Below are 54,004 nucleotides of genomic sequence, written 5' to 3'. Positions count from 1 at the left end.
TAAATTCTTCACTTTTGGCTCCCGTTTCTCTCTTAAATTGTAAGTCTTCTAAAAGTCGAGGTTTTCATAATAATAGACATATGAATGTTGATGAATGTTATAGAACAATACACGACAAACATAGACTTGGTTAACTCAAACTAAATAACTGTGCCCCAAACACGTTATTTATTTCTTCGAACTAAACAACTTCGAGTTTAATAATTGCAGTTGGTACTCCAAATGCCTCGATTTCATACCTTATATTATTGTAGTTGGAAGGAAAAATGGTGTTCTCTCTAAACAATACAGACTCCAATTGGTTAGTGATCTTCAAACAACATATTTGGCATCAAAATTATATTCTATGTCCATTGTTCCAAAAATAATTCCATCAAAATGGAAGCAAATTACTTTAAATCCATTTAATTGGTAAATCATATTTTTTAATATTTTAACAGGTATTCGAAAAACAACTCAACCTAACTCAACTCGATTTGAGTTAGATTATAAACCTATTTGGGTTGAGTCGAGTTCAAATAAATGAAAATTTTTATGCATTTGATTAGTTCATAAGTTCTCGTAAAACTAGATCGAATAAGGAAAATTCAAATTTATTGTTCATTTTAAACTAAATATATATACACATTAGTTTTATTTAATTGTATTATGTATTTTCCGACCACTCAAATATAATTTTTTATAAAATATATTGAGATTGAATTGCAAATTTTAATCAATGTAAAGTAAAATCTGAAACTGCAATGGAATTGATTTTAAATTCATAGTAATCGATCCTATTTGAACTTATTTTTGTGAGATCCCACATTAATTGGAGAGAAGAACGAGTACCAACAAACACATTGGACTCCAAATGAAGTGGATTATGAGGTTACACATGAGTGGGAGATTGAACAAAACTTACTAAGTGCGTAAAAATCTATGTCAATCATTTTGTTTTTTTTTAATTGGAATAAACAACTAATATAAAGTATAAATGCACATAAAAACTTCAAATTATGATTAAAGAAAAAAAAAAGAAGAACAAAAATAGAAATTTTGAAAACTTCAAACACAATATAGAATATAATAATAGAATAGAATATTTTGTTATTATACGTCACGAGGTATGAAATTCGCACTATAAAAACCCTCCAACGGCATTGCAGAATCTTCATCCACTGCAACACATACATATCCATTGCAGAATCTTCATCACCATGAGTATTCTCCCAGAAACAACTCATGAAAAGACCCTCTCAGATGCCTGGGACTACACCGGCAAGCCAGCCATTAAGGCCAAAACCGGGGGCTGGGTCGCGGCCGCCATGATTCTAGGTCCATTATCATTAATCTTCCCTTTCTATAATGCAAAGCTTAAGCCTTTTGAACTCATTAGTTCTTCAAAAAATCTGCAGGGCCAGAAGGGGTTGAGAGGCTTACAACGCTGGGAATTGCAGTCAATTTGGTCACTTATTTGACTGAAACAATGCATCTAGGCAATGCTACCGCCGCCAACAATGTCACCAACTTCCTCGGAACCTCCTTCATGCTATGTCTCTTCGGTGGCTTTGTCGCCGACACTTTTCTCGGACGGTAATAACATCAATTTTTCAAAATTTTATTTATTTACTTTCATAAATTTCAATTTTTTCTTCCGTTTNTTTTTTTTTTTTTTTTTTTCTTAAAGGTATCTGACAATTTCCATCTTCGCAACGGTTCAAGCAATTGTAAGATTTATGGCGCTTTCTCGTTATTAATATTAATTTTGTGTAAATATGTTTTAATTTAAATTTGTGGATTCAATTAGGGTGTAACTCTCTTAACCATCTCCACCATAATTCCAAGTCTCCGGCCGCCAAAATGTTCACCGGGGCTCTCACCAACCCCATGCATTCCGGCGGACAGCAAGCAGCTGGCAATTCTCCACACAGCACTATACTTAACGGCACTCGGCACCGGTGGCTTGAAATCGAGCGTTTCGGGGTTCGGTTCCGATCAATTCGACGAAACGGATAAGGAGGAGAGAGCGAAAACGGCGGTTTTCTTCAATTGGTTCTTCTTCTTGATAAGCATTGGATCACTTGGAGCTGTGACAATTCTTGTTTACATTCAAGATAATTGGGGCAGGCAATGGGGATATGGGATATGTGCTTGTGCCATTGTGTTGGGATTGGTTGTGTTCCTGTCCGGGACTCGACGATACCGGTTTAAAAAATTGGTCGGTAGCCCGTTGACACAAATCGCTGCCGTGTTCGTTGCAGCATGGAGGAAGAGGAGGATGGATTTGCCCTCGGATCCATCGGCGTTGTACCAAATCGAAGACGCCGTCGATGGAGCTGGGAAGAAGAAGCAGAAGTTGCCCCGCAGCAAGCAGTTCAGGTTGGTTTCTTAGTTTATTCAGTTTTAACGCTCTAAAAAAGTCAACTACAATCATAATTTTTTTAACTCCCAATAATACCTTAATTTTGGATAATACTATATTTTAAAAATAACCTTAAAACTTTCAAAAAAAAGAAATTTAAAAAATTATTGCCTATAATATAAAAAAAAAAAAATCATCTATTTACACTTCATAGATCACTTTCTTCCTCCGACTTTTAAAACAAGTTTACGTTAAGGATATTAATGTTACTTTTGAAAGTGTATAGGTTTTTTTTTTTGTACGGTAATGACATTTTTTAAACTTTATTAATGAAACTTTTGAAATAGAGTGTTTTTTAGTTGAATAGTATTTTTGAAACAAAATATTAATGATTTTCATCTAGAACTAACGATGAATGTATTTTTGATACGTGGTGATACTACGACTAAAATAGTTGATATATTGGGTATAATATATGATAGTTTATTTAAATAAACTTACTTGTAAAGGTGATTAATGAATTATTACATAGTTTTCGTGGGCATTCCGAATACGTTATTGTATCATATAAGCCAAGAAAATTGAATCCCAAATTCTACTTTTGGTCACCAATTATACAGTTTAATAACTTAAAAACTATATCCCATCCAACAGGAACCCGACAAGCTTAGGACAAAAAACATTTTCAACACTTGGAAGTTTGCCATAATTGAGCTTATTATATTTAGTATTTTCAATTTTCACACAAGAAATAAATTTATTATAAAGTTAGGCATCTAGCCCACAATTTTTATCATTATTCTATTTCATGAATATATATATATATATATATATATATATATATATATATAACTCAATTGATTGGCTCTCCAAGTTGTGTGAAAAAGAATCAAAACAAATCAAAATGACCAAAAAGTTGAAAACTTTGGTTGAACCCAAGTTTGATTTCGACCAAAAATCAATAGATAATCATGAATTTATGTTAAAGATTACATTTTTATATTGAATTTGTTGGTTTTTTGTGTAGGTTTTTGGATAAGGCAGCAATCAAGGATGAAGAAATAGTTGGGAATGTAGTGAACAAGTGGAATTTATCAACCCTAACAGACATTGAGGAAGTTAAATTAGTGCTTAGAATGTTACCAATTTGGGCAACCACCATTATTTTCTGGACAGTCTATGCTCAAATGACAACATTCTCTGTCTCCCAAGCCACTACTATGAACCGACACATTGGAAAATCCTTTCAAATTCCGGCAGCCTCCCTCACTGCCTTCTTCGTTGCTAGCATCCTCGTAACCGTCCCGATCTACGACCGACTCATCGTCCCGATAGCATCGAGAATTTTGAAGAATCCACAAGGGCTAACCCCACTGCAACGAGTTGGGGTCGGGTTGGTTCTATCGATAATTGCCATGGTCGCCGCCGCGCTTACCGAAATCAAGCGATTGAGGGTGGTGGAGGAAAATGGATTGGTGTTCAAGCCAATGGCTGAGGTGCCAATGAGTGTGTTTTGGCTTTGTCCACAGTTCTTAATTGTGGGAGCAGGTGAGAAAATTTCCCTCATTTTGGCATTTTGGTTCAATTATACGTAAAAAGTTAGAACGTAAAATTTTAATCGGTTGTGTATGCAGGCGAGGCGTTGACGTACATGGGGCAATTGGATTTTTTCTTAAGAGAGTGCCCTAAAGGGATGAAGACAATGAGCACAGGGCTGTTCTTGAGCACACTTGCTTTAGGGTTCTTCTTTAGCTCATTATTGGTTACAATAGTGGGAAAAGTGACTGAAAATGGGCATCCATGGATTCCGGACAATCTCAATGAAGGGAAGCTTTATGATTTCTATTGGCTGTTGGCGATCTTAAGTGTGTTGAATTTGGCGGTGTTCTTGATTTGTGCTAAGTGGTACGNGTAGGATTCCCGAGAAATTCTTCGATTTCTTCCGGAAGCGGATGATTATTCATCTGCTTCTCACGTTCCGTGAATAGCCGGGACATTGAGGAATATCCAGAAAAGCATTTAGGGAATCGGTCTGATTCTATCTCTGTTCGTTCCGTTTGAAGAAAGGAAGGATCCCAAAGAATCGATCTTTCTTTTAGTTGTTGAATCTCTCTTTGATTGATCAATGTGTGATATTCCGAATCCTCATTACTAATGGAATCGAAATGATCTCTGGATTGATCAGAAGATCCTTTCAATTGGCTAGAATCCGTTACTTGAACGAAACTAGATCTTGTGGAATCATATTGAATATTTGACAAGACATTCCGTACCTTGCTAAAAAACCGATCCTTGTTTACCAACCACACATTGTCTAACCAAATCCAATTCTCTCTCGATATGTTCCTCAAAAAATCCGATTCGTGCGGATTCTTCCCCCAACTAAAGAAGAGATCTTGGCGGAATTGCCACATATGAAATTGAGCACAATTTTGCAAAGAAATAGCCCACTTGTTTCTCGAGAAGAGATGGGAAACATGCTCAATATCATTTGATTGAATAGTTGACCCAGCTCCTTGTTGTTTGAAGAAGCCCTCCACTTCAATTGGTATTTTTTCACGAAAAGCAAACATGAGATAACAAATCCAGTCTTTCACTAAGATTTCGAATAGCTGTCCCGAATTCAAGTTGATTATGTTTTGCCTCTTCCTCGGAGAAAGACGATCAAACAATTCCCAATCATGGTCCTTGCGGATCTGATCATCCATATAATATACAAAAAGAAACTCCAGATATTTGATATCTTTCTCTTTGAATGAGATCTCAATTCCAGCGACGGTTTCATTAGATATCTTACAACTGGAATCCCTCTTTTTTCCGATCCAGTTCCTCCACCACCGCGAACCCCAGTTAGATTCAGGCATGATACACTTTTTAGTTATTGGGAGAACCCAAGTACTCTCTTTCGGATCCAGGAAACAGCTCTCAGAGATCTTTTTTCCTTTTGGAAGATACAGGAATANCGTGTACAAGGAGAAGAGGTTGGCTGATGAGGGCATTGAATTGGAGGACTGTGGCCCATCTGCCCATTAATGTATTATCCACTCTCTTGCTTTGTGTGTGCCTTTTTCTCTCAACTATACAAGTTTAGAACAAACCCTTTTAATGGGTACCCTATGCTTTTTAATTATGTAAAGTTTTGATGTACCAAAAAGCCAAGGAAAAGCGAGAATCCCTTTTGAAGTTCTCTCTAATATAATATCGAAAAGTTCGGGTGTTTCCACAATTCATTGCTGCAAGATGAACTCTCGATCTTTGAAATGGTAACAAATACTGAAACGTTTGAATTTTATAAGGTGAGATAATTAAAAAATGAGATTATTCTTTACGACCCAGTTTCATTAAAGTTGTGTTCATTTGTCTCGTACTTAAGCTTTTAATAATTTCCTAAATTCTAATGCTTATCTGATACATTGACTATATACTATTTAAGAATTACGCGTCTAGAGACATGAGATGACTTCAATAGACCCAACTTTCCAAATTTCATAGGCTAATCGAGATAATTAAACTCATTCCCGAGGAGATTCGTGTACGTTATCCTTGAGAAAACAAATCATGATGTGAAGATTCAAATGACCCCATGTGCCAAAGAATGCAATGGGAAGATCCACATGAATGAAGTGAGATAATAAGGAGAAAGAGGGTTTGCAGTTCCTTATAATGTGGATCTCATTGTCTTTTGTGTCTCAAATTATGTGATCATATATATGAATAATGTAATGATTTTATTATAAGATATAGTTTTAATATCATTATGTTACTATAAGATATAATTTTGGAATAGAATCTCAACTGGGGGAAGGAGTATCTGCTTTGGCTAGCTGGAGTTCCCAATTTCTATGCATATTCCATTTCATTATGCATACAACTTCATTAATTTAAGCTTTGTTTGACATTTTGATTCGTAGAGAGTTGAAATTTATATACATCCTTACCCAGTTAGCCCTCACAATTATTAATCAACAAAAGTATATAGCCATCCCATTTTCAAAATGAGACTAAAAAATTTTCCATTCAATGATAAAATTGAATAAAATATTACTTGCACGTAGAAATTGTTTAAAAAAAAATTGTTTTATCCCGACTCGAGGCCACATTTATGATAGTCTTAATGATAGGTCTCTACTCATGAGTTGCATGTGTTTGCATTCTTTGGCCTCATAGGATCCGTTAGTAATTATTTTATAAAATACTCAAGTCATGTCACCGTGAACCCCAGTTAGATTCAGGCATGATACACTTTTTAGTTATTGGGAGAACCCAAGTACTCTCTTTTGGATCCAGGAAACAGCTCTCAGAGATCTTTTTTCCTTTTGGAAGATACAGGAATAGAAGCAAAAGCCTCAGTAACGGTCGGATGATAGTAAAAAGTCATAGCAAACCCCGTAGATACTTGTACTAAAAAAACAAGTTAGCGTAATTCCTCCTAGACAATGAAATATGTTGACGTGAGGAGGAACGTAGACACGCCTGTATGACCGACGACGGCATCACAAGGAAAGACAATGACACATGTATATGATAGTGGTATTTCATTTTTTAGACTTTCGGTTAGTATATGGTGCTTTTTACTTTTAATGTTTTATTCAGTATTTTCTTTTGCTGTCTTAAAGATGTTTTCGAACATTTAAGTCTAAGACAGTGTTTTATGATAAAACTTTAAATGTTTGTTTTCATATAAGAGAGTATGTTATAATGACGGTAGCGACCTAGGTCAGTAGAAATCTATGGTCGTTATAGAAATACTTTTATAAACACTTTAAAAGTCAATTCAAACATGCTCCAAAAATTATTATTTGAGATCGATAATTTGTGAACATAGAAACAATTATTTGTGGTTGATGGGTGACAACCATGTTTAAGAGATATTGATTCAAACCTACAACAATTAACGATAATATCTTTGAGGTGTTCGAGCAATACTCGAGTTGATATTCGTAACTTATTTGACACATATTCAATCAAATCTCATGCAAATTCATGATTAATATATTGATGGGTTTTATTTTAAAGGGAGGGAATCAATATTAGTATATAAATAATGCATAGGATCTTCTTTTTATGTAGTAATTCCAGGGAACACTACAGATGGAATGGAACCATCTATGTGTTGAGCTGTTTAACTTTTTTTTTTTAATTAATGATTTCTCTGCTACTACGCCAAGCTCTAATAATTTCTATAATTAATTTTAGTCTTCAAATGACTCTTCATTTTACGAACATGAAATTTATGTACCCTAGCTTCGGTCCCATGGTCGTCACCGTGATATCGTCATCCGTGCAAGGGTGTTTTACTTTTACCTGAAAAACTAAGAGTAGTACGTGGCTTAAGTATTTTAAGGAATACTCAGTAACTTCACTGCTAGGTTAGGAAATGCAATCACATGCAATTATGTTTGGTTCTTGTCGTATCATAAAACATCATTTCATGACCTTGTTTCTCTATATACGGTCCACACACTCGCACATGGACCACTAGACGAGGTCGTATATGCACCCCTGGACCTGACCTTCGACTAGCATACACTCACACTGTCGATATACCATAGAGGGAAGGGAGGGCGCATAGTGTCATGGTGTACATAATATTGTATTATAATATTGTAGTGTACACGTTTGTGCTAATCATATACATATCTCAATGCACGTGAACATACACAATATGCATGAAGTCCCCACAATTTAAAATCATAGCATGTATATGTGATGCAAGACAAATTTTTGTTCATTTCATATGTAATATAGTGTATAACATGATACCACACTTTCATGACATAACACAGTCATCAATGGCATAACGTGTCAACATGATATTCTAGAACATGAGATGCCTCATAATTACGACATAACACAATAAACAAACATTCAAATAATCATAAGGTACGACACGTGCAAGGGCCACACATTACACGTCGTTCATGCTTCAAACAATTCATCCAACCAAATTAGTAGTGAAGTCACTTACCTGAGTAGCTTAAACCGGATTCTCTAATTTATAAATGGAGCTAGCACAAATTTTTCTTTTGAAATTCAAGTCAACCTACGTGAATTCACGACACTGGATTAACACACGTCGAACAACCTAGTTTACATATTATTCATAATTAAACCTCTAATTTAGCTTACATTCCTTTTTAAAAATGCGAAAATTGAATATGGGAGGGTAAAAAATGGTAGGCAAAGGCCATAAAATAGTGGAACATGGTAAAATGGAGCAACCCGAGCCGTCAAAGAGGGGTGCGAGTTGCGACGTCGTGTTGGGTTGAGTGCACAGGTTACAAAAACCATTGTAAGACGAGTGTCTCGAACGACTTTCTTTAAAATGAGTTTTTCAAGAACAGTACAGTAGCAAGGGTGTTTCGGTATTGCGCCCCAACCCATGTATCGGAGGTTAGATCATACACCTGCTATCCGATACAAAGTTCGTAAATGATATGGCATGGACACAAGAGGGTCCAATGCTCCAATAGAATCTGGATGGATGTTTGAGATGTCCTAATATAATGAACCTTACGTGGGCCCATTCTTAATGGCATGAACGAGTGAACTGCGATGGCCGACGACACCCCGTAACTTGGGATGTCGTCAAGACAAATAGGTGATGTTATTTGGGAACCAAGATAAAATGATGGGATACGACGTTATACATGATAGACCTTTACTCCAAGTAGAGGCAAGGTCGAGTAGAATGACTTGGCCTAGTGTAAAGGCAAGTCGACTGCGTCGCAAATGATTGAACATGCATGCTCAGGCGAAGTATGTTGTCGAACAAACTTAGATTCTGCATGAGTAATGTTCAGTTAGCGAAGAAAAAGTTCTCCTAGAAGCCACAATTGGATTTCTCCCAAGGTTGGTCGTGAGCATGTCAAAGTTACGCTACCGCAGGTACGGTGACACTATGTACACACACAAGCTGGGCACTAGCGTTTTATGGGCTGGACTTTCAAACCTAACTGGGATCGGTTATCGACCATAACCATTTTGAAAATAGTATTTGTATTACTTATAAGCCAAATCCCCATACTTTCCAATGCTTGACAGAAGTATTGTATGACAGAAAAATAGGCATTAGCTTTTATTGGGATGTGGGGAGAAAAATTAAAGATTCAAATGAAAGAGATGAGGAAGCAATATCATCACAATTATTCTCCCCTTCACATTTGGAACAGATTACATCCATTTGTGAAGCTATCTATCACCTAATCCCAGACATTAAACCTTCAAAAATAACAACCAAAATGCCCATGCATACATATCATTCATTATATCATTTTCGTTCATATCGTGTTCTGTATCACAAATCTGCTACCGCTCCAATCGGCCACAACTCCCCGTCGATGCTCCATCGATTGGCCTCGAGGGTCTTCGTCTATCCTACCTCTCCTATATCTGCCAAAGTGTATCAAACCAAGTTTTAAACAAACATCGTGTTTGATAACCAGCTAAAGTTATGTGTTTTCGACTAATCTCGCAACCGGTTGGGGCAATGTCTTATTGTGTTATTTCCTAAAAGAAATCTTATTATGTTCTTAACTTTATATAATAACCAGATCATAGCTTTGGATAGAACTAAGAAAGAAAAATACTGACCTGAATCCTGATTATCATTCTTCTAATTTGCTGTACTCTCCTGGTTCAATTCTCCAAATATATCTGGGCAATCATCCCATTTCCTTTCTTTCCTCGCTTCCCAATATCCCCCGACGTACCGAAACGGTCCAGCTTTACCCTCTCTCTGAAACCATCTCGGCTTCCAACCGTTTTCTTGTAACTTCCTCGACTGACATAAACAAACCGCTATGAATCACCAAGAGCAGAGAACATGTAGATAATAAAAAGAAAACGAATGAAACGAAGAGCTCGACATACAATTCTTTGCCTTTGTTCTAACCGTAGCTTCTCTTCATTGGCTTTATCGTACTCGCCGTTTTCCAGATGCCGTTGATCTGGTCGGAGTCTGGAATCCGTTGGAGGTAGCAACTCCTTAATCCGTGATCAAATATCCAGGATCAGACAAAGCTATACAAAACAATTAGAGATACACAAAAGGGTGTATGGTAGAGGCAAATACATATGCTAAATGACTGTTTTTCAACACACATCATGTTTGGTTATACCTTGAGCCCTGGTGTCAGCTCATTCAAAGTGATCGCGAATGAAGTCAAGTTGTATCGAGTCGGATTCAAGGGCGGTTCGCTACTTTTCCACAACAAACTACCATCATGAATCTTTGAATTTGCATTCTCATAACCATTTACATAACGCAGGCTGTCGTCCCACTTCCCAAACAACGTTGCAACTTTTTTCCCCGTTACGTCTTCGACATATCCATGAACCTACACAGATGTAGTATACATTGGATTTAGTTTCTTTTTTACGAAAAAGAAAAAGAATGAGAACTGCCACCAACAAACTATATAGCATACCTGACGAGGATTTCGGTCGAGAAAAGATTGCTCTTTGAACTTGAGGTTGCAAGAATAGTCCCGATTGCCACGTATGTGCATCGTTCCATGGTGATCGCAATATACTTTCCCGAGGATGAGATTATAGATATTTGTTGTTACCTAAAAGAAACCATAAAATGAGATTTATGACTCTATTCACGTACATTAGAAGAAATAACATATTGTACTGATCTTGACCCAAAAAAATTAATGGAAACATTTTTCTTATTAATTTCTTGAACGACCCTCCGTGTGAAATCAAGAAAGTTCAGCCCAAGTAAGTTCAGCCCAAGTCCATCGCTAGCAGATATTATCCTCATTGGACTTTCCCTTTCAGGGGTTTTAAAACGCGTATACTAGGAAGAGGTTTCCACACCCTTATAAAGAATGTTTTGTTCCCCTCTTCAATCGACGTGGGATCTCACAATCCACCCCCCTTTAAGACCCTCACTGGCACACCCTCGATGTCTGGCTATGAGACCATTTGTAACAGTCTAAGCCCACCGCTAGCATATATTGTCCTCTTTGGGCTTTTCCTTTCAGGCTTACCCTCAAGGTTTTAAAACGCTGTCTGCTAGAAAGAGGTTTCCACACCCTTATAAAGAATGCTTCGTTCCCTTCTCCAACTAATGTGAGATCTCACAGACTATGAACGAGTAATCTATATATGAGATGAAGCAATAGACCCTCTCCAATTCTAGGCTACCTATTCAATAATTATCCTCGACAAAGTAAAACAAAGTATAGTATGGGGTTTTGGTTCACATACCTTGCTCCACTGGAAGATCTCGCCGTCGTCGAACTCAAGTGTGAGAACTCCGACAGGGTCCAGCTGAATCGACCTTCCCCAGAATTTGGACTGAAGGTTGCTATCTCCCCAAAACTTCCACCCTCTCCCTTCACAATGGCATGCTATCAGAGTCGGATGGTGACTCACCTACATAAATACACATCCATTTTCAAATTACTATTACAATTATCTCATCATATACTCTCATATAATTTGTTATCCCATTTACTCACCTTCTCGGAGAAGAATCGAATCCCTTTCTCTGGAAAATCCGCTTCATAAGTTTCCCCCAACAGCGGATTGAATGGTTTGCAATGCCTGCCTTCCGACGAAGCATACCCCGAAACCGCGAAAGCTGCAACGTTCAGAATCCTTTGTAGACTATTTCCCTGCACATTATACAAGTTCCCAAATCCTACATTTCCTTGTATAACTAGATTTTTAAGAGCTTTTCATCTTCTTATAAAGCTCACCTGTTTTCCTTGCTCGTATGCCTGATCCAATAGATAAGAATACTCCATATCTTCGCAGCATTTCTGCAGTGACGATATCGGCTCGTTGAAGTAAACTGGGAGGCATACTCTTGTCAGATCTTTTCCTACATTGTCTTTGATTATTGACCAAAGGCTAACTCGTTTCTCCTCCTCCACCGGTTCAGGAAGCTGTTTACGTCTTCGAATGTGTGAATATTTGTTCTGGAACTCCAGCTGATCGGGCGTTCTGTCAGCATTGTCATAATGATAATTTTCAGTGTTGCTATTAACTCCACCTAAACCTACGTCATATGGCTCGACCTCGACAGAATTTTCAGCGAAATAATCTCTGGTATCGTAAAAGGACAATTCATCTTCGTCCGAAACCTCCTCCTCGATTTCTTGTTTCTCAATATCGTCTGATGATTCCGTGGTGCTGCATTCTACAAACCAGATACAAGTATAAACTCCATGAAGTTTATAACATTTTATGCATAATTGAGATTAATGCACTAACTAATATATAATTTACAAGTAAAATCAGCATATATCGACATAACCGGTTTAGTTTTTCTAAATCGCATCGAACATTGAAAATGTCAACGCGCATCAAACCATATGTTTTAAATTTTAACAAAACAGAGAGCTATCATAGTCTATCATAGTTTACTGAATCTTGTTGTTGTCTTATAAGAAACAATTCGGTATATGCAAATGCCGAGTTCAATCAAATAAGGGGAAGAAAAGAGAAGGGAACGAACCACTATATTTTCCACGTTCTTCAGAAGAAAGATCGTGTTTCGTAAGTTGGAATTCGCCATCGTTCATTCCAGAAGCTTCAGCTTCAAAATTAGCAGCCTGAATTCAATGGTAAAATCAAATATGTAAGGCGAAGGAGTAGCATATGAGTACATATATACACACACTGAACCATATGAACTCAACCACGAATCAATCTATTGACCCTAACTGGACTCTTCGAACAATGAAGACAAGACGTTGTGCCACAAAGGGAAGACAATTCCGAATTAGCTTTGTCTAAGAACAAAGACAAACTTATAATGAAAAGAAAAGCAATGCCTAGATTATACACAATCCTTTCCAATGTTAAACTTAAGGCATCTACACACTTAATTTGTCCATGAACAGATCAATCTTTAGCATGTGTGCTACATGAAGTAATCGACTTAAAAACATTCGCTTCACCAGATATCGGCTTTAGTTAGATGTGTATAGATATGCATTTAATACGGACAGGCCCTAGGATGCATCCGAATAAGAAAAGTCCTGAAATGTTAATTGTGGATGGATATTACGATCACCAAATACTAACAATCCGAAGAGGAAAAGAGCTTCAAAAGATACCATTACCTCCAACTGCCTAATTGTATCAAGCAGGTTATATCGTTCTTCACATAGAACTTGAAGATACCCTTGAATTTCCGAGAATTCGGAGAGCATTATCCGTTCGCAGTCCTTAACAAGAGTTTCACTGATTCCCTCTTCAACTAAACGCTTCGTTAATCGACCAGTTGATACCGATAAATCACTCAGCACCGGGGAGAGATTATAATTCGTTAAAGGAGATATGCTGTGATCAGAAGCCAAGGCTTGAATCCAAGCACCTCGGTCACTCTTCGAATTAGTTCTCAAATGAAGAGTCTTCGTAGCAGTGGATATATAAAACCTCCTATCATCCGACTTGCTCTCTCGAAATGATCCGATCTGCATTAACAAATTTCAGATATTACAAAATGGCACATTCAAATTAAGCAAAGCCATAACAAAACATATTCTTCTACATTTGCCTCTCCCAAAACAAAGCTCAGAAGACTATGAACAGAAACATCTGCTGGAGAGTAATACAAAACCTACCCAATGCCTAAAAAGTTCATTAGAGCAAGCAACATAGTAACTCGCTTAGACCAAATTCTTTAAATGGTTGTACCCAAAAGAATCAATAAACACAATCCTTCAAAAGGGTATCTCTCCTCCCTTTTTGAGGTGTCGGCTAAAGCAGGAATGAAAAAACGGATGTGGAAAACAACCATAAAATAAGTAAGCAATCAATCTCAGAAACAGTGAAAGGAAGGAGGGAAAAGGTGCAATTCATTGGAGAGGAAGATAAAGATGGTTGGAGATTTCAAATCCAAGCAAGAAAAATGAAGAGAAATGAAGCAAGCGTTCTGATGAACAATAAGCCTTCTGAAATGGCCCCTTAATCCACCTGTGGGATGTGACCCACTAGACATCGACAAACAGTTAGAAAACTGTGAAAATTTGCAATTAAGTTCACCAGAGGATGACCCAGAAAAGAGTAAGCGCAGGAGGAGATACGACGAACAATGCTATAAACCTGTAGTTCACGCGTTTGCTTTTTGCTCAGATTTCAATGCCGCCTCCTGAGTGTCTGGCAAAATCAGACTCAGAGGGAGAGAGAAAAAGAGAGAAGAAATCAAAATGCCATGAATGGGTAAAAACACAAGCTATTTCTCTCTTCAGCGCCAAATTTTTGGCCTAAAAAGCATGTCACATTGCTAGTTTGATGCTCTGTACAAGATCATCGGATCATATCAGAACAACCCAGATCGTGTTTTTGTGTAAAAATTGTCAAAAATCCCCAATCTCGTTCTTAAGTTTCATACCTTGAGATGAACCACTCCCACCGCTTTCCGCTGCTTTTGCCTCCCTCTGTCTTTCTCATCTCCCCTTGGAATCCGATTGCTCGAACTCTCTCCGATCAATCGCACGTCGTCGTTGGGGGAAAGAAGGTTCAGATTCTCCGGCCGGCGAATCTTCGCGTAGGATAATACCCCATTACGGAGGAGAAACCACCTCGATCTCCACCCCTTGCCGTAATTGGTCCACTTCTGAAGAACTCCAGCGACTGTGGATTTGGATCCAAGTGGCCGTCTGATAACATTCCCATCAGATCCATCGGAAAACGCCGCAAAACTCGCCGGCATGCTCTTCGTCCTAGACAGAGGCAACGCCGCAGCTTCGTCTCTGGACTTGTCTCCATCGCCACCACATCCGATTCCAAAACTTTCGACCGAGATGCAGCACAGAGGATGCATTTCCTTAACCTTCATAATCTCGTATTTGACTCAAATCCCTTTTGCCCTCATCAATTTCTCAAATACCCCATGAATTGCAACAAGAAGAAAGAAGATAATGAAGATGAAAGAAACCCATCATAGAAAAAACAAATGAAAGATTACATTGAAGAAGAGTGAGTGAGAGCGTCGCAGAGTGAGAACAAAATTGGGTCGAAATCAATGGCGAAGAACAAAGGAAATTTAGTGAAAGATTACTTATATATACAGCAAAGAATCGAACAGAGAGAGAGAAGAAGAAGGCAGAGAGTGGGACATGAAGGAGGATGTGGCAGAGGAGCAAATTAAAGGAGCCAGGCCGAACGGAAACAGATTACCAAAGTTCTGTATTTTTTTTTTCTTTTTTTTTTATATAAATTCTTTTAAATAATATATTTAATAATATCTTTCCCTCCTATTTAATTTTATATCTAATAAGTTATTAATTCAAAAATTTAAATTATTAATATCGAAAGTATGCCTGAGTTGGGTTGAGTTTAGACATTGGCTTATAAATACATATATTTATTTATTTTTAAATATTTATTAAGATTTATAATTCGGGTTATGAAATGGAAGACGAGGATCGAACCCGGGCATGCCAATTGGCAGCTGCTTCAACTCTCTTTTTTATTTATGGCTCATTTATTCTTTTTCACTTTTCTCCTTCACTAATTTCTTTGTTTGATCAAACATAAGTTACGATGCGCATCCCATATGAATACCAAAAGTAATTCAAATCCGCTTCAACGTTCCGTGGTCGAAGCTGTTCAATAGTGCCCGGACCGGTTGCCTGCTTCCATATACTTTCGGTTTGCCAAGTCTTTGCACGGTTGAGGCCGTTGGCTAAGCCGTCGTCCATCGCGCTCTATAGAGCTGCTAAGCATTGAGGATGGGTAATTCATGTAGGAAAACGAATAATTCAATCTGAGTGGACGACGAGTTAAAAATTTTACTAAAAATTTTACTAAAATGGATGTGAGTGAGAACAGAGTAAAAATGGTTGAAGAGAGAGAAGATCTGGTGGGGGTGTGTTGGATTGGTCAAAGGAATTGGTATGATGAAAGTGACGCAACGGTGGATACAACAAAGTTTTGGGATGCCTTGAAAACGAGGTGGATTCTAACTCCCCTTACGTAATTCACAATTTTTTATTATTTCTTTTAATATTATTAACAAACAATTAATTAAAACGACCACGTGGCACGTGGGATTGTACAGCGCGGGCTCCACGTAGTAGGTGTGTGCCACGCCTGATTGACAGCTCAGATTCATAACCCAATTATCCCGTCTTTATTTTTTATACAACCATCCATTTCACATCACTTCACTCTCTTACTCTTTTTATAATACATAAATAAAAATTATTTTTAAACTTTTTTTTTCTTCTAAAATTATCAATTTTTAAAAAAAATAAAAAAATAATCATAATTATTCATTCTCATAAAAAAAAATATTAATAATTTATTTCAAAAATAAAATACTTAAACTGATTAAAAATAGTTGTTGAATTAAGACAGTGAGATCGAACTATAAATTTTTAAAATAATAATAATTAATATATTTGAATGTTTGATATCATAGAATATGATGTAAGGTTCCCTAATCCCGAGTCCCTTATATTTAATATTTGGAGGCAAAGGGTGTCTTCAAATCCAACCCATCCATAGCGTAGCGTCCAATTTTTATGTTTCTCTTTAAATCTAACAACTAAATAAATAAATAAATAAAACCATTAATCAACTTTAATTAAGTTCATTAATTCTTATTATTTATTTTTTAATATATTAAATAACAGTAGATATTAATTAATATAATATGTTGCATAAATTTTAGCGACAATTTATTTTTTATTTTTTATTTTTTTTATTTTTTATTTGTCCTACTCTTTCCATAAATGCAATAAATTAATCAACATATTAAATTTCCTATCTATATCTCACTATTTTCAGGTAAGAATTACATTCACATGATATCATGTAAGAATTAATGAAACATAACAAATAATTTTAAAAACGTTTATTTCAATTATTTATTTATTTGTGATATAAATAATTTGTGGGGATAGAAAGGAGAGAGTGGGGTTTAAAATAAAATAAAAATGTGGGGCAAACAAGATTGGGAAATAAAGAAGCAAATCGAGTATGGGAAGTTAGGTGAATGAATGTATGATTTGAATGATATATATTAATATATGTCTATTTTTTTAGTTTAGTTTAGTTTTTTTTTTTTTTTAGCACATTTTAAATATTCCGATCGAACTATTTAGTACTTTAGATGTCTACACGCTCGTCTAATGACTCGTAAGCTACGTGGACTTGTTCCCTATATTAAGAGACAGACGTATACTTATTCGAACAGTTGGCCGATAACACTAGGAGGAAGATGATTAGGTTCTCACATGTGGGAGCTATTGGAATAAACTCGAACAGTTGTTTTTGAAGAAGATACAATCTTGTATAAAACTATTAAAATCATCATTATTACGTGGGCATCTCGTTACCATTAAGATGTATGATGAAAGAAAAAAGTGATGACCATGCAACGAATAACTTGTCATCAGATTTAGTACTATAAAACAAAACTTTACAGAGAATAGAGACGACGAATGTCTCAAACTCCAACACAGCTAAATTGGACCAACTTTTGAACTCAAATCCAACCCTAACAGACACGCACACGAAAAAGAAAGAAAGAAAGATAGAAAACAAATGGAATGATTGTTAGAATAGAAAAAGAAGGGTTTGTGACAAAGAAAGCAACAAAAGGGCAATCAAATCCATGTTTGTAGAGTACCAAACAATGAACTATTTCTCACCATCACCATCTACTAAGCCAAAAACATCCAGCTGGGAAACCAAAGCCACCAACTGGCCCTCTCCCCTCGTAATTGTTCTTCGTCGTCGTCGTTATTATTATTATTTCTCGAGTCTCCACCGACATGGCACGTGTGCATGACTCGTACGTTCATAATTATTAGGGCTAAGTAAAAAAAATTATGATCGGGTTGGATGTTATGTGTGTGATAGACAAAGCTGTATAATCATTTATTGATTTGGGGCCGATGTATATTTATAAATGTGTTGTCCTTATAGAATTTACTCCTTTTGTTATTATTTTCTTGCTTTTACATAAAGCACCCTAAATATTTTCATTTTTTTTTAATTAAATATTTTCTGTTTTTTGGTGTTGACCAGATGCCATAATTTTTGTGGTGCAAAATTATTAGATTTTGAAATTATTATATATTTTTTTTTTCTCAATACTTTTAGGGTTTTGGAATTTTGTTCTTTTGGATTCAGATTTTTCCACACATGCACGTGATTCAATGGATGCTAATAGTGTGAATGTTGACTAATAAAAATAACATTATTAAAAAAAAATATTGATAAAATTTTTAAAATTTTAATAATATTGATAAAATTTTCAAAAAATTATAAAAAAAAATATTTACCATTGTTTTTGAATAAAAATTATGAGTACTTTTAAATAATTGAGTTAAGAATATTTTAATCGAACATTGAGAATCTAACCTTTTAATTGTGGATATATGTTTTAACCAGTTACTACATGAGCATAGCTCTATTGAATAAAATATATATTTCCGATAAAAAGAAATCAGTTGAACTATGTTTAAATTGGTAAAATTGAGGTAGAGAGGTAAAAAAAAAATTCAGAAGTTAAAAAAGATGATTTTGTGATGCCCACTCCACGTGTCGTAACCTCAGTGTTTCAGCCCACCATTAATTTTTATTTTTAAATCTTTAAAGTTTTTGGTAAAATGGTTTGAAATAAAATATCTAAAAATAAGAAATATAAATTATTTTTATTTTAACTCCAACAATTTTATCACATTATCCAAGTTTAAATAATTAATTTATTTTTGTTAAATTAAATTATGAGATGGCCCCATTTATTTTTGTTAATTAAAAAAGTACTTTATTAACCATAATATGTTTTATTTACTGAATAATAATTTAATTATATTATAAAATTGAGTTGGGGGTCAATGTCGTGTACTTGAGAAAGACATTTAGATTCTAATTAGAATACTCTTTGAAATCTAATAATTAAATAAAACCAATAATTTATTCTAATTTGTTTTTATTATATTGGTATTATTACATATAATTTATGTACCTTAACACAAACAAATCTAATAATTGTTTTTTTAATTAAAAAAAATTATAATTTATAATATGCTGATTAAGTACAAGTAGATATTCTATTTTTCCCAATTATTATAATGTACTTTTTTAATTAATTGTATTAATTCTTTAATAGAACCAAGCCCAGTGAAAAACTTTGTATCTCTCTATCAGTGAAAGTTAAAGGCCCAATTGTATATGAAAGCCCAATGGGCCAGCTTGAAGGCCCATCTGCATGATCCAAATGGGGGATTTTAATTTAGATTTTTTTAACCAGAACTCTAATTTCACCCTTTTAATTTAATTTCAATATATTAATTAAATTTAAATAGTAATGATTGGCCATTGTATATAATTTAATCATTAGAGATGTCTATTTGACTTACCCTTAAATGGGTTGAATGAGCCGTGGCTTGTGGAGACTCGACCCTTAAATGCGTTGAGGAATAGGGAATGGATCGAGGAGCCCCGAGCCTCGCCCCAACCCCAATCCATTCCTCACTCACCCCATAAATTTCTCTTTTTATATATAAATATAAATATATCTATAATATTCATAAACATAATGATCAACATAAATGAAAGATTATTAAAAATAAAAAGTGTGTTAAGAATGAGAAATAGAAATAGAATTGGGATCGAAAGTATGATCTTCATTCAGGTTTACCACGTTTATATAGGATACAAACTATCAACTAATACCTAAAAATAGAAAAAATATATATCTAACTAAATCTGGTAAATAAATAAAATATACCGTTAATCAAATCTATACTAACAACTCCCTAAATATCTGAGATATATTCTAACTAATTATCACCGCAAAATATCCTCTTAATACTCCCCCTCAAGTTGGAGAGTGTATGTCGATCACACCCAACTTGTCCTTCAAAAAGTCAAATTGCTGTCTTCCCAAAGCTTTAGTAAAAACATCTGCCAATTGCATTTTGGTCGAAACATAACACGGTTTGATGATTCCAGCTTGTAACTTTTCTCGAACTATATGACAATCTATTTCAATGTGTTTCGTACGTTCATGAAAAACTGGATTGGCTGCTATATGTAATGCTGCTTGATTATCACAATATAATAATGCTGGTTCGGACAGTGGAACATTCAAGTCTTGAAGAATGTATCTTAACCAAGTTAACTCTAAACAAGTATTTGCCATAGCTCGATACTCGGCTTCTGCTGATGATCTGGACACATTAGTCTGCTTTTTAGACTTCCAAGAAATAATTGAATTTCCGAGGAAAATGCAGAACCCAGAAATAGATCGTCTGGAAGTTCGACAACCACCCCAGTCAGAATCGCAATATGCCTGTAATCTTAAATTGTTTTCAGATGGCAGTAGAAGTCCTTGACCAGGAGTGCCTTTGATGTACCTCAGAACTCGAAGAGCTGCCTCCCAATGTGGTTTTCTTGGTTCATGCATAAATTGGCTAAGCATACGAACTGAATAAGCTATGTCAGGCCTAGTGACGGTCAAATATATTAATCTGCCAATCAACCGTCTGTATTTACTTGGATCATTCAACTTCTCTCCTTCAGTTAAAGAAAGTTTCAGATTTTGCTCCATAGGAAATTTGTCTGGACGTGCTCCTGTAAGACCTGTGTCTTGAAGTATGTCTAGAGCATACTTCCTTTGAGACATAAAAATTCCTTTTCTAGATCGAGAAAATTCAATGCCTAGAAAATATTTCAAATTTCCTAAATCTTTGATAAGAAATTTCTGGAGTAAACTAGTCTTGAGATATTGAATTTCTTCGAGATCATTGCCTGTCAACAGAATATCATCAACATAGATTAGAACTGCAGTGAAAGAAGTACCTTTACTCTTAGTAAACAAAGAGTAATCTGCTTTGGACTGAGTGTAGCCTGCATTTTGTATAGTTGTAGAAAATATGGAGAACCAATTGCGAGAAGCCTGTTTTAATCCATAAAGAGATTTATGGAGCCGACATACTGTATTCTCCCCCTGTCGGCGAAGACCTGGTGGTAAAGACATATAAACTTCCTCGTCTAGATTACCATGGAGAAAGGCATTTTGAACATCCAACTGATGGGTGAACCATTTTCGAGCAGCAGCAACAGTGAGTAAGCAACGAAGTGTAGTAAGTTTCGCTGTAGGGGAAAATGTTTCTGTGTAATCAATACCTTCAACCTGAGTGTATCCCTTTGCTACTAGTCGAGCTTTATAACGTTCAACAGAACCATCAGAGTTGTATTTAATTTTGTACACCCAACGACAACCAATAGCTTTATGACCAAGTGGTAGAGGAACGAGAGACCATGTATGATTACGTTCCAAAGCTGCAATTTCATCATTCATAGCCTGCTGCCATAACGGGTCGCCAACTGCCTCGTCATAGGTTTTAGGTTCTGTCTGGGATGTAATAAGAGCTAGAAAAGCACGTTGAGTAGGAGAAAAACGAGAGAATGAAAGGTAATGATGAAGGGGATACCTGGTGCCAGTGCCGGGACTTGAGCTAGAGGTTAAATGATTGGCTCCAGAAGACATCTCATAATCCTTATGCCAAGCTGGAGGCTGTTTAGTACGAGTAGAACGTCGAAGTGGAGCTGATGTATCAGGTGGGATAGGATTGGAATTAGTGGGCGAATCTGGAGAAGGTGGAGGAGACGACGGAGTAGGAGGTGAAGGAATAGAAGGTGGAGGATGGATGTTTGAGTAGGATGGATCATGAAGTGGTACAACAGGAGTCGAAGGAACTAATGTCGAAGTTTGTGAAGCTGATGAAAAAGGAAAATCATCTTCACAAAATTTGACATCACGGCTGATAAAGAATTTCTGAGATTGCATGTCATACAACTTGTAACCTTTATGACCACAAGGATATCCTACGAAAACACAAGGAGTTGCCCTAGGTTCAAATTTTTGCTTAGGATGTACTATAGTTGCATAACATTTACAACCAAAAACTTTAAGATGATGAAATGTAGGTGGTCGTTTGTAGAGTGCTTCAAAGGGTGTCTTGTTAGATAATAATGGTGATGGCGTTCTATTTATAAGATAAACAGCCGTTAAAATGCACTCTCCCCAAAAATTAAGTGGAACCTGTGACTGAAAAAGAAGAGACCTAGCTACATTTAGGATATGGCGATGCTTGCGTTCTACGACTCCATTTTGTTGTGGAGTATAGACACAAGTGCGCTGAAATTCAATACCACAAGAAGTAAAGAATGGTTGCAAAGATAGGAACTCAGTCCCATTGTCTGATCGAACTATCTTGATAGTAGTATGAAATTGAGTTTGAACGAATTTAACAAAGTTCATTAACAAATGATGTACTTCTGACTTATGTTGCATTAAAAAAACCCAAGTACATCGAGTAAAATCATCAACAATAGTGAGAAAAAAACGCAAACCAGAATGGGTAGGAATTTTATGTGGTCCCCAAACATCACAATGTATCAGATCAAAAGCAGAATGGGTTGTTATTGAACTTCTTGGGAAAGACAACCTAGTTTGTTTTGCTAACGGGCAGATACTACAATTATGAGAATAACTCGCATTATTAAGATGCAATTGATCAGCTAGAAATTTAAAACGAGAAAAGGAAGGATGACCTAGGCGTAAATGCCACAAATCAGATGACTGAGATACTTGATGAGCTGAAGATTTGATTGGAGATGAAGAAATATGATAGAGACCTCCAAATTGTTTACCCGAGCCAATCATCTTCCCCGTAGCCAAGTCCTGCATAACACAAGAATCAGGATAGAAGGTGACATAACATTTCAAGTTATTGGTAAGTTTGCTGATCGACATTAGGTTTAAATTGAATGAAGGCACACATAAAACGTTGTTTAATTGAAGGTTAGGGCTAAGAGAAATATTGCCAGTATGTGACACACGTGCTGTCTCTCCATTAGGCAAATTTATTGCAGACATGATGGCAGCCTTTGGTTCAGTCATAACAGAAGATTTTGATACTATATGATCCGTAGCTCCACTATCGAGAATCCATGAATTAGAACTCGCAGAGTTAATAGATAATGTAGATATGGGAAACAAACCTGCAACATTGATGTGATTGTCAGAATTACCAGAAGGGTGATGATTGATTGCAGATAAGGCTTGTGCTATCTGTCGTAATTGCTCAGAAGAAAAATTTGGAATGGAATTAGGTGACTGTTCTTCTGTATTCAACTGTGAAACATCGGCCATATTTGCAGATGATCGATATCCACGGTTATTGTGTTGATTGTCTTGTCTTGTCCTTCCAGAATTATTTTTCTGTCGACACCGATCTTCTGTATGGCCCCTTCTATCACAAAACTTACAGTGAAACTTAAGAATTCGACACTCATTAATTGTATGACCACTTTTATTGCAGTGTTCACACAATTTGTCCTTGGCGAATTTTGAATATATTGTTTTCTTTTGCACTGCTGATGCAATCGAGATTTTCTCAGTAGGTTCGGAAGTTACCTGACGCTGCATCTCTTCTTGTACAAGTAATGAATAGGCTTGCCTCACATTAGGTAATGGAGACATCATCAATATGTTAGATCTCACCGTTTTATAAGACTGATTAAGCCCCATGAGCAATTGCATCAATTTGTCTTCTTCGCGTTGATCAATATGTATTTGACGTTGATTACAGGTAAATGGTGTGCGGTACGCTTCCAGTTCATCCCAAAGTGCTTTGAGCTTGGTGAAATATGTTGACAGCGCCATGGTTCCTTGTGACATCGTTGCTATCGAGTTTTGTATTTGAAAAATTGCTGGAGCATTCTTTTGTGAGAATTGATCGTGAAGATCAACCCACACTTGATGAGCTGTCTTGGCGTGAATAATGCCTTTAGCGATATCTGCTTCAACGGAATGAGTTAACCAAGATATTATCATACTGTTGCACTGATTCCAGAGTTCGAATTCGGTTGAATTTGCATCTTGGGACGGTTCCTCAATTGTGCCATCAATGAAGCCAATTTTCTTCTTGGCAATAAGAGCATGCATAACTGATTTACTCCAGGATTGGTAATTTGCTCCATTTAATTTGATTGGAACAAGTGAATATCCTGGCTGATCAGAGTGATGAATATAGTACGGATGTGTTAAATCAACATCCGAAATTTTGAAGCTGGATTTGGCTGATTCCGCCATAAAGGAAATTTTGATATTTAAGAACACCAAGATCGGTGCTCTGATACCATGTTAAGAATGAGAAATAGAAATAGAATTGGGATCGAAAGTATGATCTTCATTCAGGTTTACCACGTTTAAATAGGATACAAACTATCAACTAATACCTAAAAATAGAAAAAATATATATCTAACTAAATCTGGTAAATAAATAAAATATACCGTTAATCAAATCTATACTAACAACTCCCTAAATATCTGAGATATATTCTAACTAATTATCACCGCAAAATATCCTCTTAATAAAGTGACCTAAAAAAGGAAAAAAAATCAACAATAATATCATTAACAAAGTAACCCACTAACGGAATTGAAAAATAAAAGAGTTTTGTTCCTTTTTCCGATCAATATGAGATCTCACATTATTATTAATTATTTTTATTTGTTCTTATGAAAAATTTGTATTAACGTGAGACCATGTTTACATTCCTAATACAATATAAAATGTATAAGACGATAAAAATTAAATTAATGTGAATTTTTGTGAAAGCAACAAAGAGACAACTCATAAGTTTGGATTTCTTTTTATACACTAAACAAAATGATGAATGTCTCCAAAATTAGAGAGAAAATGACAGCCAATAATATTCCATGTTTCCAAACATTGCCTAAATTCCATGTGATTTTAAGACAAAACCACATGTTATCTATACTTATATTCTTCATTCATTTACAAATTATCGTTATAAGTTTATGTATTCTTTGAGTTATTGACCAATCGTATATCATTTGCAATTTGTATGGTAATATTCTAATAAAGACGTAGGCATCTCCAAAAATTGGTGGAATGCTCTGGTGCAAGGGCTGACGTAGTGAATGCTTGTAAAGTGTTTATGGTTGAATGTAACGATCTTATTTTTACTACTGAGAGCAATTCTGAGGAGCTAGTGGGTACATGACATGCATATAAATGAGGGATACATGAATGATCCGAGATCACATTCAAATGAGAGTTATCATATACTAACAAGCTCAATCATAGAAGTTATTGAAGCAACGGTTTGACAGGTAAGTGGTTGATGAGAGGTAAACATCATACATTGATAAATGAAGTTGCAAACCTACCAAACATCTATATGCTTCCTACCATTTTCTACCAAACTTATATACTATTATCTACCAACTTATTATTATTATTATTATTTATTTTTATTATTTTTCTATCCAATTTATAATATTACAAATAGTCAAATTCAATATCTTAAGTTCGATGTTATTTGTTACATAAAATATTATCAAGATAATGTATACTATATAAAAAAAAAAAAANTTGAATAATAATAATAATAATAATAATAAAATTATTGTATGAAAATTACTCTTCACCTAATGAATTAATTTTTAAAATATATTCTTAAATTAAAAAAAAAACATATTTAAACACTTTTTTGTCTAATAAATTGAAAACACACCTTTTATTCATCTCATTACTCTGAAATAATTTATATTAATTAAAAAAAAAATGCTTTTAAGAATATAATAAAATAGAATTATTCACCACAAAATGTGGCATTGATAAAGGAGCATCAAAACAAGAGAATAATAAAAAAATTAAAATAATGTTGTTTTTCTTTTAATTAGTATTATGATTTGAATAATTAGAAGTAATAATATTGTTATAATTGCTTAAGATCTTTTGGAATGATATATATGAGATCCAAAATCATACTTCCAACTCAAGCTTCTTTGTTGAATAAATTTTACAAATTATTTTAAATTACATTTTCTTAATCAATAATTATTTCATATTATTTATTTATTTATTTCATTCCCTCTTTTTCAAATATAAAGGTCTATAAGGTGCTTACAAAACCCCGAACACTTAATTTAAATATTTTCTATATGCTTAGGGTTTGAATGCATATGTTATATTAATTTAACTCAAAGTTTATGGTCAAAGGTCAACGCGATGAAGGTCCCTTAATTGATGCTATAGGTTTTCGTATACTTAATGTTACACAATTATTATTATTATAATAACTTTATATTAAAAGTTAGCTTCATGTCCATTAACTATTTATTTAAAAATGAATTTGATAAGTAAAAAATATTATCTTGACCCAAGGGGGTTATTTTTATTGTGTATGTGGGAGTGGTAAAAAAAGGGTAAAAAAGGGTAAAAAAGGTAGGAATAGAAAAAGGGGAAATGGTAAGTTTGAATTGAAATTAGATTTGTGGGTGCAGGCGTGACACCAAAGGCTGTCAAAAGCCCCCGCTCCCTCAATTCTTTTTTTTTTTTTGTTTTTTGTTTTTTGTTAAGATTTTCTGTTTGAAAATGGGTTTTGATTTGAATTTACGAAAGTAGTTGGCTGGATTAGGGTTCTTAACTCGAAAATGGAGGATTAGAACACGTGAAAGCCCCCGCTCCCTCATNTTTTTTTTGTTAAGATTTTCTGTTTGAAAATGGGTTTTGATTTGAATTTACGAAAGTAGTTGGCTGGATTAGGGTTCTTAACTCGAAAATGGATTCTTGTTTTAGGGTACCCTAAAAACAGATTCAGTAGAGATAAGGTTGGCTGATTCAGTAGATGAAATTTGTAGCTAAGAATTTAGAAAAATTAATGAAAAGATATTGAATAATAATAATTAAACGAGAAAAGAAAAACATAATCATTAATTTCAAATAATTATGGAGTTTGATTATCTCAATGCAATGGTCTCCAAACCCTTTTATTTAATTTTGATGCAATTAATTTGTAGGTTATTATATTAAATTTGAGCTTTGTAAATCCCACACCCTATGCCTATGCCAATAATAATAACCTAATATGAATTTAATTAATTAATTCAAACAACACAATTAATTTCCCTCCTAAGACTCAATAGTTTAAATTTCAGTGCTTCTCTCTCTCTCTCTCTCTACAAAGCTTCCATTCTTCTATTCTATTCTTTTCTCTCCCCTCCCGTTCCCTAATTCAAATTTCCATGGAAGATTCCTCAATATATATATACATATAGCCCATCAAAGGACGAAAATACCCTCACTCTTCCTAATCTAGCTCGTGGGTACTCCTTGAAGTTCATTGATTCTCGTCATCTAGCCCTTTGATGCTCATCTATCAACTCATCATCTGATACCAACGTGGGTCATGTCTTGACTGTTCATGATTATAGATCTCCAATCATCCCTACATCATATCATTCATATACACGTCAATAGAGTACTATGAGGACCCATCTTGACAATTCACAGTTAAGGGTAAGCTAGTAAACTCATCACTATTATCTACATAGTAACATATTCATATAGTCTCGTAATGTTTTAGTAATTAGCTTAAGTAAATCACTTATGTCTAATTTCTCATGGTATTATGTAATTCATCAAAATTTGATATATATATACATAGGTATTTTCAAATTAGTTATCAATATTTGTTTGTCGTTCGTTTTATTTCTTGTTGTCGCCAAGTTTACTTTGTCCTCTATTTGTCGTAGTGAGTGTACGACTTTATAATCGTCCTTAACAAAATCCCGATCCTTTTCATCTCCAACATCATAAGACCCTCGAAGGGACCGACAAAGCTATCTACGACTAGTTTATTGTATTCATCTTCATCCATCACTACGTATTTTCTATTCTTGCCTACATCGTAATTTAACTCCTCACCACCTAAATCGACGAAACATGTATGACCTAGTTAGGGAGGTAAAATGATAAAAGTAACTTTTATGGTAATTTTTTTTAAAGTAAGTAAGAAAGAAGTAGGTGGTTAAAGTTATAATTGAAAAAGAAGTGGAAGTGGGAAGTGGGGTTTGAGACATAAATGCGAAATTAAAGTGTTTGTCTCCTCAAACTCAGTTGACCAATTTTGTTTCAAATTCAATTCTCTGTCTAATAGCTCAAATTCCAACATCCACGCATACATTTCATTTCATCCCATAAAAATCCTTTTTTTTAAATAAAAATAATAATTAAAACCACCCCCACAATATCGTAAATAAATAAATAAATAAAATCCAAATATATATATTAAAAATGAAGTATTTTTTGGCCAATCATATCGGCTGGACCAGATTTAAAATTTTTATTATAAAAAATAATTCTTTTGATGTGTCACATCGAAAAAGATTTTTCTAGTGGAGAAAATAGACAAAATAGCATCACAAAATTAATTATGAATATATTTATAAAAAAAAAATATGTATTTATTTACGGTCAATTTTGTTAACCGAAGAGAATGAAATTGATGGAAATTAAATATTATTGAATAGAGAGAGAAAGGGGAAGAGAAAATAAAATTAATGAGCTTAATTATAATTAATTTGTTTGCACTCTCAAAACAAAACGTATAATAATAAATTAAAAATAAGATCCGTTTTAATTTTTTAATTCATCAAAATTAAAATTTTAACTTTTAGGGTTTTAAATGTTTTAAATTTCTCAAATTTATTATACATAAATTTGAAAAAGGTGTAAATTTAATTTTTTTAAAAATAAAATAATTCGAGATTAAGAGTTATAATCAAGTGCGATTAGGGCCTAACGTTAATCACCATCAATACCTAATCATGTGGATCCAAATGAATCCAACGGTAAAGAGAAAAAAAAAAAAAAAGAAAAGAAAGTGGGGACCACAAAAGCCTCTGAAAAACAAAACTTATTTCTTTTTGTTCTCCTCTGCTAGAGAAAATCAGACCGGTCCACGTGGCTAAAGATAAGACCATCACCAAAACAATAATAAATAAATATAAATATACACTTAATTTTGTATATTGATTTACAAAATCTATTTTATTTTCAAGTGATATATAATTAATTTAATAAAATAATAAAGATTAAATTTTAAGTTTAGTTGATAATTTTTTTTTTAATTTGTTTTCATAAAATTTAAAAATGTGAATTTTATGTCTTATAAGAAATTGAAATATTTAAAATTTATCAAAAAAATTACTTACAAATTTAAACTTCAACTTAAATCAACAAATTTAAAAAAACAAAATAAGAAAAATAAAAGATTAAAATTGCCGTAGTTATTGAATTTGAAAATAAATTAATTAATAAATTAAACCCGAAATTTTAATATAATTAGAAGAAAAAGAAAAAAGAAAAATTGAGATGAGGGGCAATTTAGTCATTTGGAGATGGGTGCAGAGGTGTAGTGAATAAAAGGCTCCATTTATTATGGCGCCTGCGAGTGTTCCTTCCGTTTCCACTTCTTTTACACAGAGCGACGGAGAATGAGACAGACCCAATACCCAACTTGACCCTTTTTCTTTTTCCAGAGAGAGAAAAAAAAAATTCCGGCGAATCTCCGGCAACGACGACGGCGGTGTTTCATTGAGCTCCGTTTATGGCGTGGGTCAAATCACTTCACTGCAAATCCAGAGCCTTCCAAGACGTTTATCATCCAACCCCTAAAAATCTAATCCCCAGCGCCAGTTGCCGGAAGAGCGTTCAGAGCCTCAAAGACGTCGTCGAAACCACCAAATCCAAGAAAAAGAACCCCAATCACTCGCCACCGGAGAAAAAACCGGTTCCCAAAAACCCGAGACTCTTGAAATCGGAACCCGGTTTGAGTCCCTGCATCCGGCCGAGAACGAGCGTTTCGTCTCGTCCGATAATTAGGGCCGACGATCTTATCTTTCCGGCGCTTTCGGAGTTGCCGGAGGGGCACCATTCCCGGAGCGTGGTTGAGATAATCTTCCACACTAGCTGGAGCCCGAAGGCGTTTACGGGTCGGATCGAGATGATTTTCAAGGTCCAGAATGGGTCCAAGACGGTGGCTCGGTTTGAAGAGTATCGCGAAATGGTCAAAGATAAAGCGGCGATGGGATGTCCCGCCGACGAGGAGAATGCCCGTTGCGTCGCTGATGGGAACGAGGTAATGAGGTTTCATTGCATGGGTCCAACATCCGACTGCGCAAAATACGATGGATACGGCGGCGCGTGGAGCTTCCCTGGAGTGAAAGGGTCGTCATCGGTAGCAGCAATTTGTACTTTCGCCGGTAGCGGAGTGGCCCACGAGAACGGTGGGGGAGGGAGAGGGAGAAGGGCGATGTTGGTATGTCGGGTAATCGCCGGTCGGGTGTCAAAACAAGTGATGAAACCCGACCCGTTTATGGAAGACGGAGTTGGAGTCGACTCAGTGAGTGGGGATAACGGCGAGTTATTGGTGTTGGACTCGCGTGCGGTTCTCCCTTGTTTTCTCATCATTTACAAATTGTAAAAATATATATTTTTTTTAAAATGCAAAAACATTATTATAATTTTTTTTTTTAATATTTTGGGTTTTTTTTTTATAGATGAAATGGTAATATTTTGAATTTCATCTTTGATTATGTAGCATTTATCCACACAATTTTTCTCCTTTTTTGGGTCTTTTTTTTTTTTCTTTTAAATTCGTCAATTTAATGTGTGGTTATGTTAAAATTGTGTTGATAAATGCTAATTAACCAATATTTACGGTTCTTGTTTTGTTATTATTAAATGTTAATTATTTTTTGTGTATTTATAATATATTTATTTTAATGCAAAATTTATGGCATTTATTCCTTAGAATTTGGTAAATTATATTCCAATTCCATAACTTTAACCTTATTTATAGATCTCACAATGGGGTCCTTGTTGCCACTCGTTACCATTTTCGATTGATGTGGGACCGCTCAATCCACCATTTGGAGTTAAGCCTTCTCACTTGCACATTGGTCAGTGTTTGGCTATGATACAATTTGTAAGAGTCCAACTTCTTTTTGAGTTTTTCCTTTTGGGCTTTTCTGAAGGTTTTAAAACGCTAAGAAAAAGTTTCAACGAAACACCCTGGTAAAGAATACTTCGTTCCTCTCTCTAACAGAGGTGGGATGTTACAAAATGACACTGACGATAATGTTTGGTTACATTTTCACACAACTTTGTGTTTCTCTACGTTAAAAACATTTCTACTATTGTCAAATTACGATAAAATAACTAACAACTATCAATCATTAGGAACTAATTTCATTGTTGGGTAGCGACTAGCGAGATGGAGACAGGGACTTTGTTGATAGGGTGTTTGTGTTGATCTTGAAATCCAAATTCGAAATGGGAGTGTTAGGTGTAGCGCAAGTCACGCTGGTAATGGCAAAACCTTGCTTTCCTTTCCTTTCCTTTGACACAAAATGAACATGTTAACTAAAACAGATGTTGCCATTTCACTGTCTTTTTTAAACAATATAATCTTCAGCTTCACATTCCACATCCATGATTCCTTTCAACCAAAGTTCTATGCATTAAAGCAACCCAATTAGTTTCATCATCCCTTTGTTCGTTCTCGATCGAAACTCAACTCAACTCGACGTTGTGTTGATTGAATGAAACACTTTCTAATTCAAAATATTAAGTTTGTTTTCAACTAGAAAAACAGGGTAAAAGAGCACAGTGTTCAACTACAAGCATATCTATCAGAATAGCCCTTTTCACTATTGAATGGTGTAAGGCTCCTACCCAAACTCACTACCAAATCATTGGTCAGTGAAAATGGCATTTGAACAGATTCTCCTGTCTTTTCCTTTCTTTCTTGGATGTGGGGTAGAGGTTGAAAGGGATGATGGTGGTTTGTTTTTGTCACATTGGCTCGAGTTAATGGTACTCTACTAGCACGAACAATGGCTTCCCGTTCAACCGCTCCCGACCCTGCATCATCAACACAACAGTTCATATACAAACATATGATCATTGAGATAACTCTTGAAGCTTATCGACCCAGTAGTAAATTTGGTTCAATTCACTTAGCCATACTGGAATGGCTATTCAAGTGCTTAAAACGAGCTTTCAAGTGTTAAAAATAGGATATTTAAGCAATTGGAAAGTCATTTCAAACAGAATTTTAATGACGTGTTTGTCTTAATCGTACGTGACTATCTAAGAAGTCCAACATTTCTCTATCACTGTCATAAATCTAATGGCGTGATTTGTCTAATCCGACAGATAGAAGAACGATGAAATCTGACTAACTATTGCACCTACTTTGGACTTATTAGCCATAAACAAGAGGAGTTTGAAGAATCAAGCACACCTTTAAATCTGGCAATTCAATGACGCAAGCACATTCAATTACTTCAGCTCCAACACGTTCTGAAAAACAAAACATTTAGATTACAAAAACATGTTTATTTTTCTGACATAGCTCACCAGACAACAGAATGAGCAGCAGTTAAGGTTCTGAAATTCCTTAAAAACGATGAACTATTTGGTTTCATGTCCAGGTTTCATCATATAAGCTCACTAGAGTCAGCTGATTTGAACTATAACATCAATTATTTGGTTTGTTTCCTGAAACAGACAAATTCTGCAGCAAGTACAGAATCTCTGTTTATGCACTGTCTTTTTACTAAAGCTTCAGGGCTCAATGGGGCTTAGACTTCATATCAAACAAAACAAAGGCATCTAATCTCGACCCAAAATGATAGTCTCGGACGGATATGTCAATCTAAGTATAGTTTAGTGGATAAAATACAAAAATACGTACGTAGCTTGTATGACAATATCAAAGGTAGCTCACCAAGTAAATTCATGGCTGCACAAAGGGTGCCACCTGTGGCAATCAAGTCGTCCACCACTAAGGCCCGTTCGTGTGGTTTGACAGCTCCAACGTGCATCTCCAGGCAATCACTTCCATATTCTAATGTGTATTTTTCAGAAATAACTTCTCCTGGTATGGAGATAGTTGAATGACATTCATTATTGATACACAAGGAAAAAATTATCCAGCATTTAAGATGAATCAACTAATGCTGCAAGCATGTATTCTAAGTGGAATATGAAAGGTCTAAGTACTAACAAGAACAACCACTTTCTCTTGATGGTATAAGGAGAAACTTGGAGGAAGAAAAAGGTTAAGCCAAGTGAAAACTTGTGAGATCTCACGTCGGTTGAGAGGGTGTGAAAATCTCTCCTTAGCAGACGTGTTTTAAAAATCTTGAGGGAAAACCCAAAAGGGAAAGCCCCAAGAGGACAATATCCGCTAGCAGTGGGCTTGGGCCGTTATAGTTGGCATCAGAGCTAGACACCGAACAATGTGCCAGCGAGGACACTAGGCCTTGAAGGGGGTGGATTGTGAGATCCGACATCGATTGGAGAGAGGAACGAGTCCCAGCGAGGACGCTGAGCCCTGAAGAGGGTGGATCGTGAGATCCCACATCGGTTGGAGAGAAGAACAAAACATTCTTTAATAGTTGAAACCTCTTCCTAGTAGACATGTTTTAAAAATCTTGAGGAAAAGCCCGAAAGAAAAAGCTCAAAAAAGACAATATCTATTAGCGGTGGGCTTGGGCCGTCATAGTTGTTATCAGAGCTAGATATCGAGCGGTGTGCTAGTGAGGACGCTGGGCCCTGAAGGGAGGTGGATTATGAGATCCCACATCGGTTGAGGAGGAGAACAAAACATTCTTTATAAGGGCATAGAAACTCCTCCCTAGTAGACACGTTTTAAAAACCTTGAGGGGAAAGCCCGAAAGGGAAAACCTAAAAAGGACGATATCTACTAGCGATGGACTTGGACTGTTGCAAAACTTAATGCCCGTGAAAGAATCAGTATAATGCATGAAATCACATGAACCCAAGAAAAGGAGTGTGAAGATCATCTCATGTATGTGTTACATATTACAAAAACAGAACTCTAAGGGGGAAGAGTTTTCTAGATCATAGACATGTCTGTGCCAGAGGGAGGAAGAGAACACTTAATTAAGAGCATAACATGTATACATGATTACCAGGTAGCTTCCTCGGTTTCCTTAAAGGAACAAATTTTGCTCCAATAGCCAAAGCAATGGGAGGGCCAAATATGAAACCTCGAGCTTCAATTCCTGCCAACCAACATTAGAGAGAGAGCCAATATTAGCTGATGAGGTAAAAAACCAATGGCCATAGCCAACATTCATTGACACAGCCCACTAACAAAGCTCATAATCAGACAAAGAATCACTCCCAAAACCCACAGTCACTTCCATTCATCAATGATTAATAAGTACCAAAAGCATTATAAGAAAACAACCGGAAATTCATGCAATGAGGGCGTTTTTGCATCATTTAAAGCTACTTTTCTTGAAAAAAAAAAATGGACCCCGCCATCTTCAGGGCAATCAAAAAATGGATCATCGTCATCAAAGCAAGAATACATTAATCTTTACTCAAAAATGGAAAAGGAAAAAGGAAAAAGTAAATAAAGAATATTTCTTTTATTTCCTTTTCACCTGCAACAACTGAAATGTTCTTCCCTTTGAATCGCTCGACGAACAAATCAATAGTATCTTTGAATGCTTTGGGGTCGAGTAGCAGAGTGGTTATGTCTTGGAACATGATACCTGGAAATAATAGGGGACAAAACCCATTGAAACAAAAAGAAAAGGGTTAGGAAAAAACATCCCAAATCTTCCATCCTTAAAAAGAACAAAACCCAGAATCCATTTGACAAATAACTTCAATTGGCCGACACATGCCGTAAATCCATGGAGTTTCAGAAAACAGAGCAAGGGTTTTAAAGAAATATGAAGATGGGCAAACCTGGTTGAGGGAAATTAGGCACAACACGTATCTTAGTCCTGATGCCATGGATGCGAGGATCCTCGTCTTTGTAAGCTGACATTGTTGTCCCTTAATGGGTGGGTGAAAGACGGCAGCTCAAAGAAAGGGAAATGGGTCGAAGAGACAGAAGAAACAGAGAGGGGATTTGGGCTTAAATAAGATGGAAAAATGGTCACTTTCTTGATTGTTCCTACTTATAAAAATATGAAAATCTCTTCTTAGTACACAAATGTTATTTTAAAATCTCGAGTAAAAATTCAAAAAAAGGATGTAACTTTATTTTTAAACTAAGTTGTTTGTTATGTTTTAATACGAGAATCTAAAAGTTGCTTTCAAATCGGGGTGATATTATTTTGTGACTATATATATGTATACACACATTAAATATAATAGCAACATGCAGCTGCCTAAACTTGGTTCTTATCCACCATGTGCAATTTGGTAGTATCATACAAAATCCCAACATATCATCTCCACTTTAGTGTTCATTTTATTATTCAAATTTGGGAAAGTGGTTTTCCTCTTAGGATCATTAATCCCACCAACAGGATTTGATCATCCTCATCGAAATCTGACTATAAAAATTAGGATCAGTTAAAAAATAACTGTAAAGAAGATCCCGACGATATTCTTCTTCTAGAACGTTCTTAGTCCTTCAACTTCTTTCGAATTTTGAATTTAATCTTCGTACCATCTAAATAGGATATGATATATTATTCTATTAGCCCTTTATCCACTCGTGAATAATATTTTAAGACTTGAAGTACCATTGAATGACTTAGATATAAAATAAATAGATATTATATTCATAGGCCAAGTTAAAATTTAGATTTTAAAATATATATATATATAAGATTATAATGACTATGTTCTTAAAATAAAATTTGGCGACATCCACAATCAAATTTTCGTTCAATTTTTCAATCCAATAAATATAATTAGTTTATTACGTGCAAGTAAAATCAATCACGGGAAAATTTGAATCCTTATATGAATAGTCTATTTCAAATCATAAATTCTAATTTTCAACGACAAATTTAAACATTTGTTTCCATCTCAAATCACCATTTGAAATTAAATTCAAAACTGTAAAAAAAAAAAATAAATAATAATAAAATTAGAATAAATTTGGTCCACTTAGTTTGTTTTTAATTATTTTAAAATTAAAACAACGAAAATTTTTTTTTTTTTTTTTTTTTTTGGTCGAGTTGTAATGATCCACTTGGTTTGTCTGAAAGAGCAGACCAGAAGTAGTGGAGGTGGATGCCATTGGACATAGCCATTTTGTACGATCCATATTTTTTTCAGCCCCTTTATTTCTTTTCTTATTACAATTTAAAAAAAAAATAATTAACAATTAGACGATACAATCTAACTCGGTTGAATTGGGTTAAATTTTGAACTATAGTTCGATTATTCGAGTCACCATCGAAATTTCGAGTTGATCCAAAAGATTTCTCTAACTCAACCCATGACGTGCCTACTCATAAATTGAAATTTGAGAAATGTATAATAATATATTTAATTTAGAAAAAAATTATAAAAAAAAAAAAGGTGAGATTTTTAATAATGATTGAATAGAATATGTGAAGATAACAAATGGGAGTGTGTTGTTAATGAGAGTGGCTGCTGAAGTTCAGACCGACACTCTCCCAACTGTCGGCATTCCGTTTATTTATTACATAGCAATAAACCCACACACACACCGCCGACATCAACTAATAACTTCACCAACTTGTACTTTTTGTCACCCCATCTTCTTTTTTTCCTTTAGGTATGAATTTAAATCTTAAACTTTTATAAGTGAACCAATTTAGACAGACGTGTTGTTACAAATATCGTGTAATTCTTTCTACATAAGTAAAACCGACCGTGGGAGAATGGCCCCGGGAGGGTTAGGGAGGGTTAGGAATGGCCCCGGGAGGGTTAGGGAGATAAAGTATAGGGTATAGGGAGGGTTATATAGGGGGTAGGTGGCCCAAAGATGAAGGGAATTGATGAAGATGGGAGTGATGAGTAGGTTGAGAAATGGGAGATCTTGGAAGATTGCTCTCTAAGATCTTCTTGTCCCTACTTTCTCTCATTACCTCACTTATCTACCTATTCTTATTTATTTTCCTTAAACACATCAAAAATCATACCTTTTTATATCAATCACTTCATTATCCTCGTAATCTTGTCTCCAACCTAATTTGTATCTAACCTACTCGCTAGAATTTTTATATCATTGGATCAGACCTATCGTTTCTTTAGTTTAGAGTGAATTTTGAGATACCCGATAAAAGATGGTAGTGGGTGATAAAAGTTTTAGTTTCCGAAAGAAAAGACTGGATCTTCCTCTTCTTTGTGTTTTAAGGAGCTATTATTGTTTGCTTGAATACCTTCTTCAAAGTGCAGTGTGATTATCAGATTCTCTTTTTCCTTTTACTTAATGCTTTATGTTTTCTTGTTTTCTTCGAGACTTTTCGTTCAAAAGGTGTAATTTATTAATATTTTAGGCTTCCTTTTGTGAATATTTTGTTTTTGATTTTTGGATTTTTAAAATAAAATGTTTGGAGTCGTATCCAATAAGATGGATAGGTTTTTCCATCTCCATTGGTCACTTATTTCAATTCTCATTTTTGCAAAATAAATTATTCATTTTTATAGAGATCGAACAAAGATTTTCTTAAAAATATTGGATTCTAGTATTTGTTTATTTTTAAAATTTATTCCACTTGTAATAGAAAAAGATCATTTTCAGAACAAAATATTATAAAATATCATAATAAAAACAATAATATTATACCAACAAAAGTATAATGACGATGTTCAACAATTTTTGAAAAATTTAAATTTCACGTATTCAACCGTTTGAGATAAAATGTTCTAAGAGAACTTTCATCTCATCTCTTATAATGGTTTTCTCCTCTTGCAAGGAATGAACTTGATTGAACAAATTGAGCTATCGACACCTAAGATTTCAAATTGGTTGGAGATGAAAACGGAACATTTTGTACAAGAACATGAAAATATTTTCCTAGAAGACGCACTTTAAAACCTTGGGGAATGCTAAAAAAGGACCATATCTGCTAGGAGTGAGCTTGGACGGTTACAATTGGTATCAAAATTAGATACAGGGTGGTGTACCAGCAAGGACGCTGACCCCAGGTGAATTATGAGATTGAACGAAACATTCCTTAAAAAAGTATGGAAACCTCCCTAGGTAGACATATTTTTAAACCTTAAGGGTTATCAAATTTATTTTTTTCGGTTTAATAGGGTTACAATTCGACCTAACCTTATTATTTTGAAAATTAAGAATATTTAATGTTTATATAATGGTGTCTTATCTTTAATAATAAGAGTAACATGTTAGTATTTTAAGAAATACTCAATAAGTGGGGTTAGTAAATGCAACGATATACAATCATGTTCGAGACCTATCATTTTCATCATCATCATGGACTTAGTCTCATCTTTCAGTCGGACCAAATTAGATGTGTAATATTCCTCTATACACGACACACACACGTGCATGGACCCCCAAGCAGGCTCGTATACGTACCACATCTATTCTTTCATAACATAACTTTCATGAATAACAACAAGAAAGTTATAATTGTATGATATTGTCCACTTTGAGCATAAGCTCTCATGGCTTTGTTATGATTATAAACCCATGATCATTCCCTAAATTAGCCAATGTGGGGCTTTCATCCAACACCTCCCCTCGAACAAAGTATGTCTCAGGATTCTATTGACATGGCTGCATGGCTCTGATACCATATTAGATGAATACGACTCTCCACGATGGTATAATATTGTCCACTTTGAACATAAGCTCTCATGGGTTTGCTTTGAACTTCCCCAAAAGACCTCATACCAATAGAGATAGTATTATTTGATTATAAACCCATGATCATTCCTAGCCGGACGGGGGACTTTCATCCAACAACAACCAAATAAGTGACATAACACAAGCACAAAAGTCTTAAGACATAACATGTAACATAAACATCGTTTTTGTGTGTATTTATTAATTTTTACAATAATAAAGATTTTAAAATCAAGACGAAGAATGTAAATGATATAACAAGCAAATACTTTCTCCTCGTACTAATATATTTAATTGTCTAGGAGGAATCGTAGAAGTAGCTACGGGTCCATATTACGCCAATACCCTCCATGGTCGTTAAATTTCAAGAAGTATACATGTGTTACATTTGTATGCCATAATTGAGCATTGATAAGTGATATTTATGTCCCAAATTAGGAGGGGCAAAAAAGTAATTAAGGGTATATAAAAAAACAAACACACAAACGCATTAAATTTTAGAGTTACTAAAAAATATGTCGTGAACCATATGTTCTAAATATTATAGCTTGGTCCCATTGCCGTTACTAGTGAACTTCAAACCTAAGTATTATAATTATTGTTATTTTTTCAATCTCATAATTTAATGCCCGAAGATTCTAGTAACGATTTAGTTTAGGTGTTTTCAAAATAAATCAGTTTAAGATATAGGGGAGGTGTAACGACCCTAGATTTCTACCTACCTAGAGTCACTACCGTCATCATAACGTAATCATTTCTATGCAGAAATAAGCGTTTAAACTTATTCATGAAACATAAACTCATGAAACACTGTTATGGACTTACGTGTTCGAAAACATCTTTAAAACGACAAAACGAAATACTAAATGAAATAAATAACCGTTAAGATTAAAAATACCATATTCTAACCTAAGTCTAAGAAAATAAATACAACTACCCTATGCATGTGTCATGGTCTCGACTTGCGATGTCGTTGTTAGCCGTACAAGGATGCCTTGCCTTTACCGGGAAAATAAGAGTAGCACATAGCTGGAGTATTTTAAGAAATACTTAGTAAGCGACCCTCCTATCGAATAAAATGCAAATACATACAATTTCATGAATGAGACCTATCATAACAGTCTATTTCCTATGGTGGCTATCTTAATGAGAAATTGGATGTGTACTTAATTTCCCTACACACGTTTCACACTTGCGAGTATGAACCCACCAGTCGGTTCGCACACCTCCTGGACCCCTTTCTAGTCGGGCGAGCTATTGATGCCGGACACCCGTTAGGAATAGCGACCGTTACGAAAGCCTTATGATAAACATAATGACAGTTCTCCTGTCTCGTAGCGTACACGTCCGTACTATCGTCAAGGATAAGAGATATCCCCTAATGCATGAGCACATAATGATGCACGATGTCCCAACATTTTTCCATTTTCATTATCATTTATTATAACCCTGCTAGCGTCTTCCTTCATATCATATCATATCATTTTGTCATATCATTTATCATATCTTTCATGTATATATCGGGGTTGTATTTCATGTTGGTTCGTCGTTTTGCATGTCAATTAGATCATATCATTCATATTACATACATATGTCATATCATAACATTTCCATGCTTCTAGACATAACAATTCTCATCATGTACATATCATACCATATCATATATCACAACAATCATATAACACAACTCGTGTCTGCCTTCCACATATCACACCATAACATATCATAACAATCATATAACACAATCGTTACATTACGTTTATCGCAAACTTCTCGTATCCTATCTCAAACATATCATTGAACACATCATACTGTAAGAGTTATCATACCAATCACATATCATATCATAGTCATATCATTTCATAAAAAATTCACACGTATCAAATATATAACACGTGCAGAACCACGAGAAATGTGTCAACAACAATGACCATGCTGATAGTAAGGTCACGTACTTGGTTGGCCTTAACCGAATTATTATTATTTTTTTATCTAATTCTGAACTAGGTGGAGTTTGGGTTTTGAGTCTCGATTTTTATGAATTTGTAGTCTTCCATTGCTTGGGAGAACTTTTGATGGAAATCCTCTAGGAGACATTACATTAAAATCTTAAATTTTATTGTCTTGAATGTACTACATTATTGTAAAATTGAATAACTTGCATCAAAACTCTATTATGTTGACCGACCATGAATTATAGCATCTTAACAACTAAGATGAGTATCAAGTTGTGTAAAATATAAATGTTATTATCATTATAATATAGCAATATAGATGAGGAGTTCAAGGTTGTAGATTTGTGTCTTTAATGTTGAGGTGTGTTGGATACCTAGTTTATAACTTAATGAGGCTATTGCTTTGTGTATTTAATGTGATCAAATTATTTACTATCTTTGACGAATCCTTTGTAAGTACCCATGCCTCTAGGCATGTGACAATTACCCAAGCCTTTTTGTCTTCTCATCTTTAATATAAACAAATATAGAATATTTCTTATTACATTACTTCATTTCCAAAATTCTTCTACATTCATAAGGTTTAAAGTTTTAATTATGTCTAATATCTTTAAATATTCTATTATTAAGAAAAACTATATGGCCTTCTAGACGGGATGTCAATGAGATCCCACATCAATTACGGAGGAGAACGAAACATTTTTATAAGAGTCTGGAAATCTCTTCATAGCAGACATGTTTTAAAACCTTGAGAGGAAGTTTAGAAGAGAAAGTCCAAAGAGAACAATATCTGCTCGTGGTGGGCTTAGGCCATTACAAATGATATCAGAGTTAGACATCGGGTGATGTGCCAACGAGAGGGTGTGCCAGCATGAATGTTAGGCGGTATCACATTGATTGGAGGAGGGAACGAGTGCCAACGAGGAAATCTCTCCCTAGCAAACGCATTTTAAAACCTTGAGAGGAAGTCTGGAAGGGAAAACCAAAAAGGACAATATCTGCTAACGGTAGGTTTGAACCTGTTACAATGCTCGTCTAAGAATTGATACTCTAGAAGATAAAATAACTCGAATTGGTGGCCTCGAGTGTAGGTAGCTCGACGGGCTGTAAGAGCTTGAACGGACAAGATGTAAGAGCTGCCCTACATATCTACTTGTTTGGAGTTGAAGATATGATCTCCGACCATTTCATTGGTCGGCTAAAATAATAAAAAATAAATAAGAAACCAATTGAAAAAAATGTTTCACAAACTCTTTTTATAAATATTGATAAACTATATGGCATAATTTGGCCACAAGCCACAAATATTAGACACGTGCGAATTACAAAATTGAAACACGTTAATGAGCCCAAAAAAAACTCTCATACGAAATTAATTACATTATTTCATTGATCCGAGTGAGTGTCGCACAATCACAATAATCACAATAAAGGCGATCTTTGAGGAACACCCTTTCGGCGGTTGACGACGGTGGTGATGTCGGAGACGACGGGGAAGCATCTGGGTTGACACAGAACCGTGGCTAACGATTTCACACAGCTACGCTTCTTCTTAACTAACTTAATGGCGGCGGGGGCGGCGGCCGGGGCGGTTTCTTCTGGTGTGGATGGCGGTAGAAGGCGATCATAATTGTTGTGTTTTTTATTGATTATTTCAGTTTTGTGATTGATCTAAAGAGAGAAAACGAAAAAGAGATTGATTATTTAAAGCATAAGATCATGAAATTAGTGTTTGAAGTGTTTGAGAGACGAAGAAAAGACCTTGCAAGAGAGAGAACAGAAGAGATAAGGACATTGAAGTGTACGGAAGCATGTGATACACAAATTACCCGATCCTCCTCCTCTCAATGCCCTTCTCTTTCCCCTTCTGTGTTGCAAAAATATGACTTTTGCACTGTTGGTTGTGTATGGCTGAAACATACTTCACCCATCAGAGTTATCAACACAAATTTAATAATCACAGCTATTGTCCACTTTGAGCATAACCTCTCGGTATTCTGACTTTGCTCTTGGTTTTTCCAAAACATCTCATATCAACGAAGATGTATTTTCTTACTTACAAACCCGCGATCAATTTCTTAATTAGAATTGTTGGAAGAAAAGTCTCACTTCGCTAATTAAGAAAAAAAATCATGGGTTTGTAAGTAATGGATACATCTACACTAGTACGAGATTTTTTAGGAAAATCAAGAGCAAAACCACGAGAGATTATACTCAAAGTGTACAATATCATATCATTGTGGAGATTCGTGATTCTTAACATCCACCACATTACTTACAAACCCATGATCAATTTCTTAATTAGGATGGTTGGGAGAAAAGTCCCACGTAGCTAATTAAGGAAAAAAATCATGGGTTTGTAAGTAAGGGATACATCTACATTGGTACGAGATCTTTTGGAAAAACCAAGAGCAAAACCACGAGAGATTATGCTCAAACGGGACAATATCATATCATTGTGTAGATTCGTAATTCCTAACATTCACATACTTACTTGAACAAGGGAACAATTGAGCAACTTCTGAGCGTCTCCAAGCCGTATAACCTCATGATAGACGTATCTTCTTATCTGCCCATGAAATCAAAAGCTTAAGTTAATAGATTAGGGAACAAAATAATATCGGCTCGAGATGGGTTAGAATAGACCTGAAGCAGCGCATGAGAGCGGTGAGAAGAGAAGCAAGAGAAGCAAATGGCGGAGCAGCAACACAAGCAAAAGAAAGTCTTTTCATTCCTCTTAGAATGAGAGGAGTGAAGTAAACATGGCGTAAAGAACTTCTCCCCCAAGAGAATTGGAAGCCATTGGGGAAGTGAAGAAGAATTATCCTCTCCTACTACTCCCACCATACCCACCTGCAAATCAAACACACAAACCCAACCCAACCCAACCCATTCCTTAACAAATATGAACCAAACCCAGAAAGGAAACGAAGAGATAGAGAGAGAAAATGACCATATTTTGATGGCGTACGAACAGTCGTTGTAGAAGGAGCAGAGAATAAGAGAAGAAGATGATGCAGAGAAAGTACTAATGGAAGCAGAGATTGATGAACAGTTGAAGGCGTTACAATATATAATTTAATTTTGGTTGAATTGTGAGAGAAAGATGATGATTTAATGGGAATCACGAGGCCAATTAAATTCATTTATTCCAACCTCTCTTTTTTCTTCACAAAAATAAATTATTTCAAAATGGTGACCACATCATTGCATATACTCTTCTTCTACTAAAATTTGTTCATCGGTTTAAATGTTTGTATAAATGGCGGCTCCCTATCTTCAATTATTTTTCTCAGCTCAATTTTAATAAAATTATTTTTATTTTTTTTTATTGCTTTATAGTTAAATAATTAAACCTATATTTTGGTGGGAGATTTTTGTTTTACCAAAATAAATAATATATAATATATAAACAAAACTCAAATTCTTATCATTACATTATTATTGTTTTGTAATTTTAGAAATAATTCCCATAGAATTGGAGATTTGAAAAGCTTATCCATTCAAACCAACAAACACTTAATGGACCATACTGCCCTCGTATTAATCCATTAAATTCTACTCTTCCAAATTTGACTTATTTTGCTAAATTAAAGAAAATCATTTTTTTTCATTATTTATACCATCCCCAAATAAATATTCCAACAGAATTTAATTATTTTTTCACAATTTCTTTTATCCTAATTTCATTTCAAGTTTTATTTATTTATTTTTAAAAATTTATTAAATCTTGGAAACCGTCCTAAATCGTAAATAACATAACAAAAAATTTAGCGCTTAAATTCAAAATTTTAAAATAGAAATTAAATAATTACGAGCATCTCATAACTGGGTTGAGATCAAATCATCAACTCTTAAGATGATAATTAATGTTTTATCCACTAACTTATGTTCAGACTGACATAAGCATCTCAATTAGCGTCATATCCTACACACTTTTAAATGATTATTAATGCATCTCGATTAGTCTCCTATCCTCCAACCAAGGTGGGATCTAACAACAACAAAGTTTCGATTCTAAGACTTCTGAGTTATGGGCCCACCACACTTCCGCTACGTATCGGTTGGAGAGAGGAACAAAACATTTATAGTAAGTGTATACATTTTAAAATCGTGAAGCTAACAATGATACGTAACGACCCAAATCATATAACGACTATCAAACCAACTCATGTTAAAATGTATATATAAATATGCAACTAGATAAAAATATAATACATTCATCTTAAGAACTAAATGTTCGGATCTTAACTCTTACATCATCGAACGAGACGTGGTAGATTCATTATTTTAGTATGATTTCAGAAGAATTTACATCACATGGATGGGTCCATCCTATAAAGCTAAGAGGAATTAATGTAGTCACAAAATCATGGTGAAATTAGAGAGAGTACCCATATCCCATACGGTGCGGTCGCCTACACGGTAACATCTTTCCTTCAATAGCCGGACTTTTGTATTTCAATCCTCTACACTCAACCACATTGTGTCTTCATGCTGTATCAAATCCTAACCGTCCATCGTTCCTCATAATGTTCGCCGTTTTTGCTTTTATTGTATTGACCCATTATTTCTATGAACTATTTAATATTATTCAATGTTGTGGCATAAGTTGTTATAATTTCTTTTTACATGTAAAGATTCATTTACTTTTTCTTCCCAAAATTTATTGTAATTGAGGCAATGCATTTAATTTAAACGAGGGATGCATTTTTTTTTTTTAATCTTAAAAAACTCTCCTTTTGTCCTATTGATTGAATTTAATAATTATATTATAAGAAATTGATCGTACAGATACGAAAAAGGTGCAAAAATAAATCAATCATCAATCGATTCAGGTTTGAGCTTAGGTTCAAGTTTAGGTTTGAGTCAGTCGACCCATTTCAATTTTAGGTTAACGTTTTTTGGTTTAGCTCAATTTATGTCTAGTTCTCTAGGTTTAGGTCGTTTTATTCATTTTAAGCTCGGTTTGGCTTTTTAACTATTTTTAAGCCGATTTCAACAATACTAATATTTATTCTCCTTCTAAGACCTATCTCAAAGATTTTAAAATTTTTGGATTAGGGGAAGTATGAATTTCACTCCAAAATCAATTTTCAATTAAGATAAGTAGTTATTAGAGATTTTTGTTAAAGTTTTTATTTATAGGATTGAGTTAGATATGAGGGAGTATGATTCAAATTGACCTTTGAATGATTGGATGAACTGTTTGATGTATGTTTTGCCATGATAATATTAATGTATGAGTACTTGCGATGATTTCAAAATATATGTATGCTAGTCATGTGAATGATGATAATATTTTATCGAAAGATGAATTCTAGCTATGATTTTAAATGCTTATGAAATGAATGATTATGATGTTGCATCATGCATTAAAACTGATATTTTATACTTGTAAGACATCATGTATGTGTGCGTATGAAAGTGATACCACTTATGTACGAAAGTTGTGTGCACCAAATGTGGCCCTAGAGATTACAAAAGTAGTACAAGCTTATGTGTTATGTATGTACGAAGATGGTGCACACAGAATTGTGTATATGAGGGTGATACATACCTTAAGATCGAGCTAAACGATCCTGGTCTAAGACAGGTCATGAGCAAGTGATCCATTTATAAAATAAATAGGTCACTTGTTGATATGTGTATATGTGCATATCTAACGCCGATGAATGAGTGTCTTATTAATTACTTTTAATACTCACCATTTTCTCAAAATGATTGTTTGATAAATGTAAGGTCGTGACGTGAGAGACTTAACTCTACAAAATTCGACAGGAGAGTAAACTAGCTCTCTCCTTCACCTATTTATTCGAGAACTGTAAACACAGACTCAACTCAAGATGAATTATCCTTAACCACTTGTTCCGTTATTGTGAGTTAAAAGAAGATGAGAGTCACCCACCCATTCTTCTTGAACGGTAAACAAAGCATATGAAATTCATGATCCTTCACTCCTTAACCTATTTATTCTTTCTCCTCTCGCTACTTACTTACTCATTCACCTTTTCCTTTTTTCGGTAGGTCTGTTCTCTTGATCCTACAAAAACTCATACGATGTGTCTCCCTTCCCCTCGGCTTCTTGATCTTCTCTTTTCTTTCCTCTCGCTTTCAAGCAAGACGAAACAAATGAAAAAAAGATTTGCTCAATCACTTTCAAACCTTTAAGAGAGAGATTCATTCGACTGAACTACTTCACCTCCTCCCTTGTTTGAATTCTTGATGCGGAAAACCCTAAATTCGAGCTCTATCAGACCCCATCTATGCATATAAAATTTTGAAATTTACAACCATATAAAATTTAATAGTTTTTGGCGTTAAATTTAAAATCAAGATAGAAATAGTAATAAATGATATTATATAGAGATTAAATAATCCCGATCAAATTCCAATATTTTTTTTTTAAAGGAAAGATAAAAAGAAAATATAAATTTGTAAGAGGAAAGTTTAAATTTTGTAATAGAAGGTGAACCTGTACAGGTTGAGTTAGAGAAATATTTTGAACCAGCTCAAAATTTTGGATGGGTGACGGGAAAAATTCGAATAGAACTCACAATCTAATCCAATCAATCTTAGGTTTGGTTGTCGAGTTATTTTTTTTTAATTATTTAAAAATTATAGTCATCTACGATACATCTTATCTAAATAATTAAAATCTCACAATGCTAAAATGTCAAATATGCACAATGTCACGATATATCACCAACATTAATTTCAAACGTCAATTATTTTTAATCTTCTTAATAATATTTAAAGTAGGGTTGAGTTGTGGCCTTATTTTCGGGTTAGTTAGATTGACCCAATAAAAAAAATGTCAAACCATGACCCAAATTTTAGATTTTCCAAAAATTTACTTTAACTCACACAGTAAAAAAAAAAATCTTAGAATTATTAGTAATAGGAACACTCCTAAACATTTTTCATTAAAAAAGTTGGTCATTTAAAAAAAAAAATTACTACGATTTCTCATCAATTTAAATTATTGGGTTTATTATTGATGTATCGCGATCATATTTATCATGTGTGTTGGTGGTGGTTAAATGTTCATTTCGAACCCTATTACTAATTGCACATATTTAATTCTCGCTAATTATGTATTTTTCCTATTACTTTTACACATACTTCATTCAGTAATATTTTTCTCTTTCTCTGTCAAAAATTTTAGTTGGCTGTCATTCAAAAGGTGAGAGTAACACAATGGTTGTTTTGTCAATTGTGAAAGTGTTATTGTGGCAGATGAGACTATCAATATTTATTGGGTCAAACCCATCGTACTAACTCATTACCGTTTAGATTTTTTTCTTCTTTAGGAAAATGTCACCCTTCCCATAAACAGAGAGTTTATGTGACACTCAAATAAATGAGGGGTATATGAATGAAAACGAGAACATGTCCAAATGAGAGCAATCCTAATGACATGAAAATTAAGAAAAATTTAAAAGAATTAAAAGTCACTATATACCAACAAGTTGCACCTTTCTTTTTTATAGCCGGATCGCAAGAGTTTCATCCGGATTGGTAATTACTTCGTACACACTTAAAAAAAAAAAAAATTTAAGAAAAATTCCAATAACTTCCAAATTAAATTAAAGTCAAATTAACATACATTTGCCACCATGAATCTAATAACCATTGTATAATACACAAATTTATCTTGGTTACATTAAACCATTGGTGTGGTTAAAGCTTGGTTAGATTCCAATAATTAAAAACGAACCACCTTCTCCCCAAACTACCCTCATTCATTATTTATTATTATTATTTTTTTAAAAAATGTAATTAAGCTTAGTTGAGATAAGGGTTAGATTCACATAGCAATATTCATACATTATATTGTTTAATAGGTTTGGTGGATTAAGAAGAGAGATATAATAATTTTATATAATAAGTTATTATTTGTATAAATAGCCTATTTTTAAATTATTAATTTAATAACGAGTATAACGGTCCGATCCTACTGGAGGGGAGAATGAAACAAGGGGTGGAAACCTTTCTTAATAGGTCATTTTAGAATCGAGAGGAGACAATGTGTCAGCGAGTATACCATTACAAATGGTTGCAGGGACGCTCGCCCCAAGGAGATATTATGAGATCACACGTGAATTGAGAGAGAACTAAACATTTTTTGCCCTTATTTGCTGAGCTATCTTTGAATGGACGGTCTCAAAAATTTTACCTCATTTTTTTGATGGACAGTAGAAAGAGAACTATTTTAATATAGAAAATGGAGAATTAAGTGGTTTAAGAAACAAAGTAGGTGAACAACCTTCAACCTTACATTTACATTGTGAAATGGATTTGCATCTCCATTTTGTTGGACTTTTTTGTAGCCTACAAATCCCAGAAGGAAAATGGGAGTTAGATCATGAACATTAGGGTCTTAAAATTCCTTTACATTTTGGAACTCTCGAGATTATGCGTTAAATGGGCAGTATTTATACGTTTTCTTATTTGTTTCCCACTAATTACTAGAGACTTATAAATCAAAAAATCAAATCTTGGTGGGGGAAGGGCAAGGAAATGTGTCTGAATCCTTCTTTTTGAGCTACAATCGCTAAACATTGGACAGTCCGCTATTTGGGTTTTGGAGTAATCGCCCCATTTCTCTCTCCCCTTCTCCCCGCGTCTTTCTTTTTTCTCGCGGACATTTCAAGGATTCTGCAGATTAAGCATTCGAAATCGGCGTTCTGATCTTTTCCCTCTTATGGGTTCTGGATGCTGTTTTCATCCCGTTTTCGGCTTGCTGTGAGTTCTTGTAACTTTCCCAACTCTCCCTCTATTTCTATCTTGTGGGTTCTAAGTGTTTGGTGAAATGGCCAATACATCTGGGTTCTTTGCAACATCACTCCCGAGTCTAAGGCCCAGGAATTTGCCGTTAGTACCCAGTTTTCGATCTGGGTTTAGATCATCTGATGGAATATCCAAAGTAATATTCTGTTCTAGTTCTATTGGGACAGAGAAGGTTTCTTCTGGAGCTTCTCCTTCTGAATCTCGCCTGCCCAGGTAAATCCCTGTTCCTCATTTTCCCTCTTCAATTTGCATGTGGTTTGATTGTTTGCTTCTTTTGTTTTTGGGTTGAGATTGCTTGCATTGTTTACAAGTTGTTAGTGGAACTTAATTTGGGTCTCTTAAATCAATGAATTGAATGGATTGGCGCATGAAAAGCCATTATTGAATCATCATTTAGCTACCAATTAGCAGAAACTCTTGAGCCCATGATTTATTTGAGCTGACCTAGTTGCTGTGGTATATTGGATAAGCTCTGGCCTTATGATAAAAACGTTTGGTACCTCAATAAAAGGTTATAAATGGCTTCATCATTTGATGTTTTGTGTATTTTACTGGAATGGGACTTTCAGTTTGAAGATAATGCTGTAGATGATCTTATACTGATTCAGTCAGTCAGTCATAGTTAAGGAAAAACATGTACTTTTACAGGCTTGTCAGTAGAGGCTGCAAGCTAGTTGGGTGTGGTTCAGCTGTACCAAGCCTTCAGATCTCAAACGATGATCTTGCCAAATTGGTTGATACAAATGATGAATGGATATCTGTTCGCACCGGGATTCGCAATCGAAGGGTGATTTCAGGTGTGTGCTATCTCATGAAAAACTTACCACCATTTGCATAACTTCATTCGGTTTTTGTTTAGATTCTAGCTGCCATTCTTAAATCTTGGGCTTGATCTTTGGTAAACATCATTAGTTTAGTTACTATATGGATTTTCCTAGCCAATTATTTCCGTTTATTATTTGATTTTCTTGTACAATATAGAATGTGGAACAGGAGTTCTTCTTTATGATGATCCTAAGTTGCTTAGCCTTTCATGAGTTCTTTTGGACGACGGAGTGTCTGTCGAAAACTTCATGGCTTTCTAGTTATGAGGTTCGTAGGGTTATATGTTCATGGGATGGTGGTTTTAAGATTTAAAGCTTTCCACTTCTGATTCACAGAAAAAGATAGAAGCCTGACAGCTTTAGCAGCAGAGGCAGCAAGGGGAGCTCTTCAAATGGCTCAGGTTGATCCTGATGATGTGGACTTGATATTGATGTGCACTTCAACACCAGAGGATCTTTTTGGGAGTGCTCCACAGGTATATGTATAAGCTCAGTAGATCATTTATCTCAATATTGAACTATTAATGGATATGAAGTAGAAGAGATAGAACATATGCTAATGAAATACCTGCCTTAAAACTGAACTTCTGGGCTAGATTTTGGCCAGGTACCTTAACTCAACGTAGTTTATGTAGGTAGTGCTGAAACTCCTCTTTACAAGACCCAACCATTAACTCTGACTATTTCTTGAGTATGCACTGTTGGATGACTCGTTTATTAGTTATACTTATATAACGTCTTTCTGATCCCAATATTAGACCTTTTATATGTAACAGCCTAAGCCCACCGCTAGCAGATATTGTCCTCTTTAGGCTTACCCTTCCGGACTTTTCCTCAAGGTTTTAAAACGTGTCTACTAGGGAGAGGGTTCCACTCTTGTAAGGAATGTTTTGTGTCCCTCTCCAACCGATGTGGTATCTCACATAATATTTGTTCATTTATGGATCCTTATCCAACTGTTTCGAAATTTTTTCTGCTTCGGTGGCACAAAGAATGGTTATGCCAATGTGGTGGGAGAGCTTGATGGATTTTTTAAGATCTATCAACCTAATCTCTTGGGTCTAGTGGTTAAAAATATAGTATCCTAAAAGAAAGTTGTGAGTTCAAACTATTCCAAGCCCAGTGAGGACAGTGTCACAAATATGTATTAAGGATTAACTGATAGAATGCTTGTGTGACCATTGCTTCAACCTTTGGTTAGAGAATTGTGATAAATATTATTAACGTTGTAAGTATCGAGGGGTATTCTGTTGGCTGGTTCATTTTGTTGGTTCCGTCCTATAACTAACTTGGTTAACTATTTTACTCTTATGGATGTCGGTCAGGATGTTTCGTATAATTCCTAGTTGTATTAGCTTTGGCTTATGCACCCTACCCCATTCTACAAGATTGGCCATTTCTGTGCCTTGTTATTGTACTGATTGATCTGTGTAGTTTTCCGAGATGCGTAGTTTGAGTGAAATTATCCTATTTCAGCGAACTTTGGCGTTCAGTTGATTTTGTTCTTTCGATATTACTGGATTTATTCAAACTTTATGCTTTTCTAATTATGCTCCACTGCTTCCCAGGTCCAAAAAGCTCTTGGTTGTAAAAGAAATCCTCTGTCTTATGATATAACAGCTGCATGTAGTGGATTCCTACTGGGTTTAGTATCAGCTTGTAGTCACATAAGGGGTAAAGAGTCCTGGTTTGTTCTTGTTGCTTGGATCATTTTCCACCTTGGGTTTTAAAGGAATAATAAACCTCCTTACCTGGTAACTGCAGGAGGTGGATTTTCTAATGTTCTTGTCATTGGTGCTGACGCTCTTTCTCGCTATGTCGACTGGTCTGATAGAGCATCCTGTATTCTTTTTGGAGATGCTGCTGGTGCTGTACTCGTGCAGGTAAAAGTTCTATAATGGGTCGGTATACGACAGCAACTGTTTGCTAATAAGATTCCGATATGTGTAGTCTATCGCATACTGATTGCTGACATTTATTAGGAGTTCCTTTGAATAACTTATTTGGTTTCAGGCATGTGATACTGAGGAAGATGGTTTATTTGGTTTTGACTTGCATAGTGATGGGGATGGCCAAAGGTATGCTTTTTTTCTGATATTCGTCCTCGTTCCATTTTATCGGTTTTGTGAGATGTTACGAAACGTAAGTCTGGAACAGGCATTTGAATGCTGGGATCAAGGAAAAAGAAATGGATCAAGAATTGGGTTCTAATGGCTCTGTGGTTGGTTTTCCTCCAAGAAATGTCACATATTCTTGTATTCAAATGAATGGCAAGGAGGTGTTTCGATTTGCGGTCCGCTGTGTGCCACAGTCGATCGAGGCTGCCCTTCAGAAAGCTGGTCTCGATTCATCAAATATCGATTGGTTGTTGTTACATCAGGTATCTGATACTCCGACTTCGCATCGTCTGTAATTTGAACAGTTTGATAAGTTAGAATGTTGGTTGATGAATATGCAGGCAAACCAAAGGATCATCGACGCGGTTGCTAGTCGATTAGAGGTTCCATCAGAACGTGTGATATCGAATCTGGCAAACTACGGGAACACAAGTGCAGCTTCGATTCCATTGGCATTGGACGAAGCGGTTCGGAGCGGGAAGGTGAAGGCAGGACATACAATTGCAACATCAGGATTTGGAGCAGGTCTAACCTGGGGGTCTGCAATTATTAGATGGGGTTGAAACTGCTGCAATGACAATGACACTAGAGCTTGACAATCCAATCCCCCTTGGCTTCTACTTTGTTTCTTTGGCTTTCTTTGCTTTAGAGATTTTGAACACTATAACTCAACTTTCATTCTTTCTTTTTTGACTCAAATAATTCTGCTTCTGCTCCTTAATTTAATGTACCTTCCCTTCTCGATCCGTGTCTATTTAGTCCATAAATTTTAAAAAATTATCGTATCAGTTTTTTCACGATCTCTATGGTGATAAATCTCATCAAATAACGTTCGCCTTTGGTTTTATAATTTATAAACAAATTTGGTTTGTGGATCAATGGATAGTTAATTCTAAAGATGGTTCTTGTGTATGATTGGTCAGAATCATTAGTATTTGTGATATCAATATCTTGATCTTCAAGTTTAGATTGTCGATAAAAATTACGACACGTTTGACTTTTCTTGAACGAATTTGATGATCTTGCGCCGTCTTTTTTTTTTGTCTTCTTCATCTTCATTATATATAGTAAAAACTATAATATATATTGGAACACCTGCTAATGACAGATAATTTGCTTTGAAAACTAACCACTAACCATAAATCAAAACATTTTGTATAAATTTATAAACAACAAAAACACATGTACATAAAACAAACTTGAAAAATGATCCTCTGAAACCCTCTAGCTCGGCTGTCTTGTCATCTCGGTCGCTCTGCATCACATCACTGAATCCTAGTTTCTTTTACTAGGTTCGTTTGTTTGTTAAGAGGTATCTCAGCTACTTCTAGCTTAAGTTATTGACTCTCTATAAGCTTATTTAAAATTTTTGGATCCATGTAAGACTCGCTCTCAGTCAAATACAGTTTGTCTACTCATTTCTTTGACAGCCTGTACCATTATATAATCTAACATTTAGTAATCTTTATTGTTCTTAACTTAGCATACAGTGCGTTGGTAAAAAATTTCCTGGAAATTAGTAGACTAACT

The 54,004-nt window shown here is 35.0% G+C and overlaps 5 protein-coding genes across 9 annotated transcripts; 3 read left to right on the top strand and 2 right to left on the bottom strand.

Annotated features, from left to right (window-relative positions):
- Nucleotides 1–1,199: 1,199 nt before the first annotated feature.
- On the top strand, nt 1,200–11,888 carry LOC111808517 (protein NRT1/ PTR FAMILY 6.3-like). The gene is made up of 8 exons (XM_023694557.1): nt 1,200–1,317; nt 1,398–1,575; nt 1,670–1,709; nt 1,790–2,361; nt 3,372–3,892; nt 3,979–4,255; nt 5,302–5,357; nt 11,881–11,888. Exons 1-8 carry the CDS (start codon nt 1,200–1,202, stop codon nt 11,886–11,888), a joined length of 1,770 nt encoding a protein of 589 aa, XP_023550325.1.
- Nucleotides 9,618–15,462, bottom strand: LOC111808516 (oxysterol-binding protein-related protein 2B-like). Of its 4 annotated transcripts, none has more exons than XM_023694553.1 (11): nt 14,703–15,460; nt 13,429–13,782; nt 12,819–12,915; nt 12,058–12,500; nt 11,818–11,973; nt 11,564–11,731; nt 10,774–10,914; nt 10,465–10,683; nt 10,217–10,330; nt 9,938–10,127; nt 9,618–9,739 (listed from the first exon to the last, which is right to left on the bottom strand). In XM_023694553.1, exons 1-10 carry the CDS (start codon nt 15,147–15,149, stop codon nt 9,960–9,962), a joined length of 2,307 nt encoding a protein of 768 aa, XP_023550321.1. In that variant the 5' UTR covers nt 15,150–15,460; the 3' UTR covers nt 9,618–9,739; nt 9,938–9,959. The 4 variants fall into 4 exon arrangements, with proteins under 4 accessions (XP_023550321.1, XP_023550320.1, XP_023550322.1 ...); XM_023694552.1 differs by having other exon boundaries at nt 9,618–9,736; nt 14,703–15,459; XM_023694554.1 differs by lacking the exon at nt 9,618–9,739 and adding an exon at nt 9,796–9,853.
- Nucleotides 15,463–29,571: 14,109 nt separating this feature from the next.
- Nucleotides 29,572–30,878, top strand: LOC111808515. Its single transcript, XM_023694551.1, has one exon. The coding sequence runs from the start codon at nt 29,762–29,764 to the stop codon at nt 30,635–30,637; it is 876 nt and encodes a 291-aa protein (XP_023550319.1). The 5' UTR covers nt 29,572–29,761; the 3' UTR covers nt 30,638–30,878.
- A 690-nt stretch (nt 30,879–31,568) lies between these two features.
- LOC111808514 (adenine phosphoribosyltransferase 3-like) lies at nt 31,569–35,136 on the bottom strand. 2 transcript variants are annotated; one of them, XM_023694550.1, is made up of 6 exons: nt 34,948–35,131; nt 34,638–34,748; nt 34,158–34,250; nt 32,948–33,097; nt 32,462–32,520; nt 32,011–32,079 (listed from the first exon to the last, which is right to left on the bottom strand). In XM_023694550.1, exons 1-6 carry the CDS (start codon nt 35,027–35,029, stop codon nt 32,026–32,028), a joined length of 549 nt encoding a protein of 182 aa, XP_023550318.1. In that variant the 5' UTR covers nt 35,030–35,131; the 3' UTR covers nt 32,011–32,025. The 2 variants fall into 2 exon arrangements, with proteins under 2 accessions (XP_023550317.1, XP_023550318.1); XM_023694549.1 differs by lacking the exon at nt 32,462–32,520 and having other exon boundaries at nt 31,569–32,079; nt 34,948–35,136.
- Nucleotides 35,137–49,216: 14,080 nt separating this feature from the next.
- LOC111809004 (3-oxoacyl-[acyl-carrier-protein] synthase 3 A, chloroplastic) lies at nt 49,217–53,220 on the top strand. Its single transcript, XM_023695297.1, has 8 exons — nt 49,217–49,746; nt 50,182–50,330; nt 50,694–50,833; nt 51,926–52,031; nt 52,122–52,240; nt 52,371–52,435; nt 52,515–52,737; nt 52,816–53,220. Exons 1-8 carry the CDS (start codon nt 49,556–49,558, stop codon nt 53,035–53,037), a joined length of 1,215 nt encoding a protein of 404 aa, XP_023551065.1. The 5' UTR covers nt 49,217–49,555; the 3' UTR covers nt 53,038–53,220.
- The last annotated feature ends 784 nt before the right edge of the window (nt 53,221–54,004 follow it).

Source organism: Cucurbita pepo, chromosome LG13, assembly GCF_002806865.2.
Source record: "Cucurbita pepo subsp. pepo cultivar mu-cu-16 chromosome LG13, ASM280686v2, whole genome shotgun sequence".
NCBI lineage: Eukaryota > Viridiplantae > Streptophyta > Magnoliopsida > Cucurbitales > Cucurbitaceae > Cucurbita > Cucurbita pepo.
This window is presented reverse-complemented; position numbering and strand designations above follow the sequence as displayed.

Bases quoted from the DNA above. Each gene is read 5' to 3' on its own strand.
- LOC111808516 (XM_023694553.1), bottom strand. From the start codon at position 15,149: ATGAAGGTTAAGGAAATGCATCCTCTGTGCTGCATCTCGGTCGAAAGT. The intron at 11,974-12,057 runs GTGAGCTTTATA...TATAATGTGCAG, and splicing joins CATACGAGCAAGGAAAACAG to GGAAATAGTCTACAAAGGAT. The intron at 11,732-11,817 runs GTGAGTAAATGG...GTATTTATGTAG, and splicing joins TTCGATTCTTCTCCGAGAAG to GTGAGTCACCATCCGACTCT.
- LOC111808515 (XM_023694551.1), top strand. From the start codon at position 29,762: ATGGCGTGGGTCAAATCACTTCACTGCAAATCCAGAGCCTTCCAAGAC.
- LOC111808514 (XM_023694549.1), bottom strand. From the start codon at position 35,029: ATGTCAGCTTACAAAGACGAGGATCCTCGCATCCATGGCATCAGGACT. The intron at 34,749-34,947 runs GTTTGCCCATCT...TATTATTTCCAG, and splicing joins GCCTAATTTCCCTCAACCAG to GTATCATGTTCCAAGACATA. The intron at 34,251-34,637 runs GTGAAAAGGAAA...GTTGGTTGGCAG, and splicing joins GAACATTTCAGTTGTTGCAG to GAATTGAAGCTCGAGGTTTC.
- LOC111809004 (XM_023695297.1), top strand. From the start codon at position 49,556: ATGGCCAATACATCTGGGTTCTTTGCAACATCACTCCCGAGTCTAAGG. The intron at 50,834-51,925 runs GTATATGTATAA...ACTGCTTCCCAG, and splicing joins TTTTTGGGAGTGCTCCACAG to GTCCAAAAAGCTCTTGGTTG. The intron at 52,436-52,514 runs GTATGCTTTTTT...AGTCTGGAACAG, and splicing joins AGTGATGGGGATGGCCAAAG to GCATTTGAATGCTGGGATCA.